Source organism: Nelumbo lutea, chromosome 1, assembly GCF_056320005.1.
Source record: "Nelumbo lutea isolate HS-2025 chromosome 1, American lotus-T2T, whole genome shotgun sequence".
Lineage (NCBI taxonomy): Eukaryota > Viridiplantae > Streptophyta > Magnoliopsida > Proteales > Nelumbonaceae > Nelumbo > Nelumbo lutea.
In genome coordinates this window covers 73,376,201-73,448,289 of record NC_142684.1, presented here as the reverse complement: position 1 = coordinate 73,448,289, position 72,089 = coordinate 73,376,201, and the positions used below count along the sequence as shown (strand labels likewise).

At 41.2% G+C, this 72,089-nt stretch overlaps 2 protein-coding genes, 1 long non-coding RNA gene and 1 other non-coding gene across 9 annotated transcripts; 1 reads left to right on the top strand and 3 right to left on the bottom strand.

Moving 5' to 3' along the window:
- The first annotated feature begins 37,161 nt into the window (after positions 1-37,161).
- Positions 37,162-44,966, top strand: LOC148875339 (U3 small nucleolar RNA-associated-like protein). Its single transcript, XM_088966811.1, has 6 exons — positions 37,162-37,805; positions 38,576-39,235; positions 41,436-41,894; positions 43,562-43,737; positions 44,003-44,186; positions 44,685-44,966. Exons 1-6 carry the CDS (start codon positions 37,401-37,403, stop codon positions 44,775-44,777), a joined length of 1,977 nt encoding a protein of 658 aa, XP_088822937.1. The 5' UTR covers positions 37,162-37,400; the 3' UTR covers positions 44,778-44,966.
- Positions 44,967-45,179: 213 nt separating this feature from the next.
- Positions 45,180-45,251, bottom strand: TRNAC-GCA (transfer RNA cysteine (anticodon GCA)). The gene has a single exon. It is a non-coding gene; the product is annotated as a tRNA-Cys (tRNA).
- A 468-nt stretch (positions 45,252-45,719) lies between these two features.
- On the bottom strand, positions 45,720-59,832 carry LOC148875336 (orotidine 5'-phosphate decarboxylase). 6 transcript variants are annotated; one of them, XM_088964893.1, is made up of 7 exons: positions 59,117-59,832; positions 58,181-58,434; positions 57,964-58,077; positions 57,722-57,880; positions 47,170-47,342; positions 46,506-46,611; positions 45,720-46,000 (listed from the first exon to the last, which is right to left on the bottom strand). In XM_088964893.1, the coding sequence occupies exons 2-7, from the start codon at positions 58,409-58,411 to the stop codon at positions 45,971-45,973; spliced, it is 813 nt and encodes a 270-aa protein (XP_088821019.1). In that variant the 5' UTR covers positions 58,412-58,434; positions 59,117-59,832; the 3' UTR covers positions 45,720-45,970. The 6 variants fall into 6 exon arrangements, with proteins under 6 accessions (XP_088821019.1, XP_088821021.1, XP_088821020.1 ...); XM_088964895.1 differs by having other exon boundaries at positions 47,170-47,282; positions 59,117-59,654; XM_088964894.1 differs by having other exon boundaries at positions 58,181-58,454; positions 59,117-59,562.
- On the bottom strand, positions 55,957-56,904 carry LOC148875337 (uncharacterized). The gene is made up of 3 exons (XR_016105094.1): positions 56,773-56,904; positions 56,484-56,604; positions 55,957-56,341 (listed from the first exon to the last, which is right to left on the bottom strand). It is a non-coding gene; the product is annotated as an uncharacterized LOC148875337 (long non-coding RNA).
- Positions 59,833-72,089: the final 12,257 nt, after the last annotated feature.

Below are 72,089 nucleotides of genomic sequence, written 5' to 3'. Positions count from 1 at the left end.
ATACCACCCCCCCTGACGTCAGGACTGTCTTCGCTTGCATTTTCTGTGGTGACGTCAGAAGAATGCATGGGTTCACTAGTATTGGCATTCGGGTCTACGTGGGTTCCTTCTTCTACACTAATTCCTTCTTCTACGAGTTCACCTCGCTGGTTAGTCTCCATTTTGCCATTTGCTAGTCCAGGTGAATAAGTGGATGGTACCAACACCTCATCTGTCCCATTTATTCCACAATCTTGTGCTTTGTTCTGCTGTGCATCCTCTTTGTGTGCATACGGGAATTCATGCTCAAAGAAAGTAACATCTTTGGAAGAAAAGAACATGTCGGACTCTAAATCATACAAGCTCCATCCTTTCTTCCCAAAAGGATACCCGACAAAAACACACCGTCTGCTTCGACTAACAAATTTATCCCCTCCATGACTATGATTGTGCGCATATGCTAAGCAACCAAAGACTCGCACATTATCATAAGAAGGAGGTCACCCAAATAACATTTCATAGGGAGTATTTCCCTTTAACAGAATGGACGGTGTCCGATTGATCAAATAACATGCGGTCAAGACGCATTCCCCCCAAAAATCAAGCTGGCTTGGAAGCGCAAAGCTGGGGCAACATTGAGTATGTGGCGGTGCTTGCGTTCAACCCTCCCATTTTGTTGAGAGGTCCTGACACAAGTGGTTTGATGAATAATACCACTTCCAACAAAATAACTAGCCAAGAATACAAACTCAGTCCCATTATCAGTACGGATCACCTTTACAGGTTTGTTAAATTGCCTTTAAACCATAGCAAAAAAATTTCGAAGAACTCGTCCCACTTCCATCTTATCAACCAGAAGATAAATCCAAATGCCTCTAGAAAAATCGTCTACTATGGTCAAGAAATAATGAACACCACAAGAAGCTACAGTTCTATAAGGTCCCTACAAATCACAATGAATTAACTCAAAAATATCGGATGCTTTATTACTACTAGAAACAAACTCTTCTCGACATTGTTTAGCTCGGAAGCATGCATCACAACCCTTAATATTGTAATCATTATTATTCTTGGTACTAATAAAAGGCAGCAACTTAACAATTCTATAAGAATGATGCCCTAACCTTTGATGCCAAATATCACATGTCCTGCTCTCTGTAGTCTTCATTGCTCTTGTTGATGCAATGCTTCGAATATAATAGAGTCCCTCTTGCTGCTCACCCGCTCCGATCAGCATCCTCGTAGTGCGGTCCTGTATCACACTGAGTTTATTAGTGAACTGGACAATACAATTTGATTCATCAATCAATTGCGATACAGAAAGTAAGTTGCAATTCAAACTAGGCACATATAAAACACTAGTCAGTTTCAGATGATCATCCAATGCAACTGTGCCTTCTTTCTCTGCTATTGTCTCTTTCCCATTTGGTAGCCCGACAGAGCATGGAATGGCATTCTTTATGTCTCTCATCGACTGGAGGCTTCCTATCATATGATGAGAGGCCCCTATGTCTATTATCCATTCTGACAATTTTTGCTTAACCTTTTGAACACACAGAAAGAGGGGAGTCGTCCCCTCTTTCTGTGTGTTCAAAAGGTTGAGCAACATGTTCCACTGCTCACTACTTAGTCCATTTAACCCAGTATTGGTTGAATCAATTGATTCTCCTTGAGATGCATTGCCTTGCGCATGGGCTTTGCCTGTATTGGCCTTGACTTGGCCACCACGACCTTTTCCTCTTGCCCCTGCTCCTATTTCTCAGTTTTCAGTCATGCTGACTATTATGTCTAAAAGCCACAATCGGTGGCAGAATCGCCACAGAAGACAGAGAACCGGTCTCCGAATCTCCCTAATACTTGTCGCAGAACTTTGACTCGCTTGAAACCTGTTAAAGATCAAGACGTTCTAATTGATAATGAACCCCCAAGTTCTCTACTCTTACTTGGTGAGGCAAAAATCCAAACTTTTTCTCCCGTGAAATCCTTTTTCTCTGTTCGTCAAGAATAGAGAATGAAAACCTTTTTCTCCTGCCGTGCGAAGAAGACAAACCTTTCTCTGTTCGAGTCAGTTCGACAAGGAACAAAATCAAACCTTTTCTGTTCGACAAGAAATCGAGAAGACAACCGGTTTTTTTCTGAAGAATCAAACCTTTCTTCTTCACGAGAAAGGTAAAATTTCTAAAGAAGACAGAAATAATTCCACTTCAACTGTCATGACCACCACTAGTAGTAATTCTAATCTGAGGACCAAAGACGCAGACTCAATGATCTCTTCTCCGATGCCTCAGTTGGTACCAAACCCATCTTCCGTGAACTACCCAAGTGGAGGGTCATTTTTGTCTTCCTTGGCAGCCCTCCAATCGTTCAATCAGCCCATGAACGTCGGTGAAGATTTTGGGGGTTCCAATCTTGCTCTGCTATAGGGATTCAGTCTGCCTTCAAAGAAAAACACAATTCAGCGGACCATACATCAACTGCTACCTTCAGAGGAAAACACAATTCAGTGGACCAGAAGGAGTGTCGCAGCTGATCACTGGTCTGAAGTGTCGTCGCTGTTCACCGAAGGAGACAATGAATAGTGATACTTCAGAAACCATGGGTGCAGGCGACCTTGATGAAACAAGGAGTGTTGCCGCTGATCACTAGTCCTTTGCCGGCACCGAACAATCGTTGCTGCCGCCATAGATCTCTAGAGTGTCGTGGCTCTGATACCATGTAAAACTAGAGCTTTTGTGGTTTCTTCTTTTCTTGTTTTCATTCATTGAAAATTCGATATATATATACACAGCCATACACAGCCACTGTTAGAAAGTTTTGTATGCCCTTAGCTTCAATCAAATTTGATGTACTCTATGAGTTTATTGTAAATGAATAAAAGTACATATTTGATTCATGATCCCTTGGTATGTTTCTGTGTATTACCCTTAAACTGGACACTTATTGAGACTCGTGTTAGTTTAGAATGTTCACAGCCAGTGGGTTGGTCTGGGGAGATCTATCCTGACAAGGCTGACACTGTGGTGCCACCAAGTCGGTTGGGGTGGCTTGTCTCAGCTACCGGGGTGAGACCCTAGGCACATACGGTGTGGGATTAATTGAATCTTTGAACTGGACCAGATTTCCAGTATTGCCCTGGACCTTGGAGATTGATGGGCAAAACTGGAAAGTTACACCCGACCCCTAGACTCGATTATGATACTGCACTAGGTGTCGGATCGGGTTGTCTTTGATGTATCAATCAGTGAGATCCTTAGCGGGGGTCAAAACCTGGGTATGTTGGGACAATCCGAGAATTCATCTGAGTGGGTGATCATAGTGACAGGATCAGCCCCTTTGTCGGACAAAGGTAATGATCGGGGATGCACTCTCATTGTTGGAAAACAAGACTGCCGGCAGCCGATTTCAACCGTTGAAATTTGTTTTGCAAAATATATTTTATATGAGATATAAAAGTATATATATTATGGTTTCTAAAATGTTTGCAAAAGGTTTTAATTCCCGGAATCCATATAAGTGGAGAGTGCAACACTGTTCCTTGCAGCCGAGGGAGAGGTCCTCTCTTGTCGGGCAGTGTATGATCATTATGGGCTGAGAGTTAAGTGTAAGACCACTGAGAATAATATATGATGGGCTAATCTTGCATCTGCCCACAGTCCCTGGGTGTTACAAGGTGGCTTGGCCCAGGGACCACTTAGGGTAAGTGTTGGGCCCATAGAGCCCATTTGATGGGTTTCAGGGGGTGCACTGTCTTAACAGTGTATTCGACCAGGCCTTGTAATTAGGGAGAAGGCGTTCTACCCAATTTGCGCAGATTTGGCTTTGGGAAATTCGTTCCCAAATCAGATGGGCAAATAATCTGAAATTAATTTTAAATAAATCTGATTATTATTTAGAATTGTTCTTTATAATTTTCTTGATTTATGGGCTGTTCGTACAAGAGGAGATCGAATTCTTGGTTTGCGCAGGGAACCTGCGATTTTGCAGTTCTTGACTTTTTTTTGGGTCTGTAAATATTTTTTTTTTTTCTAGACTCAATGTATAGGTATTCGATCTGATGTAATTATTAATAGAAATAGGATTTCTATTTGGTTTTATGTTGGATCGAAGTTGGTGGCGCAGAAAAGGAGATTTCGCAAATGAGAGAAATGCTATCTGCGATTTGCAGTTTGTGAAACTGCATTCTGTGATCTAACCTCTGTTTTGCAGGAAGGATTGTGCGAACAGCCCTGTTTGACTGATTCTTGTTTTTCCTTTTATCAGTATTTAACTTCAGATTATTTTCTTGAATTAAGGATTTAATTAAAAATCAAACACTAGACCCATTCGAACCAAGATTGGTTCAAAACTGTTTGGACCAATTCTAGGGTTTAATCAAGGCTGAAAGTCAGCCCTAATTTCCCACTAATGGGCCTAAGGACTGATATTTAATTAAATGGTTAATTCGGCCCAGCCTGTAAAGGCCCAGTTTCAAGGCTGAAAGCAGCCCTAATTTCCCTCAATGGTGGGCCCCACACCTCATCAAGAGGTTGCGTGCGAAACCCTAGCCGATTTAAGGCCCACCGAAATCTGGCTTTATGAAAGTCAGTGGGAGCCACTTTGGTTTGACCTAAATCAAACTAGGGTGTAATTTTGTTCCCTCCAGCTAATATGAGTGCATGTGATAGGGAGATTCATATGATGAACTCTCTAAAGGCCTTCCATCATTAGCATGAGGATGGGTCCTTCAGTAATGAGGAAATGCACCAGAAAATGGGCTATCCATTTGCTGTTGGGCTTGTTTGAGTGTTTCATAAGATGATAGGGGCGTCATAGACCGATGTGGGAGGGGCTTCACCAGAAAATGGGAACTCTCTCACGGTACCTTGGCGTTCACGAATATGATGGGTAAGCACTCACTGGACAGAAAGGTTTACCTAAAAACGGCTCTGAACCTTGTCTAACAGAGGCCAAAGGGAAAACTCATATGATGAGTGGATGTGATCCTTCACAGAAAGGTGGTGGGGTTATGCAGCTGAAACAGTTGGCTCCATGCACCCTATGTGATTTCCCACATTTCCAGAGACAACCCGTAGTCTCCGTCACTGAGAGAGGAGGGAAATCTCAGAGATGAATAAATAGAAATGGATCGTAGATTAAAATCCATATCTATGAAATGAACATGAATCAAATTAGGTTATGGACTGATGTTTGCTCTTTTATCAGAAAATGACAAACGGATCTTTTGCAAAACTACTTGATGACAACAAGTTGAAGGGCCCAAACTATGTTGTTTAGTACAGGAACCTTATGCTAGTCCTAGCTTCTGAAAAGCTGGACAAAGTGGCAAAGAATCCTGCCCCGGAGCGTCCGGGTGATAGGGCTTCTGAGGCCCGAAGGAGAGACTATCAAGAATGGGAGGAGAAAAACTCCCATGCCCGGTGTTTCATCATTGCCTCCTTAGACAACCCGATACAGAGGCAGTTCGATCAGATCGAACTTGCCAAAAACATATTGGATAGTCTCAGGACAAGGTATGAAGAGCAGAATCGTTCTACTCGACAAAAGGTCTTGAAATAGTTCATCACCGCACAAATGTCCAAGGGTCAACAAGTTCATGACCATTGTCTTCGGATGATGGGATACATCAACGAACTGGAGGCTCTTGGATCCGGGCTGGACCTTGCTACCCAGATAGATGCTATCCTTAACTCTTTGCCTCCTTCCTTTAATCCGTTCATCATGAACTATAACATGAACAAGCTGAATGTCAGCTTACAAGAGCTCAGCAATATGTTGCAAAGAGCTGAGGAACTGATTAGAAAGGATGAGCCTGTAGTCATGCTTGTTTAAGCTGGCAAGACAGGCAAGAGAAAGAGGAAGGCAAAGAAGCCTCAGAAGAAAGCCAATAAGAGCAAGAAGCAGAAGAAAGACAAAGCATCGGATGCCTGTCACTTCTGCAAGAAGGCCGGCCACTGGAAAAGAAATTGTTCTGCCTACCTGGAATCCAAGAAAGGTAACTTCGAAACTTGTGTTATAGAAACCAATTTGTTGGTAGCTTCTGCTTCCTGGTGTATTGACTCAGGGGCTTCGACTCATGCTTGTAACTCACTGCAGGGGTTCAAGGTAAGCAGAAGGCTGAGTGAAGGAGAAGTCACACTCTTCTTGGGGACTACTGCAACTGTTGCAGTCGCGGCCATAGGAATCGTGGAATTAATTTTTAGAGAAGGAATAATTGTACTGAAAGACAGTCTTTATGTACAAAATTTAAGGAGAAATTTGATTTCTGTCTCAAAACTGTGTGCAGATGGTTATTCTGTCTTCTTTAGTAATACGATTACTATTAAAAGAAACAACAGATTCATCGCATATGGGGAAATGGAGAATGGTTTCTATGTTCTACATCCTTCTCTAGAAACTAACATAACCGAAACTACGTCGGCTGAAATCCCTAAGAAGAGAGCTCGTGATACAGTTAATCCCACGTGTCTGTGGCATTATCGACTTGGCCACATCGGTGTTGACCGAATCACAAGGTTGGTAAAGGATGGTCCTTTTGATTTTCTAACTGTAGAAGATCTTCCCACTTGTGAGCCTTGCCTACAAGGCAAGATGACGAAACGGCCATTTAACGGTAAGCCTGAAAGATGTACGGGCACACTTGACCTAATACATACTGATGTATGTGGTCCCCTGAGTGTTAGGACACGAAATCAACACGTGTATTTCATCACCTTCACAGATGATTTTTCACGATACGGTTACGTGTACCTAATGAGACACAAGTCTGAATCCTTTGAAAAGTTCAAAGAGTTTAGACAAGAGGTCGAGAAACAGTTAGGGAGAGAGATTAAGGCCCTTCGATCAGATCAAGGTGGCAAGTATCTCTCTGACGAATTCAGGGACTACTTAAAGGACAATGGGATAGTATCACAATTAGCTCCTCCTGCTACACCACAACTTAATGGTGTTTCGGAGAGGAGGAATAGGACCTTATTGGATATGGTCCGGTCGCTTCTCATACACTCAGAGTTACCCACATCCTTTTGGGGTTATGCATTAGAGACTACGATTTATGTGCTGAATCGGGTTCCAACCAAATCGGTTCCGAATACTCCATATGAACTTTGGACCGGAAAGAAACCAAGTGTCAGACACTTGAAGATTTGGGGTTGTCCAGCACACGTTAAAAGAACGAGTGCAGACAAGTTGGAATCCAAGACCAGCCGATGCCTATTTGTAGGCTACCCAAAAGGCTCTGTAGGTTACCTATTTTATGACCCAAGTGAGCAGAAAGTGTTCTGCAGTCGTAATGCGCAATTCTTGGAAACCGACTATATCCTGGACAACCATCGTCAGGAAGTTGTTCTTGATTGGGAGAGCTCAGGAGCAGTGGGAGATGTCCCACAAGTTCCAGGTAGTGACCAACCTAGAAGATCCACTCGGGTATCCAGGCCACCAGTTCGTTATGGTTATGACCAGGATAGTTACCTAGTGGAAACCTTGACTAGTGAGGAGGATCCCGTGACTTACACGGAAGCTATGTTGGACATAGATTCCCAGAAGTGGGTGGAGGCCATGAGAGCAGAGATGGAATCAATGGAGACCAATGGAGTCTGGACTCTAGTAGATCCGCCCTTTGGGGTAAAAGCAATCGGTTGCAAATGGATTTACAAGAGGAAGAAGGGCCCCGATGGTAAGGTTGAGACCTTCAAGGCTCATCTGGTGGCAAAAGGGTACACTCAGAAAGAGGGCATCGATTATGAGGAAACCTTTTTGCCTGTGGCCATGCTTAACTCCATTAGGATCCTGCTAGCTGTAGCAGCATACCATGATTATGAGATTTGGCAAATGGATGTCAAAACTGCATTCCTGAATGGAGATCTTACTGAAGATATCTACTTGCAACAGCCGCAATGCTTCATTGCTGCCGATTTCAACCGTTGAAATTTGTTTTGAAAAATATATTTTATATGAGATATAAAAGTATATATATTATGGTTTCTAAAATGTTTGCAAAAGGTTTTAATTCCCGGAATCCATATAAGTGGAGAGTGCAACACTGTTCCTTGCAGCCGAGGGAGAGGTCCTCTCTTGTCGGGTAGTGTATGATCATTATGGGCTGAGAGGTTAAGTGTAAGACCATTGAGGATAATATCTGATGGGCTAATCTTGCATCTGCCCACAGTTCCTGGGTGTTACAAGGTGGCTTGGCCCAGGGACCACTTAGGGTAAGTGTTGGGCCCATAGAGCCCATTTGATGGGTTTCAGGGGGTGCACTGTCTTAACAGTGTATTCAACCAGGCCTTGTAACAAAGGCTGGGCCGAACCCATGTGGCTGATGTGTAGATCAATGCTTGGGTCCCATGCCATACAAGGAAGCCCAACTGGGCAGCAGTTAGGAATGTTAAGTGAGCACATAAGCTTAATGGGCCTAAAGCCCATTTCGAACTGGGCTATTAATTTAGTTAATTTAACGGGCGAATTCTGAGATGGATTAGCAGTTAGGATAGGGTCTTAATCCTATCCACTCAGAGAGTCCAGATCTGAATGTGATTCAGATCTAGAAACCTCCTAATAAGATTAGGATAAAGCTAATCTAATCTGCAGATAAGATAAGGGTTTATCCTTATCATTAGAAGAGAAGGTTGATCCAAATATGATTTGGATAAGCACCTCCTAATGGGATTAGGAGCTGACCTTTTCAAGTTAACAAAAAGGAGGGGGCGGCAGCCTTGAGAGAGAAGAAAAAATACATCAGATCCTCTTTAGGGCTGAAATCAAAAGAGAGAATTCTGCACCCTGCGAATACTCTCTTGCCGCCTCCCTGCTCTTGCCACCCTGTTTGCCAGTTCGACCTCCAGTTGTGGGAGAAGTCAAGATTGGATCTTGACATCAGTTCTTTGAGAAATGATTGAAAAGGAAACTGTGCTCACATTCCATCCTGCTGTTTCTTGCGAAGGACAGAGTTCTTGGGGAGAAACACTGTTGATTCTGCTCTATCCTGCACTGCGCCACCTTCAGTAGGAGTAGTCTTTGGATCCTTCCTTGGGCGTAAACACTTTCGTTGGGAGATATTACTTCTCCGTATCAGGTATTATTCTCTCCTATTCCTTTTGGTTCAGATCTGGTTCAGTTTAAGGTTCAAGATTGATCCTTGAAAATATGATTTTCTAAATAGGGAATGTGATTCCCAGTTGAAGGGAGAGAAAAATTTTTGAAATTCGCCCCTTATTCCGCAATCTTTGGACGTCCATGGGATGGATTTCTCAACCCTTCAATCGAATCTTCTAAGTTTACAGGAATTCAAACTCAAAACGGAGACTCCTATGGACAGAGCCGACTTTTGCCGCTTGTGCTTTTTTATATGTTAACTAGTTTGGTGATTTGGACTTCTTTGTCCTAAGGACTCAATTTATGGGTTATAACATCAATCAAATGCTTACAATAGTATAGGATGGGACTTTAATTAAGCTATTAGTGAATCAGGCAACTTTGTTTGGGTTCGTCTCTTGTAGAGGTTGGCTATTGGTGTTATTTAAGTTTCGGGTTTGGATTGGTGTCTTTGGTTTCTCTCGTTGCAGGCGTGCATGATTTCTTTTGTTTTGTCTAACCATAGGAAAATTTTTCTGTATTAGATGTTTTTGCCAGAAAAGCATCTACATCTCCTATACTTTTTCCCCTAGATTTGCTACAATAAGCAATCACCATATGATTGGTGCCCAGGACTTAATACTCTCACATGAATGGGTCTTTACACACATATCATGAAATAGGGTCCGGATGTAGTAGATACGTTAGGTAAGTATAATAAGTAACCATATAATAACTGTGTGATATATGTCTCAGTTAATATATCTTTCATCCAAACTTTTTTTCTCCGTTAGACAAAAATTATTCATTATTTTATTATTTTTACCAAATTAATTAAAAATAAAAAGGTATCTAGAGAAAAACCAATGAGTTTACAAATGATTTGCCAAGAAATTATCATGGAGATGGGAATTGAGGCAAACGTTGTTACATACAAACACATCCAAAGTAGACCATATAAAAAATATACAATGAAACATCATCAATTCAAGGACCGGCTGACTAGTTTCTCCTACAGACCCTAACTCCACTTCACCAAACTTTAAGACATATCTTTCACTTTCAGAGTTCTTTGTCACTTAAACACCAACTGTCCTTACAAGAATCATTTATAACATGCAACTCCCCAACAAATCCCAATGATGGTTTTTTTTTTTTTTTAAGATTTTCGGGGCTCAAGTTGTATATCAAGTATCTGATATTATGCACTGCAAAGAGATATTGGATACTTGAGAGAGAAGACATTACTCCATGATAACTTTGATTCCCTGGTGACTAATTAAAGAATTATGAATTCAACCTCTTAAAACTTTTTAAAGATCGTTGTTGATTCCTCTAATGCAATTCAAACATTATAGTTCCTCAATAATATTTTTAATTGTTGATTCTTGATGACTAATTAAAGAATTTTGGTGGCAGCAGTATGGGTAATTCAGGGCCCTCCGGAATATGGGGAGTATTAAGGGATGAAAAACGGAGTATCATTGCATTGTTTTCTGGCCCAATCAGAGTGGAAGATTCTCTGAGGGCAGAGATACTAGCAACTCTAGAAGGGGTATAAAGCGATAAAGACCTGAATGTCAATAAACTGATCATAGAAGGAGACTTTGAGACTGTAGTGATTAGTGAATTAGTTAAATGAAGACACTCCTAGGCTTTGAAACTACAATAATAAAAAGAAAAAATTTACATGATTTACTAAGGATATGGAAGTTCAATGCAAATGAGTAAATAGAAGTGTAAATTCATTTGCAGATGGCTTAGCAAGGCAAGGGGTGAATAGGAGTTTTATGTTTTGGGCTCAAATTATAATTATTATTTGTTTTTTGGGTGTATGTTTGACTGTTTTGGGGAGTTAAGGTATCTTAGCTCCCCTCCTTTGTAATGTTATTCTCAATTTATGAATCTTTGTTATTGATAAAAGACAATATTTTTAATTATATCAATTTTTCTTATATGAGAAGTCTCAGTGCAATCCCATTGTCCAATTTTAGGTTGTACATCAAATAGAATTTTCCTTCATGTATCTAGCATGGGAGGTAACATCTTGTGCCTCCTCTTAGGGTGAACGTACACTTCCTTTATTGTTATCAAAATCATTACTCATTTACCAAAAAAGGGAAGAGGGCCTCGATTGAGTTAGTTTATTTGTAGATTTTAGGAAAACTTCACTTTTGGGTAGCAGTTCACAAAGAATAGAGGAATAAACTATATAGATCATTTTTTTCTTTTTGAAATTCTTTTTGTTAGTAGTAAAGGAGTGGTGGTATTGGGATATGAGGTGTATACAATGGAAACGTTAAGATATACATGGATATGCTAAGGAAACTCAAATAAATCCTAGAAATACATCAATAGAACTAAATCTAGGTCTTGACTGTAAATAATGTGCATTAACATATGAAACATATGTTTTAAAAGTTTGTGTGAAGTGTCAATTACCAGAATGGTTTAAGAAATGTCAATAAAAATAGCTTAGAAAATTAAAACTTAAGGCACTTGTCATTTTCACAAAAAACGATAGTATAACTGATGAGGGGTAATTGGCACGACCTAGTAAACAAAAGTTACGTAGACGCAATCCGCCTGTAGGAAGACAACTTTGCAAGGGGAGTCTAGTTAGCAGTATGTGGAGTTTGGATGTTTGGCCACGTCGGCATAATGCCACCTCAACGCCTAATCGAGTTTGGGGCCCAAGAACCAAAGTGACATGTAATCAATTCCAATAGCTTCCATCAGACTTTGAATATTATGGAATCACACTGCATACCAGCAAGCCTTATCTTCTTCCCTCCTGGATCGAGCAGCAACAATAAGGTTCATTGACTGATACGTTACTCCCCGATTAAAATAGAAATCGATCTCAGAACTATTTTGGGAAACCCGCAATAGCTCAGCTATATAAAGGCATCAACCCCTCCATGGTCCAAGTACGCGCAATTACTTGCATCCAAGCTCTCTAGCACTCAAATTCTAGCTCGCAACCACAACAAAATACTGACTTAAGCATCGGAGGGACCTCCCTGGGTCATCCACCTCGGTCACTCTGATCTTTGTTTTGCAGTTTGCTCCAACTCATCACTCGAGTACATCCAGGCAACCCCCTAGCTAGGATCTTCCAGATCGTGCATCATCAATTGGCGCCGTCTGTGGGAACGATTGAAAGGTCATCCCAAATTTTTACAGTCCCAAACTCAATCTCAACCTCAATGGCATCATCCAGTCACAACGGTAAGGGTACCATGAAAGGGGCAAGAACAGCAGATAGTCGCTCCCCAAGGACCCTGGTGACATTCGGCCAGTTCACCATTCCTTTGACCACATCCAGGGTCCCATCACTATCCGCGCCCCACACTACCCAAAAGGTGAGTGTCCCGCTCCCCCAGGTGAGCGCCACATTCTTGGAGCCTTCTGTGATTCCCCCTGGGATCAGATACTCCCAGTTCAACAACCTCGTCCAGAGCATTTAGACAATTCAAATTCAAATGGAGTAGATTCATCAGTACTAGCAGTTCCACCAATATTATTTTTATCAACAATATCAACACTAGTTCCCACCACGGCAACTAAGCCAGCCAGCAAACAACCAGTGCCAGAACGCCCACCAGTCTCCTCCCCACAGGTTGAGAATTTCACAGGTACCAGTCCTTCCTTTGGGACGAACCCCGCCGCAGTGCCAGAACTCCGCCACAAGATTAAACACTCCCAATTCAGAAACCTCGTCCAAAGCATTCGGACAATGCAGATTCATCAGTTCCAGCAGTATTATTTTTATCAACAATATCAACAGCAGTTCCCACCACTGCAACCAAGGCAACCAGCAAACAACCAGCACTAGAATGCTCGCCAGTCTCCTCCCCGCAGGGAGAGAACTTCATAGGTATTGGTCCCTCCTTCGGGATGAACCCCGCCACAGGGTGTCGTAGGTGACCAATGTACTCCCCCTGCTTCCCGAAGAGAAAGCTCGAGGAATAGGCCCGAACCCAGCCATCCTGAGAGGCAGAGCTGGCAGATTTCCCATGTGGAGCATCGGCCCGAGGTCTGAGGTGGGGGCTCCAAGGGAGACCCCTCGGTTCCTCACAGCAGCCAGCATCGAATGCATGATGAAGAGGAAGCGGGGAGGAGAATCTTTGAACCAGCTCACCCTACTATTCAAAGTAAGATCGAAGTGCCTAACAACACGGAGGCCGACAGCACGAATGTCGCTCCACCAAAGTAGTAGCAGCGATGACATCGCAAGACTCACCGTTCATCAGCAAGGAATTACCCAGTAGCAAATCCTAGCCATTCAGCAGATCAAGATCGGGAAAGAGAGGAGGTGAGCTCGGTGGCCACAAGAACTCCTAGTGGCCCCAATGAAGAAAGATTTCAAGGTCTCGCCGCTAGTCAAGTACGATGGGTCCTTTGATCCTAATGATCACGTGGACGCATTCCAGTCCTAGATGCACCTCACCGAGGCCGATGAGGCTTGTATGTGCATGGTTTTCTCTACCACGTTCAAAGGAGTAGCTCAGATCTGGTACAGAAACCTAGCGCCGAGTTCCATCAGAAGCTTGGCATAGTTCACAGATATGTTTACGACCCACTTCATCACTAGTAAGAAGTGCCCGAAGTCACAAGAAAACCTTCTGAACGTGGTGCAGAGGGAGGGAGAGTCAATCCATAGTTATATCAAACGCTTCAATGAGGCATGCCTGCAGATACCGGACCTAGACCCAACAGTACGTCTCACCACAACATGCAAAGGCATTACCCACAAAGAGTTCAAGTGGAACGTCGTGGCCAACAAACCAAAGAATGTCATTGAGTTCCTCCAATTGGCAGATTAGTTTATCAACACTGAAGAGGAGATAAACCAGAAAGGGGACAACCAGCTAGGAGAAAATAGGAAGAGAGAGGAAGAAGGGACGAACAACAAGAAAAGAAAAAAAAGTAAGTCCCCCAAGCGAAGAAGCAAGTCCTCAAGCTCGAGGAGCAAATCCCCTTCACAAAGTTATAGGTCAGATCAGCGTTCCAGGACCCCTTCAGTGGAGAGGATGAACTATACTCCCTTGAACGTGAAGCGAGGAGAGATCTTAATGGCAATCAAGGACTCCTCTATCGTCAGATGGCCACCTAGACTCTGTGGAGACCCAACGACCAGGAACCTGAACGTCTATTGTCACTTTCATCGGGACCATTGTCACAACACATAAAACTATAGAAACCTCCGCGATGAAATTGAAGAACTGATCCATCGTGGGTACTTGAAAAAGTACATTCTACATGAGGAAAAGGCACAGGGGAACCAACCGATAGGGAGATAAAAAAAAAGATGCCCTAGAGAGCAGCAGACAAAACGAGCAGCCACCTTGCCTGCTACTAGAAGAAAGACCGATCAGCGGGGTGATTAATATGATCACCGGGGGATTTATTGTAACAGGGTGCACAATAGTAGATGGGAGAGCATTATTCTAAGAACTAAAGCATGAAGCAGAGAACCCACCCAAGTGACCTCGGATCGAAAAACCGATCTACTTTACTGAGGATGATGCCTGTGGGATCCAATATCCTCATGACGATGCCCTAGTCATGAAGATGGTCATCAATGACTTTGAAGTAAGGCGAATCTTGGTGGACTTAGGTAGTTCGGCCGATAGTCTCTTCCAAGAAACCTTTGACAAGCTACATTATAATAGAGCGACCTAAAACCAACAAATGCCCCACTTGTAGGATTCGGCAGAGAGGAAGTTAGGCCTATAGGTCATGTCACAGTACCAGTGGAGGCGGGCACGTGGCCAAATAATGTTCGGTTCGAGCACACATTCTTGGTGGTCACTACTCCATCCCCATACAACCCAATCATAGGTCGGCCTATTATGCATGTTTTACGCGCAGTAGTGTTGACTTACTATCTTGCGATGAAGTTCCCAACGGATTGTGGAGTGGGAGTAGTACGAGGCGACCAACTCGAGTCCCGGAGGTGTTATGTGGTTGCCCTCAAAGGAAAAGCAAAGTTAGCAGAGGACGTCAAACTGGAGCGACCGACAAACTACAGCAAGGAGCGAGTTGCCCCGATGGAAGAGATGGTCCACATACCGGTGTCCGAGACCGAACCGACCAAGACTCTCCAAATCGGTGCACTCATAAGCGAACCGCTCCGAAATCAACTAGTAAGTTTTTTACTCAACAATTTAGATGTTTTCGCCTGGTCTACGACAGAAATGCCCAGAATTTGACCCTTGTGTCATAACTTACAAACTAAATGTGGACCCTTTAGTTGGTCCGACAAAGAAAATGCAGCCTCGCCCCAGAACGGTGGAGGGATGTCGATGAGGAGGTCAGGAAGCTCCTCGCTGCAGACTTCTTCAAGGAGGTCCATTACTCGAGTTGGGTCGCAAACCCAGTACTCATGAAGAAAGCCAATGGCAAGTGGCGCATGTGTGTCGACTACATCGACCTGAATAGAGCCTGCCCAAAGGATTGCTTCCCCCTACCCAAAATTGACCGCCTAATAGGTGCGACCTTAGGGCATGAGTTACTGAGTTTCATGGACGCCTACTTCGGCTATAACCAAATTAGGATGGACACAACTGACCAAGACAAAACTGCTTTTGTAACCAAACTATGGCTCTATTGCTATAATGTTATGCCCTTTGGTTTGAAAACAAAATTTTTGAGCTTTTGATTGGCAATAAAGTGGAGTGTTATGTTGACGACATGGTCGTGAAGACCCAGTTCTCTAAATTTTTAATTAATGATTTAGACGTTGTTTTTCAAATTTTGAGAAAATGTAATATGAAATTAAATCTGAATAAGTGTGTCTTCAAAGTCACTTCAGGAAAAGGCAACAGTATAATATGAAATTAAATCAGGACCCTTGCCACGAGGAGTGGGTGGCAATTGATGAGGGGTAATTTGGCACGACCTAGTAAATAAATGTCAGGTGAACGCGATCTGCCTATAGGAAGACAACTTAGCAAGGGGAACTTAGTCAACAGTATGCGAAGTTCAGATGTTTGGCCACCTCGGCATAAAGTCACCTCAGCATAATGCCACCTCAGCACCTAATCGAGTTCAGGGCCTAGGAACCGAAGTGACACATAATCAATTCTAGTAGCTTCCCAGCAGACTCCGAATCTTATGGGATCACACCGCATAACGACAAGCCTTATCTTCTCCCTGCCCGGATCGGGCGACGACAATAAGGTTCATTGACTAATACATTACTCCCCAATTAAAGCGGAAACGGATCTCGTCCATTCAGGCCGCAGATCTCAGAACTGTTTCAGGAAACCCACAATAGCTCAGCTATATAAAGGCATCAATCCCTCCATGGTCCAGGTACGCGCAATCCAAGCTCTCTAGCACTCAAATTCTAGCTCGCAACCACAATAGAATACTGACTTAAGCATCAGAGCGACCTCATCGGGTCATCCACGATCACTCTGATCTCTGTTTTGCAGTTTGCTCCAACTCACTACTCGAGTACGTCCAGACAACCCTCCAGCTAGGAGCTTCCAGATCGTACATCATCAATAACAAAGTGAGGATAAAAATGTAAATTTAAAAAAAATATAATTTTGTCACAAAAAATCAAAGAAATTTAAGAGAAAGTAATTTAATGAAAAAAAATAAAGTAGAAAACCACTAATAACAAACAAAGTTAGATAAGTAAAAGAAAAATGAGATAATTGGACTTGTCGATTAAGGCATGTCTAGGACACTGTCATTTGGATCAAGTCCAGAGCATATAGGTATGTAAGCGTCCTCCTCGATTCAACACCCTTGGTGGCTCCCAATAACCGTGCACTCGGAAGTATTAGGTTAGATGAACTTCAAAATCTTCCAATTCGGTCGATGCAATGTATGAGAATGGGTAAATGCCAAAAACAAGTGTAGAAAAGGATTAGGAGAGAATAATATTATTTCTTCAGTGTTTTGAGTTTGGATATATATAAACCCAATGTCATCTTATGGGAAAAGGCATTTATAAAATGTTACCAAATTTCGAACCAAAAGACACTTAATAAAGAAAAGGTTCCAAATGAAGAGCTTTTAATGAAAAGACACTAGTAAAAGATAGAGATGAAAATTTTACCCGTCCCTATGGGGCCCTGCCCTGTGCAACCCTAGTCGGGGCAAGTTTTTTGACAATTGATTGGGGTTCAGGTTGGGTTTGGGGAAAACCTAAAACTTTGGGGGTCGAGGTCATGGTAGGGATGTTATTTGTCCACCCCACCCTGACTATATTATATAACTTAATACATATAAAATTGTTAATATATGCTAATGTATATTATATCATATTATTTTATTATATATTATATTATACTATATTGTATTTACATAATATAAAATAGTTCTAGGTAGGTTTCAAAAAATAAAAAATAAATAAATTTATAAGTATACAAGTAAGAATGATTGGGGTAGGGTGGGGCAAAGTCGAGGATCCCCATTCTCCCTAGGGACGAGGATGGAGTTAAGATTTTTAGCTCTGCTGGGGTTCGAGGCAAGGACAGGGTAGGGAATTTCAATTTGGGGTTGGGTACGGGGTAGGCAAAACCCAGCCCCGCCCCGCCCCATTGCCATTCCTAATAAAAGACATGTTTAAAAGGCACTTTTTAATGAAGAGGCAATTCAATTAAAAGGTCACTAATTTAAATTAAAAGACCCATTTAAAGAAACTTTAAATGAAAAGTAACTTTACATTGAAAAGTCATTTAGAATAAGGAAAGTCAGTGATGAAAGGCCACTTAAAACTTAAATTTAAATTAAAAATTATTTAAAAGAATTTTGGATAAGCTAAGCATGTGTTAGAATTGTAAACATGTGAATATAAAGATACAAATACCCCTATAAAACTTTTGAATTACATACACAAAAAATAAAAGAAATGCAACATAGCTTAGTAGAAGAATCTCTTTTTTTGTGGTTAGTTTTTGTGGTTAGTTTTATCTGAACTTTGATCGTTAGACAAAGACCCCCCTTGGTCATTAAGTCAGAAAACAGAAGGCATCAAATTAACAAAATACCCCACTAAATTTTCTCTATTTTTTTTTCTTGCAATTTTCTCTTTAAATCCAACTGACCCAAAAATACCTTTGATTGTCACTAGAAAGGAAAATATCTGACTTCTTTCGTGAGAAATCTCCGATGATGTGAAATCTAACTTTCTCACCTATGATCATCGCCATAAGAGTAAAAAATCTCCGAGAAGAAGAGATGTGAATCATGTGATACAACACCCTTTTTTGCATATTTAATTGTGTGAAACACTGTGAAAGTTTCTGTTCATTTTTTCGTTGTACTTGATATTGGAGGTGGGTTTCATATGTTGCATGCAAAGGCAATACTAAAGGGGTATTCTGTAGTGTGGATGAGAAATTGGTGGGTGTGGACTAGTCCACACCACACCACAGTTCACAGTTGTTTTAAACTGTGGACTAGACAAGTGCACACCCACGGTGGCTTTCTGTAAGCATGGTGTGCACCAGTCTACACCACACTTTTTGATTCTATGTATCTCTTATACATTTTATGAATGATCTACACAGTTAATCATAAATATCTAATTTTTGCATTTTATGTGATAAATACATCAATGAATTAATATTAACCAATAAATATTATTCTTTTATAAAAACAATAGTAAAATAATTAAAAAATATATTTTAAATATTTAAAAATATTATTTTTTTGATAAAAAATATTAAGTTGCTGGATCCTAAAACTACACTTTCCAAATTTTGGCCAATTGATCCCTCTCTCTCTTCTCTCTCTTCCGACGCTTTTAGAAATTTGAGCGTGATATCTATAAGTGGATAATTACAAACTGATCAAACAGTCAAGCCATCCAATGGAATTGCTTTCTTTTATGGGTAAAATATAAAAATCTCCCTTGAGGTTTCTGAAATCATAAATACCTCCCCTCAAGTTTCACTTTAACACAAACCTCCCATGAATTCTTCCATTATTGACCTAGACGAAAAACGTTCCACAGATGCCATATTTTTTCAAAATACCCATTTTACCCTTTTATTTTACATAGAATTTGACAAAAATAATCCTAAAAGAAACTTTACTTTCTCCTCTTTCAATCTCCCACCCCGAAACTCCATCCATGGAATCAAGAACAGGAGGAAGCATTCAGCCACCATAAACTTCATTGTAACAGAAAGTGTGCTCAAGGATGAAAGTGGTGGTATTTGGAGTCTAATCTGTCAAGCCAACTGTCCCATTCTGCCACATTGGGACATTGGTGACTCCGAGGAAGGAGACGCTCTTGTCTGCCTTTCCTGCATTGACATCGTTCATGTTAACAATCATGAGCAAATAAGGTTCAGATGGAGAAGTTAACTTAGGGCTTCTTTTAGAAGAGAAGACACGGTATTGTTTAGGTCTATCAAATCGGCGATCTTCAAGAAGAGAGGAAACATTAAGTTTCTATTTATCTTGATTTCAGGATCCTATTCTTCTTTCATTACATTCACTTAAGTTTGATGTTTACAGACAATATTAAACTCATATTTGAGGACTCAACGCATTCTATTGTCACAAGAAATTTTTAAAGGATTATGGTGAGATAACCTTCCAGCCTGCAGTTTTATTATCAGCTTCTATCAAATCCGTTGCCAATCATCTACCTAGCAACATACTTCCTACATGTGCAATGATCAAGTGGAAGGGTGTGATTTGTTAGATAGACAAACGGATGTAAACTGCAATGCAGTATGAAGAATATTGGGCAAAATTTTATGCTAGTTCATTTGTGAGTTTTATACATCCACAGGTGGGAGTAGCAACCATGACATCTGAAATTTGGAGAAGGTCTGAATGTTGAATCCAAAAAGTTTGTCATTGAGGAGACAAGGTTCAAGGGAACAAATATTTTAAGGCCATAATCTATATGTTGGTTAAACACTCCAAGCTACTAGCAAAAACTCGATGTCAAGTTACTACAATCTCTCCATGGATGTCTCAGGTGAGTTGAAACTGAAATGGGAAAGCAATGTCAATTACGTAATGGACAAGTGGGAGTCCTATTTCAGCTATTTAAGCCACCCTCACCTCTGCTGGAGCCCTGCAACTTCTTGACAGAAGATCTAGACCAGTGTGATCTCTATTTGGAGATCACAATGATTCCTCTATCGGTGCATTTTCGATTTTTGAGACTAAATATAGATGGAAATCTCTGGATGTATTCATGGATTAAAGCATCGAGGTCATGGCAATCGGTATGGTAAGCTGCCACAATTAGTATGATGTCTTTGCCACATGTGGTCTGTATGGCATCAAAGTTTTCATAGCAGCAGGGATCACTAAATGAAAATGCCCTTTGCTTAGGGGCTGATTTCAATCCAAAATGTTTGGAACCATATTGATGAGGGCAGATTTGGCCCTCCAGTGGAATTGTGACGTGGCACCCCATGCCAACTAAGTATGGCCTCCAGGTAGTTCGCCATAGGCAACTTGCCACAAGCAGTCTGCCACAGGCAGCTCGCCATAGGCAGCTCACCACAGGCAGCTCACCACAGGCAGCTTGCCACAGGCAGCTCACCATAGGCAGCTCGCCATAGGCAGTTCGCCACAGGCAGCTTTCCATAGTGTGACGGTCTAACACAGGCTTAGCCTTGCCTACGCTTGGCAGGCTTACGTTAGGGACATGCCCGTCATTTTTGCATGTAAGATTTTTGGGAGAACTGATGTCATGCAGACCACCAAAAGCTTAACGTACTCTTTGAGGAGGGGTGGTCGACCTCCTTGGGTGCTTAACCTTGGCCTCCTAGACCATCATCCCCTTGCGGGGCGGCCCTGGTTAACGGCTAGCATGGCTACCAGGGTTCCTCATGGGCGCACACTTGCTCATGAGGACAGTATTGGACCGGCATTGCGCTACCGATACTCAAGGGAGGCTTGGCATGCGGGCTTGGCTCAAGTACGTCCCTTCACAATGCCAGTCCCTTACCCAAGCTGAGTGAGCTACCCCGTTGCCCTTGGCGCACGGGTGTGTTCCGTCCCAAGCGGTTGCCTATCATCATGGCACACAGGTGCCTGTCATCATTGGCTTACAGGAGACCCATCACATCGGTGCCAAGTCACCTCATCGGCGCATGGTCGCCTTCCATTATGGTTGTCCCCCTTTAGCACATAAGCGGCACCTCCCATGGACCGGTCTGAGCCAGGAGAGTGCCCCAGCCATTGGACTTGAGGTCATGATCCAGTGCTACTGACTTTGGTGGAGCCATCCCATCGGGCAACTCCTAGCCTCTATGCGTTACAAAGGTTTGTTCTGGCCTGCCTTGGCCAGGACGCCGCATGGGTTCTTCCGCTATAGAACTACCCCCGTGACAGTTGGTATCAGAGCAAGTTAGCCAATTGCAGCCACAGTTGGTTTTCAGTAGATTAGCCCAGAGTCAGTTGAAGCGGTCATTTCGACAAGCAGCATTTTGTGGGGTGCGGTCCATAGGCACTTCCACCCAGGATCGAGCAAAATTCATATTAGACCTGGAAAGAGGCCATTTCAGTGTTTGTGTCCCCATTCCAATGACACTAAAACAGCTTCCCTTGTGGTTGCAGACGCATTGGTTGCTGTCCTCATGCGGGGGCAGACGTGTGAGCCTTGATAGGAATGTGGGTACACTGCCCGAGCATATTGCTTATCAGGCCTAGCTAGAGGCCATTCAATGTTCGCGTTCCCATTCCAATGACCCTAAAACAACTTCCCTTGTGGGTGCAGACGCATTGGTTGTTGTCCTCATGCGGGGGCAGACGCGTGGCCCTTGTTAGGAATGTGGTTACGCTGGACGTTGGAGCATGGTGGCCCAACACCGGCAATGTATCAGGTGGACATGCTCAGTTTTCTGGTTGAACACTTGCAGCAGCAGAAGCGCATCACAAAGCGAGTGCATGTTCGACAACTCATGGGTAAAAGTTGCCACACTCGCACAGATTGTGGTCAAGTCTCCTTGAGGCAGCAGCAGTGGGACCCCCTCGGAGTGAAGATGTAGCCCGAGTCGGCAAGGCGAAGCGTAGTTTCGAGGGCCAGGAGAGCATAAGCCATGGCTAGGTTTGAGTAACCCGCACAGGGCGAGGTGAAGTCTGCAGACCAGCATGGTGAAAGGGTACCCAGGTCATCGCCAACAGGAGGAGTAGACCTATCAGCGTGTTCGGTAGCATCACTGAAAAGCTACCAAGAAGACGGTTGAGCCTTGAGGTAAGATGATACATGGGGCGGACCTCCGCGAAGCACCACACACAATTCTTCGAGGGCCCTCCTTTCACAAATCAACGGCATAGCCATTGTACGGTTTGAGTAACCTCAACATTGGAGGGGTGAAGTCCAGGCAGGCCGGCAATGGTGAAATGGTTCTGTCCCCATAAATGGACACCAACATAGGCAAGACCCGGGTTGACCAGGTGAGCCCAGGAACTGGTGGAGAAGTGGATGGCGCGAGACACAAACGCGCATTCACATGAAGACCATTGTCGAGGTCGACAATGGATTGAGTGGGGGAGCCTGTGATGGTCTAACACAGGCTTAGCCTTGCCTACGCTTGGCAAGCTTACGTTAGGGACATGCCCGTCATTTTTGCCTCTAAGATTTTTGGGAGAATTGATGTCATCTTCAGGCAGACCACCAAAATCTTAACGTACTCTTTGAGGAGGGGTGGTCGACCTCCTTGGGTGCCTAACCTTGGCACTCCTAGACCATCATCCCCTTGCGGGGCGGCCCTGGTTAACAGCTAGCATGGCTACCAGGGTTCCTCATGGGCGCACACTTGCTCATGGGGACAGTGTTGGACCGGCATTGCGCTGCCGATACTCAAGGGAGGCTTGGCATGCGGGCTTGGCTCAAGTACGTCCCTTCACAACGCCAGTCCCTTGCCCAAGCTGAGTGAGCTACCATGTTGCCCTTGGCGCACGGGTATGTTTCGTCCCAAGCGGTTGCCTATCATCATGGCACACAGGTGCCTGTCATCATCGACTTACAGGAGACCCATCACATCGATGCCAAGTCACCTCATCGGCGCATGGTCGCCTTCCATTATGGTTGTTCCCCTTTAGCACGTAAGCGGCGCCTCCCATGGACCGGTCTGATCCAGGAGAGTGCCCCGGCCATTGGACTTGAGGTCATGATCCAGTGCTACTGACTTTGGTGGAGCCATCCCATCAGGCAACTCCTAGCCTTTATGCGTTACAAAGGCTTGTTCTGGCCTGCCTTGGCCAGGATGCCGCACGGGTTCTTCCGCTGTAGAACTACCCCCGTGACAGTTGGTATCAGAGTCGGAGCTCCTCTTAAGCCATTCGGCCCGCGATGTGAGTGATAGCATGAAGCATAACAAGGACATCGTGGTGGAGATCGAGCATGGACTCTCCACAGCACATGAGTCCGATGATGTGGCCGCCGATGACATCGGCAAGGACAAGGAACCGAAGCCTAGCAAACGTGAGAAATCTTCCAACAAGCATGCAATCGTTGAGTTGGGCATGCTACGTTGTGAAGCCACCGTAGGTGAGATGCGAGACTCGATAGACGAGCTACATCAAAACATGGAAGCCATGGACAACACACTGGTCGAGATTGAAGGTCGCTTGAATGGAGTCATGGACAAGGTCCGAGACATAATAAATGGCACGCTCAAGCAAATTTGCAGCACTACGTGCCAACAAGAAGCAAGCTCCTCCAACTCGCAGGTCCAAGACAGGCTTGATAGTTTTCAAACCCAGCTCGATGAGATGAAGAACGAGTGGGCAACATGGAGAAGAAGCACCTCCACATCAATGGTCGTCCAGGCCCATCTAGATGAGATGAAAGCGGAGTGGGCCTCAATGAAGTCTGCCGCATGTTCCTCCTCCGACACCCAAGCTCAATTAGAGGAGCTTAAATCAGAATGTGCAATCCTGAAGCGGGCCATCGCTAATCCAACCAGCACTTCCTTTGCACATACTCCCTCCCACATCAAGATTAGGGAGCCAACCACCTATTCGGGAACCCGCAGTGCAAGAGAGCTTGACAACTTTCTGTGGCAAATGGAACAGTACCTCACCGCTGCCAATGTGACTGATGAAATGACTCAGGTACGTACAGCTACTATGTATTTGACTGATGTCACTATGTTGTGGTGGCACAGAAGGTGTGTTGATATAGAACGTGGTACGTGTGTTACCCGTACCTGGGCTAATTTTAAAAGAGAGCTGAAGAGACAATTCTACCTAGAGAATGTGGAATACCTCGCTCGTCACAAGATGAAGACTCTCAAGCACGGCGACTCCCTCCATGACTATGTCAAAGAGTTTTCAGCCCTCACATTAGAAGTCACCGATATGTCAGACAAGGACTTATTGTTCAACTTCATGGATGGTCTAAAGCCCTGGGCCGAGTTCGATCTCCAACGATGCAATGTTCAAGACCTTGCCTCCGCCATGGCCATGGCCGAACAACTTAGTGAACAAAGATTGTCGGATGACGAAGGAAGCAGACCAGCCAGCCCGCGTACCACACATTTGAGTGGGGGAGATAGACAACCCAGTCCCCCGAAAGAGAAGCCACCCTTCAACCACAAACCAGTCGAGCACCACAAGGGGAAGCAGCCACAAGGAAGTCAAAGCTACTACAACAATAAATATCAAGGGAGACCAAGCCATCCTCCCATTTGCTACATTTGTGGGGAGGAGCACTTCACCAAGAATTGCCCAAAGCGAGCAAAGTTGAATGCCCTCATTGCCAACCTAAGTGATGATGAGCAGAGTGATGGGGAACGGAGTACCCAAGCGCCAAGAGTGGGCACCCTCCAACTTTTCAATGTCATGAAGAAGAAAGGGGCTACCTCTAAACAGCCCTCCTCAGTCAAAAGAGGACTGAGGTATGTTGAAGTAACCATTGGCGGGAGGCCAACCAGGGCCCTAGTTGACATAGGGGCCACTCACAACTTCATATCCATTGCAGAGGCCAAGAGACTAAACTTGGCCATTTCCAAAGAGCCTAGCTGGATCAAAGCAGTTAACACAGGTGCCAAACCTATTGAAGGCATGGCCCGCTGAGTAAGACTACAACTCAGTACCTGGGATGAAGAGATTGACCTCTCTGTCGTCCACATAGATGATTTCAATATTGTCTTTGGAATGGACTTCATGATACAGGCCAAAGCTGCACCGGCACCTCACCTCGACACCCTGATGATCTTGGATGAGCAGTCACCTTGCATGGTTAACATGATCGGCACCGCCAGCACCAAGAAGAAGCACGCCTCTACCTTACAACTCCAACACCACCCTCCACCATTGTTAGCCGAGAGATCTACAACTACCACCATTGCAACAGGAAGTGATCGCAGCAACTCTGGGAAGAAGTCAGTGTCAGTGCCAGTGCCCCCACAACAACAGCAGTGGAAGCCACCATTGCAGTCGAAGCCGCACACACCCACAACTGGTGGGCCCAACAGAAGACCCAAGGCCGCATCAAACTTTGCCCACGCCTACTACCACAACCATCGGGGAGAATGAGTGCCACCCGAGCCATCTAGGGACCTCATTCACATCATCCCTCAAGATAAATTCTGTAGTAGCCTTGTGAGTCACCCTTGGGGAAAAATGCATGCGAACCAATACCCTAACAATCCAAAATACCATTTTGACCCAGCCTTGGCCACCAACTTTTCTACCACCATCAGGAACAAGTCAAAATCCTACCTTGAAGCAGCCAAGCAGGGACATAACTTAGGGACTGGCCATAGGTTTTCCCACCATCAAGAACATCCACTAGCAATCTACCCAACCTACTATCAGGGCCTTGGAAGAAACCCGGTTCGTAGAGCAGTCGAAGAACCTTCTTTCACCAACAACAAGTTCAAGCCTCAAACAGAAGATAGTCTTCGAGGACGAAGATTGAATTGAGTGGGGGAGACTGTAACAAGTGTTCTCTTCGCCGCGCCTTCAAGTGCCAATCACCATGCCTATAGCCGCCACTCCAGCGTCCAAGTGTGTGCTATGGGTGGTCTATGCATGTACTTTTGTATGGGGGATTGTCAATGGCACTATTGTAATATTGTAGTATTCTTTTTCACCTTTTTTATGTTTCTTATTGTCACTCCCCCAAAAGCTTAACGTACTCTTTGAGGGGAGGTAGGTAGTTGAGTGAGTTCATAAGCGTGTAAAGGTTAAGCACGAGATCCCCTCGACACTGTATTGTGTGCTTGTGCTTGCCACTAAGTAATGCAATACAAATAGCCTTTTGCTAATTCGTGTTCCATCTTGTTGCCTTTTTGTGTGTGTTTGCTTTGTTGCGTAGGCTTACTCGCCCCTTTCGAGTGCCGCTCGGGGCCCCAACAATTATCCCTGTGACAATAGGCATAGGTAGCGGCTCGCCATAGGCAGCTCGCCACAGGCAGCTCGCCACAGGCAGCTCGCCACAGGCAACTCGCCATAGGCAGCTTGCCACAAGCAGCTTGCCACAGGCATAGATAGCAGCTCGCCAGGCAGCTCGCCACAAGTAGCTCGCCATAGGTAGTTTGCCACAAGCAACTCGCCATAGGCAGCTTGCCATAAGCAGCTCACCATAGGCAGCTCGCTGCAAGCAGCTTGCCACAGGCTTAGGCAGTAGCTTGCCATAGGCAACTCACCACAGGCAACTACCAGGGCTTGCCACGGGCAGCTCGCCACAGGCAGCTCGCCATAAGCAATCGCCACAGGCAGCTCGCCCTAAGCAGCTCGTCACTTGTAGAGAAGCTCGGTACAGGAATAGTTTGGCGTATCACAGGAAGATCTCCTGCCTGACGACCTGGCCTAGACACCGACCCACCGACTGACACAGGCACTGACCTGATGACCTGGCCCAGACACCGACTCGCCGACTGACATAAGCGCCGACCTGGCAACTTGACCCAGACACCGACCCGCCGACTGGCGCAGGCGTCGCCCTGACAACCTGGCCCAGGCGTCGACCTGGCTGCCTAACACAAGCGCCAGCCTGACGATTTCGAGGAGTTCACCACCATACCCTAGTTCTGACGGGATGTGACGAGTCTTACTATTTGGAGGCTTTTCACCCACCTAACCCGCAAGGGCTCTGGTATATAAAGACCTCACCTGTCAAAGGGGAGGAGGATGGAAAAAATGGAGGTAATCCCTGCTCTCTATCTCTCTTGTTTCTCCAATATTATCTTCAAAACTCTCTACAATCAGAGTGCTAACTTAAGCATCGAAGAGCCCCCGCCGAGAAAATACCCCCGGGTCCTCTGGTTCAGTTCTCGCAGGTTCCTCAGCTCCTGCCGCATACAAAGAGGAGGAAAAGATGGAGTTCTCACAGGTCCCTCAGCTGCCGCCACCTACAAAGAGGAGGAAAAGATGGAGTTCTCGCAGGTCCCTCAGCTCCCACTGCCTATAAAGGAAAGAAGACCACGTCATGCTGAGGGCAGTCGGGTTGCGCTGCATTAGGGAGCTCCACCATTCTCTAAGTCACAGGCCGCCTAGTAGGGAGTTCGTCACCAGGTAGCTTGCCACCAGGCAGTTCGCCACCAGGTAGCTCACCACCAGGCAGTTCGCCACCAGGCAGTTCACCACCAGGCAGTTCTCCACCAAGCAGTTCGCCACTAGGCAATTCGCCACCAAGTAGCTCATCACTGAGGCACGTCACCCCCATGTCAAATAATGAGGTACTTAGCCAAAAAATTTTTACATCACAAAACATTGGTACGTGGCCGAAAACGGTTACATCACATATAAATTAGGGGTGAGCAAAAAAAATGAAAAACCAAATCGATCGAAAAAAACAGATCGAAATCGAATTGAAAAATTGGTTAACTGAACTAGTCAGTTCAATTTCGGTTCGATGTTTTCAAAAACCGAAAGTTCCAGTTAACCATTTAAAAAATCAGCGGTTAACCGAACTGAGAGTGTTCAGACTGCCGAACTGAGAGCTGAGACAAGTTCACCAGACTGACATCCGTTGGCTGCCAGTCTGAGTTGTCTGACAGACTGACACCCGCTGGCCACTGCGCAGGCCTTTCTTTTTCTTTCCCTCTCTCTCTCGGACTCTCACTCCCTCATACTCCCTCTCTCTCTCTCACCTGTTTGTCTCTCTGAACTTTCTCTCTCTCTCTCTCGCCTCTCAGTCTCTCTCTCGCCTCTCGGTCTCTCTCTCTCACCTCTCAGTCTCTCTCTGAACTCTCTCTCTTTCTCTCTCTTTGGTTTTGGCCTTTGGCGCTCCGCCCTCCAACTGATTCACCAATGGTCTCCGACACCAGCAATCCGCGACACTAGAGGCTCGGCTTGCAAGTTAGAGGCTAATGCATCTCGACAACACTGACAATCTCAATTACCATGTTTTTCATTTTTTTTAATTTTAAGGGCATAAAAAAACCAAAAAAACCGAAGCACAATTAACCGGTTGACCGGTGGGCCAGTTGTATTGGTTCGGTTGAATATAAAAACGGAACCTATCGTTTCGGTCCAGAAAATTACCCGTGGGCGCCTCTAATATAAACACAAGTGTGAATCTGGCACCACCATGCTCATGCTTGAAGTTTACGGTGGAGTTAAAGCAAAAAAGCTTCCTCTCTTCTTAACGCATGGAGTTTACGGTGGCTGAATGCTTCCTCTCTCTCTTTTTGACTCCATGGAGTTTGTTTCGGGGCGGGAGATTGAAAGAGGAGGAAGAGGAGGGTTGATGAGTTTCAGAATTATTTTAGTAAAATTATACGCAAGGGTAAAATGGATATTTTGAAAAAATAATGCATAGGTGGAACGTTTTCGTTTCTGTTGGTGATAGAAGGGAGGTTTGTGTTGACTTTTCAAAAAAATCAAGGGAGGTTTTTCTTAAAATAAAACTAGAGAGGAGGTTTTTATGATTATCAGAAACTCAGGGGAGGTTTTTTGTCATGAAATTGAATTGATGCTTGGACTGTTTCCTTCCATCTCACAAAGCATTCTACCTCTGCATATAAGTAGCTTTCTTTCGATTTTAGAAACAAACAGTAATTCTATTCATCCAAAATTTCGGTTTTCCCCTGTATCAATTAATACATCGGTTGTAGATAATAGATCCTCCTATTACGCATCTCAACTTGCAAATTTATTAATATTCAATGGGTCAACGTTGTGAGTTTTGCGAACTAATCGAATCCATATGGTTTAATTGAAATTTGCAGCCGTGCATACGGCCCCAATGCTCATCATCTGTTCTTCTCAGTTCTCACTGCAGGCATTCCATATGCTTAAACAGTTTAAACAGAACACAAAACGATGACTTACAAGCATTTTTGCGTACATCTAACGATCTAAACTTAATGAATTACTCTATCTTGCAAGTAGTAAATCAGGATATCTTATACATGACACCAACACCTTCGCCCAGATATGAAGTCTAGAAAAATAGGCAGAAACTGTAAATTTTTATACAAAGTAAACGTCAAGGAGTTATTATTGACTCGTTACGATTTTTGGAATTCAATTTCCACCGCCACCAATGCCGCCGCCGCGACCTCCTCCTCCTCCTTTGGCTGCTCCACCTCCTGCTGATCCCACTCCGCTTCCCCCTCCACTTGCACCCGTTCCACTGCTATTTCCATATCCTTCGCCATGCCCTATGGCTCCTCCAGCACTGCCAGTTCCACCACCACCACCTGCTCCACCTCCGCCACTACCACCTTTACCGATGCCACCACCAGTCCCACCTCCACCACCAACACTTACGCCCCCACGGCCGATGTTGACCCCAATACCAGCACCTCCCCCTTTACCTACACTAACCCTACCATTACGAGCACTAACACTACCTCCACCACTTACCCCTATACCAATACGCACACCCCCCTTCCCAACTTCAACTCCAACACCTGCACCGGCACCTCCACCAGCTGCAACGCCTCCACCATGACTGGTGGCGGCACCACCACCAGCGCCACCGCCAAAACCAATGTCGATCTTGGACCCATTACGGCTCACCCCAAATCCAAATCCTCTACCTCCACCACGACCATTCCAAGATATGAGTCTCCTCTCACTTGGATTAGTTTCTTTGTATACCTGTACCAGACTTCTTGCTTTGACACTGCAAGGAAACCGTGCAACACAAAATAGAATGGATATCAAGACTACAATGGAAGCAATCGATCTCTCCATGTTGTGCAACTTAAGGTTTGTTATGGCTTCCGAAGCTTATATAAAGGTGGAAGTGATGAAATGGAATCTCTCTCTCTTTCATTTTTTTTTTTTTGTTTTGTTTTTGCTTTTGGCCAACTTGCGCGTCATGGAGTCAAGAAAAAAAAAGGGGTTCGGGGGTGGGGGGGACCACCACACCGCGTTCCTCCCACTGGATTTGGAACATCTATTTTTTGTTGACAAGCCCACAAGGCCCGTCTTAACCTTATTCTATCCACACTGACAAACATATTTTCTCTACACTGTGGTCTCTCGATCGAACAGCAATACAGCATTCCTATTATATTCAGAAGTTTCCAATTCCAAATTAACTGGCCATCACGAAATTGTAATTGTGTTACTGATCAAGGGTTTGGGCGTGAGTTCTAAGTGATTCTTCTCAAGCATCCATAATTATTTTAATATCGATAATGTTGCTGGCCTGCTGGGTCGCGCGCATACAGAATTGCGTAAAAGGCTCGTAATATTTAGAGGGTAACAATCTCATTTTCGCCTACTACAGAGAGGATCGATGCAGTACTACTCGAAGGTCGGTGACCGTGAGCCCATCTTGACACCAACCATCAGCCATTCTGCCATGTTATTTGCCCAGTTTCGCTTCAGATTCTCTTTTAAACAGTGCTTCTTCAAAGAGAGAGAGAGAGAGAGAGGACAACAGTTACGTTGAAAAAATGATACGAGATATTGTATGGTGTGGATGAGGACCACATTTGAACATCGTGCGTGGGCTAGAGTCAACGGGATGACTTGGATTTCAAGCAAGAGCCCCAACAGTTGTGAGTTGTCCCACTGAGATAAGGTAGAGGATCGAGATGCATGCAATTATATAATAATCCTAATCCCATTCTTTTTTTTTAATGTATTCTACTCAAACGAGAGAAAATGGAGAGGTGGGAGCTAAGATAATGAGACTGGGGATATATCAATATATCATATTCATATATATCGGGTTGGCCATGCCATGCATACGTCGACTGCACTTCTTCTGCTGCATCCCCTACGACTACTCCCCATTCTCCAATATGAAATCCGTTCACGTGATCGGTCCTCACAAGTCGCAACCGTATTTAATTAATTAAGATCCACTTAAATTCTTCAAAACTGCAGGTTTCGTACTTCCATGGTAAGATTTCATTATCCTGAATATTCTATTGCCTTCTTTTAGTGTGGAATTGGGAATAGAAACATAAAAGGTCATGTTAGGTCTATTGGTCATACTATTGGTAAGAGAGTCTGCAGTTTCATAGATTTGATCTTATACCTCATGTATTATATTTTGGAGGGACCCCATTGTCCAACTATTGGGCTATTTCATTGGCCCATTTCCTTTGAGAAGCCTCTGAAATCTAGTCACGCCATAATCTTTGCCACTAGTAAAAAATCCTTTTTTTTTTATCTTTGCCAAAATGATCAAAGAGGAGTTTTATGTCATGGAGCAGTTGATTTTGACTGCAAGGGTGTTGATAGGGACAAAAAGGAAATGTATATATGCCACCCTAATTCGGCATCAACTTTGCTTTACAAAAAGATTATAAAGTGATGTAACAGATTGTTTCCCATAATATAAGGTCAATTTTAATACAGGCTGGAACCATTTTAATCCAACCCTTATCATTTGCTTTTCATACTGTGGCCTGTGACCGGAGCTTGATGAAAAACCATAGATTTGATCAGCACTGGACCCATCCGAGTAGGTGCAAGGAAAAAATACTAGTAAGTCTAGAGGGGCACTTTGGTCGTTGTACACGGACAATAACACTCACTCAGCATATTCATTTATAGCAATCCACGTGATGAGCTTCATTCATTCGGGTATTCTATTCGCCATTCTTTATACACAGTTGGCCCATCGATGATGATGAGATTGATATATCCACAATTCCCAAATATATGTTAGACAGTTTTGTATGACCTTAACTTCAATCAAGATGATGTATTTTATGAGTTTATTGTAAATGAATAAAAGTGCATATTTGATTCATGTTCCCTTAATATGTTTCTGTGTAATACCCTTAAACTGAACACTTAATGAGACTCATGTTAGTTTAGAATGTTCACAGCCAGTGGGTCGGTCTGGGGAGACCTATTCTGACAAGACTGACACTATGGTGCCACCAAGTCGATTGAGGTGACCTGTCTCAGCTGCTAGGGTGAAACCCTAGGCACATACAGTATATGATTAATTGAATCTTTGAATTGGACCAGATTTTCAGTATTGCCCTGGACCTTGGAGATCGATGGGTAAAACTGGAAAGTTACACCCGACCCCTAGACTCGATTATGATACTGCACTAGGTGTCGGATTAGGCTGTCTTTGATGTACCAATCAGTGAGATCCTTAGCGGGGGTCAAAACCTGGGTATGTTGGAACAGTCTGAGAATTCATCTGAGTGGGTGATCATAGCGACAGGATCAGCTCATTTTTCGAACAAAGGTAATGATCAGGGATGCACTCTCACTAATGGAAACCAAGACTACCAACAGCCGATTTCAATCGTTGAAATTTGTTTTGCAAAATATATTTTATATGAGATATAAAAGTATATATATTATGGTTTCGAAATGATTTGCAAAATGTTTTAATTCCCGGGATCCATATAAGCAGAGAGTGCAACACTATTCCTTGCAGCCGAGGGAGAGGTCCTCTCTTGTCGGGCAGTGTATGATCATTATGGGCTGAGAGGTTAAGTGTAAGACCATTGAGGATAATACCCGATGGGCTAATCTTGCATCTGCTCACAGTCCCTAGGTGTTACAAGGTGGCTTGGCCCAGGGACCACTTAGGGTAAGTGTTGGGCCCATAGAGACCATGAGATGGCTTTCAGGGGGTGCACTGTCTTTAACAGTGTATTCGGGCAGGCCTTGTAACAAGGAAGCCCAACTGGGCAGCAGTTTGGAATGCTAAGTGAGTACATAATCTTAAATGGGCCTTAAGCCCATTTAAACTGGGCTGATTTGATTAGTCACTTAAAGGGGCGAATTCTGAGATGGATCAACTGATAGGATTGGGCCCATACCCTATCCACTTAGAGAGTCCAAGATCTAAATAAGATTTAGATTTGGAAGCCTCCTAATTAGATTAGAAGATGGTTGATCTAATCTACAGATAAGATAAGGGTTATCCCTTATCACTTAAAGAGACTTCTAATCCAAATATGATTTGGGTTAGCAACTCCTAATGGGATTAAGAGCTGATCCTTTTGAGATTATAAAAAGAGGAGGGGGCGATAGCCTTAAGACATGCAATGCAATCCACAGATCCTTGTCTTCAGAGCTGAGATTACTAGAAGAGAGAATTCTGCACCCTACAAATACTCTCTTGCTGCCTCCTTCCTGTAGCTGCCGCCTCCAGCAGTTCAATCTCCAGTTCTTGGGAGAAATCAAGATTCGATCTTGATACTAATCTTTCGGAGAAAAGATTGGTTGGAGTTGTATTCACAAGCCACCCAGTTGATTCTTGTGAAGGGTAAAGATCTTTTGGAAGAACACTGTTGATTCTGCTTCACCCTGCACTACGCCATATTCAGTGGGAGCAGATTTTGGAACCTTCCTTGGGCGCGAACACCTCCATTGGGAGATACTACTTCTCTCTATCATGTATTATCCCTCCCTACTCCTTTTGGTTCAGATCTGGTTCAGTTTATGATTCAAGAATGATCATTGAAAATATGATTTTCTAAATAAGGAATTCGATTCCCAGTTGAAGGGAGAAAAAAAATTTTGAAATTCGTCCCCTTATTCCACAATCTTTGGGCGTCCATGTGATAGATATCCTATCCCTTCAATATAAATATTCATTAACCAAAACACACAATGTAGTCACTGATTTGTTTGTTAGACACTTTTTAATGATAACCTCGTTTGAGTTTTGACTCCCTGCTGGGTACGTACTTCATTGAGGCTGTAAACTGATCCGAAAAAACCAGATGGTTGAACCATTAAAAAGCACCAAGTGATGGTGGTTCAATTGGTACGGCCTTGGACGTTGAGCCTCTCTCTTGTGGTAGGCTTGTAGCCAAGTTGTGGGATGCAAAGTAGTTTGGGTATAGGGCCGGGTTTATGGGTATGGTGATGGACTACACATTGGCCCCGGGGTATCACATTTGTTACGATAATAATGTCATTGCACTACGCTGAAACAACGAGATGAAAGACATTTGATTACGGGTGCTCATCGTTTGATTAATCAAAACCAATCAATTAACCAGTTGATCGGTTTGATTATTCGAACTTTGAAACTATTTTTCAAACTGAAATATCACTTTTTGGAAAATTATTAATCAAAACCGAACTGAAGCCATTGGAGATAGGAGTGCTCACGGTTCAATTGTGGGCCTATTTTTGAAACAATCAAATCGGGTTATCGGCTTTTGGAAAACTTGTAATTGAAACCAAACTGAAGCTGACCGGTTAACTGGTTGACTAGTTTGGTTAATCATCAGTTCGGTTCATTAGTTTTTTGTTTTTGTTTTATATTTATAATATATATTATATAAATATATAATAAAACTAGAAATATATAATATTATATTTTAAATAATAAATAATATATTATATATTATAAATATATATTATATATATATTATATATAATGTATATTTATTAATTTATAATATACTGAAAATATAAAATATATATATTATACATAAATATACAAAATATATAAAATTATATGTATACCGGTCGGTTTGATTAACCACCAGCTTTCTATATCGGTTAACTCAAACCAAACCGGTACCTTCAGTTTTTAAAAATCCCAAACTAACTGACTTGGTTAACCAGATTTTTTGTTCAGTTTTAGTCAGTTTTTTGGTTTTTCTTACTCACCCCTACAATCAGTTTCAATTGATCAGTTTGGTCAAGCACCAATCCGGTTCGATTTTTCAGTTTTTTTATATTTATAATATTATATAGATAATATAAAATACAATAATACATGTACATAAATATATGTATACCAATCAGTCTTATTAACCACCGGTTTTTTATATTGATTATCGAAACTAAACTGACCGATTTGATTAACTGAAAATTTTTATTCAACATCGTTAGTTAGATTTGATTCGGTTTTTCGACTTTTGATGATCACCCTTACCACTGATAAATTATTATGGTCCACCTTAAATTAAAGGCGTTGATTTTTGGTTTTAGCCCTGCGCTACGACACCATCATAACAAAAGTAGTGAGCTGGGGGGAAAGGGTGCATCACCAAATCTCCAAAACTATTCTATTTGATCCCAGACCTTAAAACCTTTCTTTGCCCATGTTCATCATATGCATTAAAATCTAACCTAAAGTTAGCTAAATCAATTTATAAAGAATCATGATTCCACCAATATTAGGTATGCACCTAAAAATTGCATTTAATCCAATTATAAGGCTCAGTTTGGAAGGAGTACAAATATAAATATATAGAGTGCAAAACCCTGTATTTGTATTATTTTGCAATGTTTTAAAAATTGATCCAGAACTGAAATCACTTTAGCTACTGTTCCCAGGTTAGTAGTTCGACCATCAGGTTCAAACTGACAATTTATTGAAATTTAAAAATTTAAAAAAATAAAAAAATTAATTGAAATAAAAAATAGCTAAAACCATTATCTTGGTTGAATGGATTGATGGTTTGACTGCCTAATCCTGCCAGTTTAGGAGTGAAACAAAAGCCAGTTGTTTGGATGATTTATGGGCCGAACGTTCCAACCATCTGGGTCAACAATGGTTTGAAAATCATATTATTTTGTATATATTTGTAAAGCTTATTACTTAATTTGTCTTTTAATGAATAAGATTTTAAGGAGGTTGTGAGCTTGCTAAACGCTGAAATTTAAATTGGATAGCCAATGTCTTTAAAAACTTTATTTAATTCATTATTTAATAACTAAAAGACAAAGTGATAAGTCTTTCATTTCAGCATCTTTACTCATTATCAAACGCCGCTTGGATTTTTCTTTTTTTTGAAAAATTATGAAAAAGAAGTGATTAAAATTTGTTATGCTAACCAAATATAGTGCAGAAAAAATCTGTGGATTAATTTTCCATGGTCTCAATTTGGAAGGAGTACAAATATGCATATTTACACTGTGCATATTTGTATTTATACTCCTTCCAAACTGAGCTTTACTTAATTCATTATTTTAAAACTCTTTGCATTGTTTTTTTTTCTTTAAAAAAATCTATAATAGTCCCTACTTTTCAGGCCATTTTCTCTAAACCCATTTTTACTCCCTATCTCATTTTCTTGTTTAATTTGCTCCCCCCCCCCCAAAAAAAAAAAATTTCCTGTCTCTGCCACCGTTTCACGCAATACAATAAATCATAGTTTTTGAACTGTCATTGACCTGAATGGTCGGACCATTCAGCCTAGAAACTATTCAGGCAATCAGTTCCGTTTTACCCCAAACCAGGTATTTGACCAAAAACCATTGAAAAAGTTAACTCATTAATCCATTCAATGGTTTTTAACCATTTTTTATTTTTAATTATTATTTTTATTTTTTTTATCATAATGATCCATTCGTTCGAATTAAACAATCAGACCGTCAACTCAAAAACAATAGCTAGAACGATTCCATTTCTGAGTCATTTTTTAAAACGTTACAATAAACCTAATACAGTCTGTGAGGTATGATGTTTAAGAGCGTAATGGGTAAACCGATAAGCAGCTCTATTATAAAGGCATGAAACGTGACAGTTAAGGCTTTCCCTGAAATATCAAGCTTCAGGGTGTCCAAATTATGTTGAGTGTTCCCATAATACATTTTGTCCTGTAGAGAACTATGTTTCATGTACCATGTCTATACATGGAAAGATGAGAGGAATATCGAACTACTGTTGGATTAAATTGAGAACATCATAAGTCATAACCAAATTATATTGGGCTTATTATGGACGGTCCGGCCCGGCCTACTTACTAGTGCCTCTCTCGAAATCTAAATAAATGGGACCAATATTAGGCCCAGTCCTACCTACTTTATAGAAGGGCTTAGTCCGGCCCATGTCCACCCACGGCGACATCAGACCTTCTTCGCCGAATACCAAAATTTGGCCCTAATACCGCACTGTCGCGCTCTTTCTCTCAACCCCCATATTCCCAAGCAAAATCTCTCTCTCTCTCTCTCTCTCTCTCTCTCTCAGTGCTCCTCTGATCTCATCCGCTTCAAGAAAGACCTGAAACAGAACAGAGCTAAGCTGAGTAGCCTTCAAGCAATCAAAAATGGCGGACGTGGTGCAGTACAGGCTAGAGCGCATGGTGGACGAGCTGGACGACCTTGAACGAAGAGGTCTATTCACACGCAGAGAAATCGCAGAAATCGTAAAAAAGAGAAGGAACTTCGAGTACCGACTGAAGCGTCCGAGTCCACTCAAGCAGGATTACTTGGCATACATCGAATATGAGAAGCAGCTCGATTCACTCCGTCGCCTACGCAAGAAATCGGTCGCTCGACAAATGAAAGAAAAGGGCAATAAGAATTTGAGGAAATCTGTCTCGGATTTCGCCGGCGTGTCGAGGATTCTGGAGATTTATCGGTTGGCTGTTATGCGTTATAAAGGCGATATCGATCTATGGTTTTGGTATCTTGAGTTTTGCAGAGAACGCGGTCATGGGAGAATGAAGCAGGTACTTGAAGATTATATATTTAAGTTGTAGGTGTTGTTCTTCTTACAAACCTAATCGTTATTTTTAGAAATTTATTGGAATGGAACAGAATGTTGGTCCCTATTTACTTTAATTTGTTCTTGTTGGGATTATTGATGATTCCGTATTGAAGCATTCTTTTTGTTGCTTCCGTTTTAGTATATCTTGGTATTTGGTTCCTTCTCTTTCAACTTATTGTCCATTCTTATCGTATACTTCGGTCAACTTGACAACACCTGCGCAAATTGTTTATCCTTGTCTGCTTGTCACTTGCTTACTGAAATTGGATGGTTTGATCTTGTTCAATCATATTGTATTTTTAACCAGTTTATAGTATTTGTTCAAAAGGAAAATGTAGAAATGTGTTGATAAAATTGTTTCTTGGAACATTTAACAAACAAAAAAAAAAAATTCTTGGTACCTTTTGAAAATCGATGGTTGTATTCTGGAATTTTCTGACTTCTAAAGCAGATCATCTGGTGTTAATTTCGATTCCATTTTTCTTATGTTAGATTCTTGTGCCTCTTTTTTGTTCCATAGGCTCAGTTTGGAAAGAGTACAAATACCTACAGAATAATATAAAATACAAGGTTTTGCAGTCTACATATTTGTATTTGTACTCCTTCCAAACTGAACCATATGCTCTTCCTTTTTTCCCCTATTTTCTTTGTTTGTCTCTTGTGGAAGAATTATTTAAAGTAAGGAACGATTCAATTTTAACCTCTTTGTGATTTTTCCAATTTTCTTTGCAGGTTTTGGCTCAGGTAATTAGGTTTCATCCAAAGGTCCCAGGCCTTTGGATCTATGCTGCAGCTTGGGAGTTTGACCACAACTTAAATGTTGCAGCTGCCCGTGCTCTAATGCAGAGTGGTTTAAGGGCATGTCCAAATTCGGAAGACCTGTGGGTCGAATATCTCAGGATGGAACTCACGTACCTTAACAAGTTGAAGGCTCGAAAGGCTGCTCTTGGGGAAGACAAGGGGACACTCACACGTGATAATGGAGATGCCATTGAGAAACAGTGGAGAGATGAAAATAAAGATTTATTTATGCCCCTTAGTGAAGGAGGAGACAATGCAGATGGATCGAGTCCGCAGGAAGAGGAGTCAGAGAAGAAAGTGGATGCCTTTAGGGAACAAGGTTCTATTATTCTTGAAACAATCTACAGTGAGGCAGTCAAGGCTCTTCCTTCAAATATGAGCTTGAGAAAGCGTTTTTTAGAGATATTGGATGCAACAAACTTGGCACATTCAGATGAACTGAAGGAAGAGATAATGAACAGCATGAAGAGAGACTTCTCAAAGGAAACTGATTACTGGGACTGGTTGGCAAGACTTCAGATTAATGATATTAGAAATTCAAAGGATATCAGTAAAGAAGTTGTGTTTCGTCAGTTAAACAAAGCAGTTGAGGTGAGACTTCATGTATACTGTTAAGGCCTTTATAAATGCAGAAAGTTGTTTTGCAAGGTTTTGCATAATAAATTGCTATTTGTGCATGACAATCAGAAAAATTATAAGGTTGGTTGCTGAATTATATTAGACGTGTAATGCCTATAACAACTGCCAAATTTAGAATATTATGATATGATTATTAAGTAGATAGATAATTACCATGCCAGGATCAAATGGTAATGGAAACCATGCCAAGACAGAAATAAGTGTATGCCATGGAATGAGCAAACAGGTCCAGACGTCCGACACTTAACATTTCAACATAAGTTGACTAGGTTTCATAAGCATGTCGTATTCATGCCATAAACCTGTTATTATCTAGGTGACATGGGTCTATTTGTATATTTAGGTTAACAATTCCATGCCCATGGAATGAAGCCTTAGGACATTATATTCTAATCATAAAGATGAAGGATGGAGATGCTTTGGAATAAAATTTGGGAAAAATTAGAAGGAAAATCACAAGCAATGGTATTAGGAATTAATTATTAAAGTGAGAACCAGAACTTGCTATGCAATAATGAAAAAATAGAACTCTACCCGGAAAACAATAAAATAAAGGATATACCTGGAATAAATAGTGTTAAATTAAATAATTTGCTTTACATGCATTAGACACAAAACATTATTTGGGAAAGAAACCAAAACTAAATTAAGTTATTTCATTCTGCAAGGATCAATGTGCAAACAAAGGTATCATACCATGGTTAACAATCAAAAAAGGGAAAAAGGACCTAACAAAGATAAACCTAATTGAGGTTTAAACTCTAAAGCATGGTTGCGTGGGTCCTATTCCTTTTGTGTGTTTGTGTGTTCTATTTGAGCCTTCTGCTGTTTCATATGTTAAATAATGAACTAATATTCTTTTTGTCCTTCCCCGTTCCTTTGAGAACCATTAACTTGCACCGACACTTCTGACAAATGGATTTTTGTTACCAAATGATCCAATATATTCTCTACCATCTTGTTACCAATTGGTAGTAATCTTGAGTTCCTTCTGTACACTTATTTCTAATATTTCCCATCTAGTTTTACCACTCATCCATCTCAACATCCTGAGCTATTCTGCACTTTTTTATTGATGTATTTTTCTGCCCTCTAAAGTATGAGCTTCTATTCTATAAAATTTCATCTTCAATTTTAATGGTACTCTTTGAGTACACAAAAGTTCCTGAAGCAATCTCCACTGTGTCCACTTGACTCCTTTTTTTCCATATTTTTTCTTATCAGTGATCCCTTGGCTTTATTGGTAACTGAGATGAGATACCTAAATGAACACTTAAAAGAATTTTGTGTTCACCAGCTATGTTACCCATATCAGGCAAGGATGTTGTGGCTGGAGAAGGTGTGGGATGCAGAATTTATACTAAAAATTGAAGTAGTTAATACTACAACACTCTTGTACCAATACCCCACGTACTATAGGTCACTAGTATTAAGTAATTGCACATTTCTTCCCACTTGTTTGCTAAAATTATGATCTTTGTGACTTGTCAAAAAAAAATACATTTATGTATTCTTTTTCCTCTATTCATCTTCTATATTCTTAAAAACAACAAAATTTCTTCTCATAGGCTCAGTTTTGAATGAGTACAAATACAAATATGTACAGTGAAAAATCTTGTATTTTGTATTATTTTGTATGTATTTCCATTGTACATATTTGTATTTGTACTCTTTCCAAACCGAGCCACAGGGATAAATCCTTCTAAAGGTTACTTCATTTTAGAGGTGTTGTGTTGACATCTGTAACTCCATATTATTAGTAATAATTTGTTATTTTTGGTATTGAACAGAATGCTTTTATCCTGTTATCCTTTATTAGGAAAATCAATTCACAACTCAATTTCTAAGGTTGTGATTGCATTGCTTCATCTTATTATTGCTTCCTATAAAGTAGGTTTTCTGCTTCATACATGCTTATGGTGGGTGCATGGGTGACAAAAAGCAAACGTGTTTAAGCATCCATTCAGAGGGTTATGTTTTTGTAATGGCTATATGATAGTGAGCACTAACTTGATTTTTTATGGATTTTTTTTTTGTTCTTTGATTTTCAAAAATATTCCTGACAGGCTCTGACAGGCTCTGAAAATCATTCTTAGTTCCATGTTCTGTATCTGGATCTTTCTAATGCTCACTTTGGATGTTTTGCATCTAGGTTTATGAAGAAGCCTTGAAAGTTGTGGCTTCTGCCAGGATGTTTTCCCTGTATACGAAGTTTTTGATGGATGTTATTGTTCCTGAAAGAGAAGATTCCATAGATTCTTGGTTTCCAAGCACCTCCGGTCATGCTGCAGAATACATATCAAATCTTTTAAAGGTATATGAAAAAGCTGAATCAATGGGATGCCTTACAGAGGATCTTGCTTACCAGTATATTTCATTTTACTTGCAACTGGGAAAGTTAGGGGAAGCCAGGAAGCTAGCAGAAAAGCTTTGCAATGAAAAACTACCAGGGGCAGTGAAATTATGGGTTTTAAGGGTTTCAATAGAGATAAAATGGGCTAGAAGGAAATCTGCTTCTCTGTCTAAGGAAGACATGCTATCTGTCTATGAACTTCTGAGAAATGTTTTGACAAAAGTGGCCATTTCAGAAGCTGAGAGTTTGTGGTTAATGGTATGTTATAAGTAATCTCATCTTCACATTTTCTCCTTTTAAAGCATAATTCTAGGGTTGTGATGATTAACAAATAGCATAAGTACTATATCTGTAGCTCTTCCTAATTCTTGCTGCACTAAATTCTCTCTCTAAGCAATGCATTTTCAAACTCATTGGCATCCAGAATTTCTGGTAATGTTTGCAGGCAGCCAAATAATTAGGATAAATTTGCATTTCACGCCTGAACCCCCATAGGGGTCGTAAATCTTATACCCATTTATTTGTTTCTCTTGAAAATTTGAAAACTTAATGCACTCATCAAAATAATATGAAAACTTAATGGGGTTGATTTTGTTAGTCTTCATGTGATTTCTTGACTGGTGAGCTTTCTATCCCTTTTTGCAGGGATAAGCATTTCTAATTAGGGATGCAGATTATGCCCAGGACCTAAATTTCAATCAGGCAAAGCCTGGGTGCTGGGCCATTCTGCAATTTTCTTTTTCTTTTTTATCAGCAGCTTCAAAAAAATTTCTTAAATGATTCACTTGTTCAATATTCAACAAGGGCCTTGCCTTGCCTTCTTACCCCCCTCCCCCCCTACTTCTAACTATATCATGGTTTTGTCTCTTTTGTCTCTGTTTATGCCTCCAGAGGAGATGGTGCCTTTTAGTGAACATTCGTTGCAATTCATTGTTTAAAAATGTTTTAGTCATCAAACTATACTTTGTGAAGTGTTGATCGTGGCTATTTTCTTGAATTAGAGTTTAGAGTTAGAAGCTAAATAAAAGCCTGTCTTCTATACAAAAAAAAAATCTGTATTTGTTCTTCGAGTCTTTCAACTTTAGGGGCCATTGCTTGGTGCAGTGGTAAAATCTCAGATTGGCAAGCATGAGAAAACAGGTTTGGGTCTGAGAGTGGCCACTGTGTAAAAAGAAAATGCCTAGGGCTAGGTCCATATCCAGTCTACCCTTCCCAAGACCCCGGATAGCCAGGACCATCACTGGGTAATGTCCCTTAGTCTTTATCAATTTTGTGGGCATGCACTAATTTGTCAGCACTTCTACTAGCTTCTAATGAATGCCACTAGACTACTTTCAAAGTGCTATGGTTTTTGGCAAATCATTGATCTGATAGTTATGTTCTTATGTAGTATTCTATGAAGTAAAGCTGTCAAAGCATTTATCCTTGTTAGTGCATAAAGGAAGCATATTGGATCTGGGGACTTCTGGGACTTGGTATTAGATAGGTGGTTCTGAGGCCAATTAACTCAGACCTGACCCATTTTTCAAGCGTCAAGACCCACCATTGTTTGGTGACATTTAATCATCTGATTTGGGCATTATGCATAGTGCTTATCAGCCTTGATACATAACGTTATACTGACATCCAATTAAATGATAGGTAAGGATGGTTATAGTCTTATGAGAAGGCTATTTTGTACCCAAGTGATGTCTGGCTTTGTACTCACCAATGGTGGACCTTATTGCTTGAAATATGGACAGGTAGCAAGTTGGGAGGGACAGACTCTTCTATGCATTCTTTCCCCAGATCCAAAGATTTAGCCTTGCATAAATACCATAAATAGTACCTTGTTTAGATGTAGCTTTTTTTTTTTTTTTTTATCAGCATTGTTTAGATGTAACTCGATATCTTAATCTTCTTTCTGCCGTGGTCTTCTATTGTAGGCCATCAAGTTGTTTTCAAATCACAAGGACTACTTTGACAGGCTGGTGCAGATTTCCCTTATTTTATTAGCCAAAGGTGGTGATGATTCTGAAGGCAGATTTTCTCTTTCATTCGCTATTGTGAATTGGGTTGTTCAAAGGGATGGTATCTTACGTGCAAGAGACATGTATAAACGGTATGTTCTAATATTATTGTCTTCAATGCTAGAACCTTTGTTTTATGTCGCACTTGCTTAGACTTGCATCCCATAACATCTATAGATTTTCTTTTGGGGCAATAATCCGTCCGCACTCCAATCCAATAATCCATTATCTTTTTGCAATTAAAAATAAATCATGAAAGATCTGTTAAAATATTGAATACAATTTTGAATTTTCTTCTCGAGTATAATATATTTGCAAAATGTGATTGCTAATGATTTTGCCATGCTTTATGAGCAGATTTCTTTCTTCACCACGTCCAAGTCTTGCAATTTATAGAAATTGCATCGAGTTGGAATCAAACCTTGCATTTGTTGGTGATCACAAAGGTCTTGAAAATGCACGCAAATTGTATGAATCTGCACTTACAACTTACAACCAAGATGTCGGATTATGGCGAGATTATTACTCACTGGAGATCAAGGTAACATTCTTTTACCTATCCATCTGATAGAAGAGACCATCCTTTGATCCCCTACCGTACATATTGAATGCATTCAAGGATTTTATTTGCATCCAGAGTCTAACAATGAAATTTTTTTAGGCCAAAAATATATGCCACTGGATGAAATAACAATCCAATCTCTGGAGGTTTTGCAATATCATCTTTTCTCATGCAAGAGCATTTAATAAATTAGATTTTGCTAAGGTCCCCTGGTAACGTTAGATGTTGGCCAATAGATCTCGTAGGTGCATCCTTTAAATGGAGTGGGCAATGAGCCACTCAGCCTGTTGAGATGGTAGTTTACGTCCATTAGCCAGATTCAATCTTCTTTTAATTCTAGGCCAATCATGAAATACCATGTCCGCCCCATACACAGGGCCCATGTGTAAGGGCTGTGCTGTGGTCTTGCACCGTAGAAGATTCCTGTAATTGCCAATTATACCACCTGAAATAACATTGATCTTGTTAATTTTACAGGTTGGTACATCAGAAACGGCGAATGCTGTCTATTGGCGTGCCCGGAAGACGCTCAAAGACACGAGTGGATTGTTTGCTCCACATGATTTATGATGGGTTTCTGTAATCTGTTCTCTCAATTTTGACGAGTTGTCTAATTTCTTCATTTATTCAAAAAGAAAAAGAATACATTACCTGGCTTTAATTTATCTGTCTTACAGAGCTGTCTCAAAATCAAGATTTTGAATACTTTCTAATGTAACTTCCTCCAAAATATAAGCATGAAAGTCTTCCGATTATAAACTACGCGGTGTTCCTCTGCACATTATTTCACCACTTAGTACGTCCGAAAAGTAACTTTTATTTGAGAGAAGATTGATGACCACCAGTCAACGGTTTTCAAATTTTTTGCAGTTAAAAATGACCTTGGTTAATTTTGAAAAAAAAATTATTTAATGATTTTCTAAATGGTTAATGAATTAATTAACCAAGGTCATTTTATATATACATATAACAAGGGCCCAACCGGGATCGATCCGGTGACCTCTTGATCTGCAGTCAAATGCTCTACCACTGAGCTATGGACCCTATCGCACACTAAAGAGGAAAAACTAAGTAATTTTTTTTCGTATTACAGTAAAAGAAAGAATGCTTTATTGTTGTATTTTTTTCTGTTTGTTATTGTAATTGAAACTTGCGTTCTTGCCTTTAAGTTCAAATGGATCAATAAATAATAATTGAAAATGTTAAAATGAGAGAATATAATTTGACCTTTAAGAAAAGGCAGAGAGAAAATTAAAGAGGAACCATTTCATATTTGACGGAATTCTCATATACAATTACGTCATAGATGTATTTAAGGGATTTTAGAAGCAAAAGTTGAATACAAAGAGGCCATAGTGAGCCAACTTCTATTAAAAGAAAAAAAAAAGCCTTTTTTGTAAAGATTCTGGGCCACACTGACTAATTATCAAGTGAAAGTAGATCAGACCTAAACTTTAGACTTAATGAGCAGATGCTGTGGCTTAAACCCAAAAAAGTTGAAACACAACCGTAGAATATGAAAGCGTGTCTTTATTTTTCACATAAGTTTCATCTTCACCATCCTTTCTTTACATCAAATTCTAGTAATCTGTAGTTTCTAAAGTGCAGATTTACAATCACACGGATACGATGAAAAAGTCCAATGCAATACAATTTCTTTAATAGTGAGGCACTTGGATTTAACTAAACTCTGCCAGTGAGGACTCACCACCTTGGCTAAAACAATTTCTTTAATAGTGAACAAGTGAAGCATCTAGATTTAACTAAACTCTTGGCCATTGAGGACTTACCACCTGCACAGACCAAAATAACCATCAGATGATTTTCTTAAAATACTGAACCATGTAAGAGACGGCTCTTGTCAGGAACTTCCTTCAACTTGAACCAGAGAGTAGTAAAGTTTTCAGAGATAAGATGCATTAGATGTCTTCTATAAGCTCAATCATAAAGCTTTTTTCAGTGTTGCGCACTTGAACATGAATGCACCATAGAACATCAGGTCCATAATACTCAATGAAACCATCTACTTGCCATGTATATTGCTAGCATATTGGTCAATGTAGACTGTTGAACTACTAGGCCACCTCTAGTTCTGAATAATAGTAGCCATAAAAATGTTGTCCTATAAACCAGCTTGAGTTTCAAAATATGCCCAGACTAGAGATCTTTTTACTTCAAATGACAACAATAAATGTATTGGTAGGCCATCTAAGTAAGGCTTATTGAGGATGTTCTCCCTCAGGTTCATCATGCACCTTCTATTTTTACTGAAAGTAAACATGGGAAGAACTGTTAAACCTCTAATGTGCTAAATACTAATCGCATTCGGCTAGCAACAACTGATGGCTCCTCGGCACGTCCAATTACTGCCATTTGTTCTAGTTGAAGAGTCTTCACCGGAAGCCTGTACATAAGAAAGTTCAGTTCAAGGGTTCTACACCAAGCAATTCTCTCAGAAGATAAGATTTCACTAGGTTGTGTTTGGTTTGAAGGTAGGGAAAGGAAGGGAAAGGAAGAAAAAGGTAAGGAAATTCATACAAACCTTATACAGGTTTTCCTACCTTTCTCTTCCTTTCCCTACCTTTTCTTCAAACCAAACACAACCTAGTGAACCTATCAAAGGACATAAAAGAAAATGATGACTTAAATTGTGGTTGAATTATAGAAATAAAATTGCTTATATTTCAATTCAACAAAAACAAGTAGCTCAATCTTTTTGATGGGATAAGAGATTTCAAGCACACTGACCCCGAATGCACATACACAAGTCCTTAAAATTAAATTGGTAGAAGTAATATGTGAAAAAGAAAATATTGGTGAACAAAGTTCTCTCATAAGCGAACAAGAACATGCTTTGCATGATACTTATTTTAATGGGGTCTTGTTACATATACACTGCATCATTCTATTATATAGCAGCAAATTAAAATGAATCAAAACCAGAACAAGCATAGGACCTCACCATGCCATTCCTTTCATATAGTATGCATTTGCTATAAGGGCACAAAAGCCTTTCCATTGCACCATGATATCAGCAGAGACTGGAGGTGTAGATGACCATCTCACAATGGTTGGCTGCGGTGTACATAAAATGGTGATGAATATAATGCTCACCCACAGAATGCACTCATCCACCTGCATTGTGGAACCATAAACATGGAATTCTGTCCCATAACAACAGAGTGAATTTAATGATAGTTTTAGAGACAAACAATAGTAATAGCCTTTCCAGTCAAGTAATACATACATATGATAAGTGCATGCTTGTTAATGGTTAAACATGTTAAAGCAGTTTTCCATTGATGTAGTGAACAAAGACATCAACTCCACATTGTGTTGCCATGAAATGCTTCCATACCAATTATGTATTTTCTTGGAAGAAACAGCTTCTCACTTTTTAGTCATGGTCAGAAATGAAATCATTCAAAAGAACCTAGGAATAGGTCACGAACCCACTAATGGGCCCATGGGCCAAAGTAATTTAAGAAATTTAGGGGAGTCATTGGGCCAAAATAATTTAAGAAGTCTAGGGAGAGTCTAGTGGATAAGGTTCGGTTGTTGATACTTTTGTAGATAACTATCTAATTGGAGTCTGTTAAAAGTCATAGGTGAGTCTAAGGATTGTGGGAAGTGATTGGGAATTGGGATAAGTGGTCAAGTTGTTGCTTAATTTCAGGAGCCAAGTTTTTAGGAGTCTGTTATTATCCAAGAGTCTATTTAAGTTGTAATCTTCCTCTTAATGGGCAATTATGATGAGAATTATCTTTTGTTAACTGAGATTTTTATCTCTTGGAGGTGTTCGTCTCCCTCGAAGTAGATGGAATTCGTTATGTCCCTATTTGGGTTCGTGATAGAATAGCAATAGCACCCATAAGAAGGAACATAGACTAAGATGGTTTGGTCATATGCATAGAAGACCACCAACAGCACCCATAAGAAGAAGCAATATGTTGCAAGTTGATGGGGCCAGAAGGACTAAGGGTAGACCAAAAAGGACATGGGTTGAAGTAGTTAGAAATGATTTTATGTGCCCATAATTTGACAATGAATATGGCATTAAATAGAACAAAGTTCATGTAGCCAACCCCATATAGTTGGGACAAGGCTTGGATGATGATGATGATGAAACAACTTTGATGTTTTTACTTTTTAGTGAATATTATTTCTTTATTTATTTTTATAGTACAGGAAGTTTTAAGGATGAGTTGATAGAGCACAATAGCAGGACAGGATTCATGTAGCTGACCCAAATAATTGGAGTTAAGGCTGAGTTTAATTGAGTTGAGAATACATGAAATTTTATTAAAACACAGTCAATTCCTAAGGAAGTAGTGCCCCCTATTTACAATGTTTCTCTACCTAAAATCCTTTCAATAAATAAATATAACTCAGTAATCATGAAGATACAACATTGTGAAATTGGTTAGAATGTGGTTTGACTCGAGAACATGGTTGTTGACACAAGTCATGAATTAACACAAAAAGACAAAAAAAAAGAACAGAATCTGAATAAATTAATTTGTTTAAAAATAAAATAAATTGGATTATAAGTATCAGGTTTACACTGTTTACGTGCAAGACAAAGCTCTTGGTTGTTCAATTGAAACATTTACCAACTGAGGGTCTTGCAAACAGCAACAGGTGGTGTACTTTTCCTCTTCAATTAGGTTTAAGGTTTGACAAAAGAGAAGAGGAGGGGCTGACAAAGTTAGATGTAGTATGGTACTAAAATATGTACATCTTCTTAGAAAGGGCTTTGGATGTTCTCATCAGTAAATCTCCACTCATGTTGGCTGGGATACTTTATTTATGGTTCTGCAAGTGAGGGTCAATTATTCATCGAACTCACTTCATGGCCATGCACCATCGGACTAACTTGTAACTTGGGTACCTTATTTTGATAAAGTCCACTCTAGCAAATTTGCCAGTCTATTTACCTGTCGGTTTTTAGGATGCCTAGGAGGGAAGTGCAAAAATGAGAAAAGTTGATGAGAGACTTCCTTTGGGAGCCTAGGGAAGGTAGGAAGGATCACTTGGTCAGGTGGGAGGTAGTGTGTCAGAGAAAAGAACAGGGAGGCCTAGGTATAGGAAATTTAGGAAAGAAGAATTCTTCTTTGCTAGGTAAATGGTTGTGGAGGTGGCCTCTGGAGAGGGGGAAACTATGACAAGATGTGATAGGCAGTATACATGGTGGTGTAGGCAATGGTTGGGGCACCAAGGTCTCTCTGAGGGCTACTTTGGCTTCCCCCTGGAAATCGATGTGGAGTGCTCCCCCAGTTCCTAAGCCAAATCAGGTATGATATTTGCTCTGGAGACAAGGTTCTTTTTTGGGAGAGCCTTTGGATTGGAAACTCAACCCTTAAAGACCTTATTCACTCTCTATATTCCCTTTCTTTGTTTAAAAAAACTTGTACATCGTTTTGTGTCCTACTCTCAGTCGACTGGGTTAAGTTGGGATTTGACACTAAGAAGAAACTTGAGAGGAAGTGAGCTTGATTTGGCAACCTCGCTTTTGCAAGTCCTTGACTCAGTTTTCTTGGATCCTTCTAAGCTTGATGGTCGTATTTGGACTCTGCACCCTAGGGGCTTGCTTCTTCTCTTATTTGTGCTCAGCCCTAAACCTTTCTCTGTGCCCTTTTAAAGAATTCTGGCATAAACCTATTCCTCACGAGGTTGGGGCTTTGTGTTGGGAAGTATTTCATGGAAAAAGTAAACATGTAAGATACCTTGCAAAAAAAAAGACCTTCCTTGTGTCTTTCCCCCAACTGGTGTACCCTTTGTAAAGCAAGTGGTAAAAGCTGCTACCACCTCCTAATTTTGTGCCCTTTTGTCATAGGCCTCTGGGAAAAGGTTTTTGATCTTTTTGGTCATAGGTGGATTGTGCCCCTGCAGATTGGAAGTCTCTTTGACTCTACAAGGACATATTGTTGCTGTACTCTCAGGCCCAGTTGGAATAGGGGATTCAGTTTTTTGTGGAGTTCCAAGCAGTCTTGCAAGGAGTACAGATTGCTAGACAGCTAAACTTTGACAAGTCACTCATTGAAGGAATCTATGAAAAAGTTCAAATGGCTGGTTAGAGAAATGACAATTTTTGGTCAATGGGAAAGGCGGTCAAAAATGGGATGACAGATTACTTTGCAAAAACGGGGGTGCATAAGTCTGAACATTTTTTGGTTCAGTTGTAACTTGTGTTGTTGTTTGGGTTCGAACCTCGCGTCCCTATTGGGATGTTTTGTCTTGTAAAACTTTGATGTAACCCCTTCTCTTTCTTAATAAAACTTCATCATTTATCAGAAAAAAAAAAAGTCCCAAGCCTGGAACATTAGACTCAAGTCAAGACGTATGTCTTCTTAGAAAGGACCTTGGATATTCTCTTCAGTAAATCTCCACTTTAGTTGGCTAGGATACTTTATTTATGGTTCTGTGAAGGCCAATTATTCAACAAGCTCCCTTCATGACCATGTACCATTGGACAAACTTGTAACTTGGGTACCTCATTTTTTAAGAAGATTTAGGACTCCTGCAGCAGCTCATGTTTCATAGCTGCTCTTTGATTGTAGTCAAGGCCAAGCCCGGGAACATTAGACTCGAGCCAAGCATGAGTCCTGAAGTTCTTCAGTTTATAGATCAAGCAACCAATTGCTCTATGTTGTCTTGGACTTGAGTCAATACCAAGGAAGACTGAAAAAATCAATTTAGTTGAGTCTGGGGCTGTCAAAGTAACTTGAAAGTCCAATACACTATTCGACATCCAATCCAATTAAAATCCAAGTTTGATTAATTATTACTATGACATTATATATAAAGTTTATAACTAATAAATTAAATAATTTATATCTACATAATTTCGTTATATATGTATAAGTTAGAATTAAATAATTTCTTTACACTTTCTAATTTGTTCTTCATTTAAGCATAATAAGTCACAAGTTGGACTCAGATTAAATCCAAAGTCCAACATTTCAAATTTCAGATCAGATTTGGATCTGACATCTTGATAATCAGATTGGGTTTGGATATAGCTGGGTTCAATCCAAATCCAACCCGATTACAGCACTAGTTCTAGCAAATAGATGGAAAAGGAAGAAAAAGAAGCCTCAAAATATCTCCTTGTTTACTTCTAACAGAACCTCCAAATAGCATTAGGTGGAACTAAGGAGTTTAGGTCCTTTCCTTCTGTACAATAAACAGTAACCTCTATTTTTTTCTGTAATTTTCAAATTATAGAATCTGTTATGCAGGAGAGAAGAATGGAAGAAGAGAGAAAAGAGAGAAGAGAGAGCTGAGAGCAAAAGATACTGCTGGCGGTGCAGCTTTTTTAATATATATACTAGGGCGACAGCAACTAAAATAAAAAATAGTAAAAGTACAATAGTACCCCTGCGGTACTATACATAGGAAAAATAACAATTGTTAATACTCCCCCTCAAGTTGGGACATAGATGTCAATCATGCCCAACTTGTCACATAAATCATGATGTCATGAGTGGTGTAGTCCTTTTGTAAAGATGTCTGCAAGTTGATCCTCATAGTTGACATAGGGAGTACACTTCCCCTGTGATAACCTTCTCTCTGATAAAATGCTTGTCGACTTCGATGTGTTTAGTTCTATCATGTAGCACAAGATTAGCAGCAATGTTTATGGCTGCTTTGTTATCACAGAATAGGGTCATAGGTCTGTCCGCTGGAAAACCCAACTCACTCAACAAATTCTTTATCCACATAATTTCAGCCACTCCATGAAGCATTGCTCGATATTCAGCTTCAACACTGGATCTAGCTACCACATTTTGCTTTTTGCTTCTCCAGGTAACTAGATCTCCTCCTATGAAGGTACAGTAACCACTAGTTGACTTTCTGTCATTTAGGGATCTTGCCCAATCTGCATCAGTATACACTTCAACTTTCAAATGTTCGTGCCTTTGAAACAACAAGCCAGCACCTGGAAACCTTTTAAGGTATCGAAGGATTCTTTCTGCTGCTTCAAGATGAGTGGTCATAGGGGCATGCATGAACTAGCTAAAGACACCAACTACATAAGCAATGTCTGGGTGGGTCATAGAAAGATATAATAATCTCCTTATAAGTCTCTGAAATTGTTTCACATCCTTGATAGGTTCATCTTGGCTGTCACCTAATTTATGGTTAGGATCAATAGGGGAATCAACTGGCTTCACTCCCATTTTTCCTGTATCCTGGAGTAAACCTAGGACATACTTCCTTTGGGAAATGAAGATACCCCTTTTTGAGCGGGCAACTTCAATTCCTAGGAAGTATCTTAGAGGACCTAGATCCTTTACTTCAAACTGTGTGGCAAGAAAACTCTTGAACTTTTGGATTTCATCCTTCCAGTCGCCAGTGATAATTATATCATCAACATATACTATCAAAGCAACAATTTTACCTTCTCCTCTTTTCACAAACAATGTGCGATCAAATTGGCATTGCTTGTATCCTTTCTACTGAGCCACTGCATGGAATTTGCTGAACCAGGCTCTTGGTGATTGTTTTAGCCCGTATAAAGACTTCTTCAACCTGCACACCTTTTGTTCATTGCCTTGAGCCTGGAAACCAGGGGGTTGTACCATGTAAACTTCCTCTTCAAGGTCACCATTCAAGAATGCATTCTTGATATCAAACTGATGTAGACCCCAATCAAGATTAGTAGCAAGAGAGAATAGAACTCTAATGGAGTTCATCTTGGCAACGGGTGCAAAAGTCTCTGCATAATCAACTCTGTACACTTGTGTAAACCCCTTTTCCACTAAACGAGCTTTATACCTCTCTCTACCGTGCCATCAACCCTATGTTTAACTGTGAACATTCATTTACATCCAACTAGATCCTTTCCCTTAGGAAGATCTATAAATTCCCATGTGCCATTTTATGAAGGGCATTAATTTCTTCCTTCATAGCACCTATCCATTCAGGTACTAAAAGAGCGTCTGCCACATTCTTAGGGATAGAGACACTGTTAATGGATTGCTCGAAAAGAGGGTGAAATGTTTTCATAGGAAACAAAGTGGGAAATGGGGTGTTTAGTGGTGTACAATCTAACACCTTTCCTGTGAGCAATAGGAAGGTCCAAGTCATTAGCAACGGAGGTATCAATTGCAATGGGGTCAGGGACATCAATGGGAACCAAGATACCTGAGTGAGTATGATCTGCCCCCGAAGAGTTTAATGGCATTGGAGGTGCAGCTTCTGGATTCTCCATAGCACTTGAATTTGGTTGGCCTTTGTGGCGACGGAAGAAGACATGAAAAGGAGGAGGATCAGAAAGAGAAGGGAGCTGAACCAGTTTCTCCTCATTCCTACTCTCCCCCTGAGGACAAACAGGGAAAAAAGGCTCACTCTCAAAGAAAGAGACATCCATGGAAACATAGAATTTTCGAGAAATATGATCAAAACAATGGTGTTCCTTCTGAGTGAAGGAGTACCCCAGGAATATGCAAGGAATAGCACGAGGATCCAATTTTCCACGAGTGGGTGACAAATTTTGGACAAAGCAGCGACAACCAAACACACGAGGAGGAATGGAAAGAAGGGGGGCCTTAGGAAAAAGAAGCTGATGTAGGGCTTTGCACTCTAACCAATGAGAGGGCATACGGTTGATGAGGTAGGTAGCACAAAGGACGGCCTCAAGGCAAAAGCGTTTTGGGACATTCATATGGGGTAGTAAACCACAGGCCACTTCAAAGAGGTGTCGATTCTTTCTTTCAGCAACACCATTTTGTTGTGGTGTTCGGGCACAAGAGCTATGGTGAAGTGAACCACGTGAAGCAAAAAATTCCATGAGATCACTATGAAAATACTCTTTGGCATTATCTGACTAAAAATTTTGGATTTTAGTTTGAAATTGGGTGAAAACCATCCGCTGAAAATCTTGGATGATTTTTGGTACTTCATCCCTGGTCCGCATGGGATATGCCCATGTATATCTAGAATAATCATCGATAATGGTAATAAAATACTTGTAGCCACTCTTAGATGGTAAGTAACAGGGCCCCACACATAAGAATGAACAATGAGAAAAGGAAATTCAGATTTATTGTTTTTTGAAAGAAAATGACTTCTACACTGCTTAATTGACAAGTTTGACAAGAGAAATCTGAAACGGACACTGACTTAAACAATTTTGGAAACACCACTTTTAAAGACTCAAAAGATAAACGACCAAGAGGACAATGCCATAAATAAACTTGACTCTTACAGGACTGACTCTTAGACTCTGTGACTTGAAGACCAACCTTATTCTCCAGCATGCAAAGTCCATCAACATACATCCTCTACCAATCGTCCTCCCCGAGGCCAGATCCTAGATCACACAGTAAGAAGGGAAAAAGGTCACTGAGCAGTTTAAGGAATTAGTAATACTACTAACAGAGAACAAATTAATGGAAAATTTCGAAACATGTAAAACAACAGAGAGGGTAAGGCCGAGAGGGAGAGAAATGGTTCCTTGACCAGCTATGGTAGTGTATGATCCATCAGCTAGTCTCACCTTGTCTCTTCTAGAAAGAAGGTGATAGGTTTGAAAGTAAGAGGACGTACCAGTCATGTGTTTTGACGCTCCAGAATCAATGATCTAGGGAGTGTCAGGGTTATGAGAAGCAACATGGAAAGCTATGGTAGAGTTACATGATGTAGACGCAAATGAAGTTGAGGGACGAGCATCCATCTGATGATTTACTTTACCATAGAGCTCTAAATGGTCATAGAAGGAATTTATAATATCCTCCCTTGGGTCAGATCCAAATGAACGTGTTTGAGTCACAGTATGAATTGGGGGCTGATTCTCTTGAGTAGCCATGTTGGTCATAGTGTGTTTTCTTGTACCTTGTTGTCCTGACTTTTTATTCAAATCTGAACCTTACTTCTTATTCAGATCTTAAGCCCATTTCAGCTTCCCATGAAGATCACAACATGTGTCTCGGGTGTGTCGGGGTTTCTAGCAATGAGTACACCACAATTTGTCCTTGTCATCCATCTTTTTTTGAAGATAAAAGATCCCCCTTCTTAGAAGTATTTCCCCCACCGGTAGTAACACTCCATTTTGCTGCCAAAAAAACTGCATCTCCTCCAGAACTGTTCATCAAATTCTTTATGCTTTCTTCTGATTGTACAAGAGCATAAACTTCATGAACTGATGGAAGATCCTTTCTACCGAGGATCTAGACTCTGATAGATTCATATGTAAGGTTCAAACCATGTAAGAAAGCAAACACTCTCTATTGGGAGACGAGTTTTGTGTACAGTTTTGCATCTTCGTCACACTTCCAGTCCACACTCTAATAATGATCTAACTCCTTCCAGATAGAGGTCAAGTCTGAGTAGCACATAGATAGACACCTCTCCCCCTGTTTATAAGTAGACGATTCTGCCTGTAGCTAGTAGATTTTTACATAGTGTCGCAGTTCTGAATATGATGATTTTACTTGTTCCCATATCTCATTTGTCGTTTCAGCTCACATGAAATTCCTTCTTATTTGAGGTTGCATAGAAACTAAAAGCCAAGACATGACCATGTTGTTTTCCTGGTTCTATCTGTCATATTCAGCATTCCCAGAATGTGGTTGTTTGATTCTCCCATTAATATAACCTATCTTTCCCCTTGCAGTGATGTACAACTTGATCCCTCTTGACCACTCTAAATAATTTAAACCATCAAGAGAAATTACAGCCATGGTAAATGATAGGTCCACACCCCCACTCATTCCATTCAACATTGAGGAAACACCGGATGTAGCAGAATCTTCACCACTCATGATTTCAGATTCAAAAACAACTCTTAAATGGGGTACACAACCTTAAAGAAATTCAACAGTGAGGGGGAACGAAAAAAAAAATTCTTCAGAAATACACCTCCTTTTGTAAAAAGCACAGGTGTTGTTACATCACTAACAAGTCATCCCTTGACTTACAAGCTCAATACAAGTGTTTCCATAGTGCATACAAGTCATCTCTTGACCTACACATCAACAGGACTGCTGTTACAACAAGTACTGGTCACTTTCTGACCTTCAGTTCACCATAAAAGCTGTTGTTGCAGCACACAAGAGGTACTGGTCACTTTCTGACCCTCAGTTCACCAAAAAAGCTGTTGTTGCAGCACACAAAATGGTCCTCACAACCTACAGTTTCACAGGGATCGGTCGACCCCACAAAAAAGAAAGAAAGAGGTGTTGATCGCCTCACATCCAATCGGCAGACCTTGTACAGGTTCTGCCCTGGCACACAACCGAAAAAAAGGTAAGAGAGAGAGAGAAAAGTTACTTTAGTGTGTGAGACCTTCAATCAGCCAAACAGCAGATGAGTGCGGCAGATCTGGAAATCCAGTGCGAAGAAGAAAAAAACTGTTCACTCGACTTCTTCTTTCAGATCTGATAGTCCCGCTCTGATACCATGTTATGCAGGAGAGAAGAATGGAAGAAGAGAGAAAAGAGAGAGAAGAAGAGAGAAGAGAGAACTGAGAACAAAAGATATTGCTGGCAGCATAGCTTTTTTAATATATATACTAGGGCAACAGCAACTAAAATAAAAAAGAGTAAAAGTACAATAGTACCCCTGCAGTACTATACATAGGAAAGATAACAGCTGTTAACAGAATCCACTCCAGCACGTTGAAGCATCTGTAACAGCATGAGCTAGCTTAAGATGCAATTTTGAACTTTTCCTTCTTTCAAACCAAACACAGCATTATGGTCTTGCAACGAACAAGTAAATGGTTAATATTTATGAGTTAAGCATAACCATCCCATTTAATATAGCTTTTCAGAATTCAAAAGAAAGCTTCTATCCTTAGCCCATTAACATGTTCCAAAGATTAACTAGCAAAGAAATTTCAAATACAATAATCAAAATGTCCTCAAGAATGGCTTAGATGAGATTTCATGAACTCCATGTTCTTTAACTTGGTTGATCTACATAAAATAAAGTGTGGGGACCCCATCCAGGCATCATCTGTTTTCACCTATTTGACCATATCTATGAACTTCACAACTAGTGTCACATTAATGTCCCACACAATAAGCCATACATGTGGAGCTATGATACCTAGCTACCTTTCTAAGGGTTCTGTATTACTATTTTTTTTTTATTATAAAATGTGTTGTATTACCTTATTTTCTAGAGTAGTCATACCGAATACCTTTCCCAGTCATGTCCTTATCACATCCAGGTAAAACATATGTAGAATATATAGGGACCAAACCCCCTTACTTTTGTTTAATCAAACACAACAGCATCTAGTTTTAAAGTTGAAGGCATTGAGCATAGAAAAGTAGGCAACAGTATGGAGAAGGGGACAAATAGAATATAGACAGACTAGTAAAAAACAAATGACAGTATGCCCATTTACATTGGTGGAGAAACTACATAATCATTAAATTCTTTGAAGCAAAAGTCCATTCATTGAAACATGACACTTATGGATTTTGCAATTTTTAATGAACCTAGACTTTGAGATATTCTTGCATAACTAATAGTTAAACAGGATAGGAACAATTCCTCACCTCCTCGGAGAAAATTTTGGATTTCAAACCGGTGTTTCCACCATAAGTTTGCATTGCTTCTATTTCAACACCAGATTCCCTCATATCAATAAGTTCTTTTCTCAGTCCCTCATCAGTGCAGCCCAGCGCATATGCATTTACTCCAGCACTAATGAACTCCTAATTAGATGTAACTAAAACTGTAATTAAGAAATATAATAAAACTGGACAGAAAATAGAATATTCAAACTCCTAAAATATACTTTTAGGTTGTCACCTCCTCCACGCTCAATGACGTTCCTGTACCTCCTAAATAAGCTGACTGCTATATTGCGGGATGAGCGATATTCATCATCTGATGAAGCAGAGACATGTATCTGGTACCACAAAGTTCAAATACAAACGGCAAACCTCAAAAGATATAGAAGATCAACGATAGAATTTTTGTAGAAACCATTTTACTGACTAGTAGCTACTTACCAGCCGTCTCTTCAAAGTTGCTAGGTTTGATATATTTGATGGAGAACTGCCCTTAATTTGGCCACCGCATTTCCAAGGAGAAGTGGAAATATAAAATCCTTGATTGTGATGATTCCCATTGATCAAAAGATTGATATGTAAAATGTTACAAGTAGAAGGTTCTCGCAATACGTTAGTTTCCCGGTTTGTCTTGCATTTGGTGACTGCTCGGGAAGCATGCATTGTCAGCATGGTTGCACCATGGCAGTACTACCCTACAGAAGTTACCAAAGTACTTAAAAACAGAAATAGAAGGTTATAATTAGTTTATTATTAGAAAGACTAAGCACCTTCACTGAGAAAATAAAAATCAGATGGATGGGAATTATATCCAAATGTTCCTGAAACTTAGACCTCTTTCCAGCATAAACATAATTTTGTAAGTAGTTTCTTCTTTGAGAGTGGAATAAGGACCTCAACATTGTCAACTATGGTCAATAAATCAAACATGGAGGCCATGGTTACTCAAATTTTAAACCAATACAAGATTATGCCAGTTAAAGCTATGTCAAACCAATCAATGTTGCTTAAAGATACAGTTCTAAGAATCCAGACTAAAGCAACGGATTCTCTAGAACCATACAAGAACTAAGCATATCACTTGGATGTCTAATCAAATAGTTAATTAAAGCCAAGGGCCAACCGGTCAATTGCCAATTGCAATTTAGAAATGAAGAAAATACAGTTTAACCAATTTAAAGAAATAAACTACCAACTGCACTAGTTTCAGAAGCAGCAGCATTTAGAATCCACTTGAAATGATCGAAAGTTAAACTGTTGAACTGACTACATGTTGGAAATAGAAAAACAGAATTTAGCAGCTAAACACCGATATCCGATTGTAATATATACATGAATGAGAAAGAAATTTCTTGGAGAACCGATTAGAAGACTCACCTACTAGGGCTTTTGATGAGTCAGAGCTTGGAAACACCATAAACGGACCAAGCTAATCGCAAGTACAGACTAGAGAATAGGGGGAGGAGGAGGAGGAGGAAGGCAGGCGAAAACGACCGTAATGAAGAATCAAAAACTCTCGCGCTTTCTATGTCCACGAATATTTGAATGGCTCTGCAGCTTTGATTGAAACTTGCACAATTTTGCCAAAAAAAAAATATGGCGGGGAGGATCGACAGCGGAGTTTGTCATCGAGTTCGCTTGGAGTTGGAGGAATCTAGACGACAATAACCTTTTACAGAAAAAGATACTTTAAACCGAAGTAGAATCCATCGTTGATTTTACATTTACACTTCGCGATCGTTGATCAGGAAAAATGAGGCGTTCGGCTATGATACCAGAAATACTTATAACTAACCGAGTGGTGGCTCGGTTGGCACGTAACTGGGAAAGTCCCAGACGCAATGAGGTTTCGGGCCCCGCTGCTAACGGCGGGGGCAAGGGCGAGTAATCAATACCAGAAAAATGCTTGTAAGTTGTAACCAATCAAGGGGTATCGTTATTCATTAATGCGCTAACCAATCCCCAGTCCGATAGTATTCATCAAAATTTACGAGGGTTTTGATTGGTTAAATATTTCCTGTGTCGTGTCTTTCGGATATCCTAGATTTTTCCCAAAAGATCATGGTCTAACCACGCGTGAGTCACTCATGGTCAATGGAAATTTAGTCGAGCTCTGCCTTATAATTTGGGCTGTCAATGGGTCGTGTCCAACCCGATGACCTAATAAATCAAATGGGCCGGTTCTGGTTTCAGTAACTGGAACTGATGGGTTGGTTCCCGATCCTGATATAGGGTCTTGACTACTATCAATTTAGAATCGATTCCACTAGTCTCAAATTGATTATATATATATATATATATATATATATATATATATATATATATATATATATATCGGTATATATATATATATTAAATATAAATATTTATTTTTATTTATGGATTCACCTCGAACAAATTTCTTAAGTTACTCTTATGGTTTAACTAGCTCTGTTAAAGTACCCTTACTGTTTCTGAGAATAGAAATGGCCAGGTAAGCACTAACGAAAAACAAAAAATGTCAGTTTTACCCTCTACTATACCTCAAATTTTCAAAATAAAGCCCATATAAAAAAATTCCTGGAATCAATGGTGACAAATCGCATCTACAGTTGAATTCGCCATTGCACAGCCTTTCTTCAGGTGAGCTCCTCAAGTTTCTTGAGTAAAATCTTGCAATTGTGGTCAATTTCAGCCAAGTTCTCCATAATAGTCAAGTTCACCCATCTACTAATAGGGTAACTAACCAGCTTGCCGATGAGACCAGAGTTCTCCGCAATAGCAGCCCTTCAAATTATTTCTTTGTTCAAGTTAAAGGAGATCCAACTGAAGCATCCGGCCCATTTTTTGGTAGTTTTATATGGTAATCCTCTTAGTAAAACAGGGAAAGTGTTTTATCGATCTTCCTCTCTGGCTCCTTCAATGAGAAAAAGAATAACCTAGGAAAAACACCATTCTAATTGTATAAATGAGTCCCTCCTCACGAAGGAAAGGCGTTTAAAGAAAGAAAATCCAACAAAAATCGACCCTTGTAATTAACTTCGAAGGGGGAGATGGTTAAATCAGTCTTATTTCTCTCGCTCTCGCTTGTTTTCTTCCTCACTTCCCCACAAGCCAAACCCAATCATTCAACAGCCTCAGCCTTTGCAGATCCTTCGGTTTGAAGATCCAAAACACCTAGTGATGAAGGAAGATTTGGCCCCGACCTCACAGTTATGCGACACGTGGCAAAAGCAACAGCTCGGCAAAAAAGCAAGCCTAAAGCGCAAGCACTAAGGGGAGAAACCAGCGATCCGAACTCCCTACTAGGGGCCCGAATTCACCTTTGTCCCAAACCAGAAAGTAATCCGAACTGGCCTGTCTTGTAACAGCTCGAGATGCACCTCATCGAACTGGCCTGCCTTGTAACAATTCGGGTTGCACCTCGCCGAACTGACATGCCCTATACATACCTCAGAACTCAAGACTTCGCCTCGCTCACCACTCCACCACATCACCTTCAGGGCACCAAAACCAAACGAATCATACTATGCCTGACACTGACTTGGGATTTGATGCCTGATGGCCGCACTCTAAACGGCCACCTGCCACCGCCTCCTGACACCGCCATCTCCAATTGGAGAGACGGTTAGGCAGTGACAGTTCCGTCCCCAACAAAAAGGGCGACGACTGAATTGACAGACGCAAGGGTAATCATACCCGACCTGACAAGGGCCTCGGAGCAAGTGTGCGAAGTGATTATAAAAGCTCCCTACCCCCAACAAACAAGGTATGTGAACTTTGCGCTATCTGGTCTACCCTTTGCCTTTGAGAGATTACTGACTTGAGTTTCGGAGCTATTCCACCGGGTTCCCCCCAGAGTTCTCCAATCTTTCCCGTTTCAGGCTCCCCGACGCTCTAGCCCAGAGGCGAGTTCATTGACAACTAAGACCGGCTTAATTGTGCTCCATCAATTGGCGTCGTCTGTGGGAAAGCTTCCAAAAGCCTCCCTCTAAATCTCTTTTACCTACCCTTCTTTCCGATGGTGTGCATTAGGCAGTTCACCATCCCCCTTTCAGTGGATGGGATCCCAAGTCTGAATGTGCCACAGGCGGTGACACCTCTGAACACTCCCTCGCTGAACATTCCCCTTCCACCCCCCATCGAAACGAACTTCGCGGAACCAACTGTTGTCCCACTAGCAACCCGCCAAAACCAGCTAGATGACCTCATGCAATGCATGCGGGCAATGCAGGCTCAAATGCAGCAATTCCAACAGCACCAACTCCAGCAACACCAGGTGTTGCACCACCTCTCCCAACACCATTATCAACAATAGTTCCCTCAACTACCCTTGAACCAACCACTGCTTCCACCCCGGCACCCCGTTTCAAAGCCAGTGAAGGCCTCCCCTCAAAGTGGACGACCTCACAAAGGAGAGGCTTCCCGACCACGGAACCCCCCTAATAGTCAGGCCTCATCCCCGGGTCGAAAGTAAAGAAAGATCACCCCCGCCTCGTAGCCCACGGGTGGGTCAAGAACCTCGCCAACAAAGTCACCTCGGCCCTCCAAGCCCGAGTTCCCACTCACGGAGAACAGCTTCAGCGCCTTAGCAGCAGGCCAGCATTCTGGGCCCATCGAGCTCGGCAACACGGAGGCAAGCAGCGCTAGCACCAGGCCCACTCAAAGAAGGCGCCGGCGAAGTCGCCGAATTGCTAACCGCATGCTACCCGAGCTCAGAGGCAAGGAAGAAACGAGCTCGGGCGAGGTAAAAGCCGTCTCTTTGTCGAAAGTGACACCAGAATCAGGAGCGGCCTCACCCCACCCGGTCTGAAAGGGCCATCCTTGCACACTTCGCACGCCGAAGTAATCCCGCTTCCATGCCGGGACCTTATTAGGAAGAAAGGTAATACGCCCAGGTGAGGAGAAAGGTAATATGCCCGTCTTCCCCTAGGAAGAGAACCCGCTTGTCTCTTAAGCATCAAGATGGAGGAGAATATCTCCAAGTCTAAAGGGAAATTCTGCTCGCAGAAAAGGGAGACTGTCCCCACTAGGTTTCGAATAGAATTCGGGTGAAGCTGGCCAATGGTAACATCAAAGTGGTTTATAACTTCAACTAAAAGGGGGTGGAAAGGTATTCGCAGCCCCGCAGCGAGCTGCTCTCGAAAAATCACGATCTCGTCAGGACTGTGTTCCCAAGGAAAACTACCGAAGGGAATGAAATATGTATACCCCTCAAGCAGATTGTAAGACATGAGTATAGATTGGAGCCCCTCGGGCGTCATGGTTGAGGAGCCAAACCTATCTAGCATCCGACCTCGGCGAGAGGTAGACGCCAAACTGCTTGAAGCGGCTCGGCCTACGGGTTCATAGTCATCCTCAAGTTCTACCTCGGGATCACTAAGGCAGTCGGGGGATACGGCCCGGTTTGTAGAACCTACATCAATCCTACTTGAAGAGTCGTTTGAGCTATCAAAGCTAGACATTGAGGAAAATAGGTGGATTCAAGAAGGTACTCACCGGAAGAAAGTTTTGAAGGCTCCGGAGACGGGAACAAGCTAGAAAACCTCGGAGGCTAAGTAACTAGTCTAGACGCGAGCTGAAAAAAATTGGATGCGAGCTGAAAAGTTGGACGCGAGCTCAATAGGCAAACCGCCGAAGTGACAAATCGACTAGGGTCCCACACTATTTATAGCTACAGTAACCAAGAACCGACCGTGCAGATCAAAGATGATCCGATGGCCCACATTCGCGCTGACAGCACGTCCCCTGAGGTCGAGACGTGATTGGCGCACGTCTTTCCGAAAAGAGCGAAACGTCAGTGCATGTCTTTTGAAACCGACGTCGCGTTGGCGCACGTCTTTGTGAAACTGACCACGCCGCACGTCTCCCTGCAACTGACAAAAACCGCCAGCGCACGTCCCTTCAGAACGGCAGAGGCGCGCTTTTTTCAAATTTAAATGACCCGCTGTCACGTCCAAGCGGCACGAATGTTTAAAATTTAAACGCACGTTGTCACGACCGTCAACATTTATGAGCAGTAGGCACGTTTCCCGCCTTCTCGGAACCGAAGAACCCTGGCAAAAGCAACTCGCGCAGTCAAGATTCGAAGAACGGGACAAATCCACCTACCACCTCGCAAGACTCCCCGCACCAGGGCAAGACCCTTGGCACGAGGAGTGGGGGGCAATTGATGAAGGAAGATTTGGCCCGACCTCACAATTATGCGACACGTGGCAAAAGCAACAGCTCGGCACAAAAGCAAGCCTGGGGCGCAAACACCAAGGGGAGAAACCAGCGGTCCGAACTCCCTACTAGGGGCCTGAACTCACCTTTGCCTCAAACCAGAAAGTAATCCGAACTGGCCTGCCTTGTAACAGCTCGGGATGCACCTCGTCGAACTGACCTGCCTTGTAATAGTTTGGGATGCACCTCGCCGAACTGACCTGCCCTATACATACCTCTGAACTCAAGACTTCGCCTCGCTCACCATTCCACCACATCACCTTCAGGGCACCAAAACCAAATGAACCGTACTATGCCTGACACTGAGGAAGTCTTTACCCGAAGACGCCGCACCTGACTGACTTGGGATCTGACGCCTGACGGCCACACTCTAAAAGGCCACCTGCCACCGCCTCCTGACACCGCCATCTCCAGTTGGAGAGACGATTAGGCAGTGACGGTTCCGTCCCCAATAGAAAGGGCGACGACCGAATTGACAGATACAAGGGTAATCATACCCGACCTGACAAGGGCCTCGGAGCAAGTGCGCGAAGTGATTATAAAAGCTCCCTGCCCCCAACAACAAGGTATGTGAACTTTGCGCTATCTGGTCTACACTTCGCCTTTGAGAGATTACTGACTTGAGCTTCGGAGCTATCCCACCGGGTTCCCCCCGGAGTTCTCCAATCTTTCCCGTTTCAGGCTCCCCGACGCTCCAGCCCAGAGGCGAGTTCGTTGACAGCTAAGGACGATCGGATTGCGCTCCATCACCTAGATACCAACAAACATCAAATCAAGAAGAACACTCTTTTGATCTCTACATTCATTCTTTGCTTATATTTTCTGCTTTCTTTCTCTACAAAGTCTGAGGAGATGCTCTTATGCAGTGATAAGAAGCAGTTGCTGCTCTTATATAGGATCGCTGTTTGCTTCGCCTGAAGAAGAGCAAGCAATTGAACAAGAAAATGCGAGTAATTGAACGAGTCGAAAAGCAAAAAAAGAAAACTTGATGCCTTCAAGTGGAACGAGAAGAAGATGAAGATGCTCTGGTAACCGCTGCAAATGATGGCCTTCGAGGAACTTTCAGAGAGTCGGGGCTTGGGAGATAAGGTAAGGGAAGAAAGAGGAAGAACTTGTTGTTGCCAACAATGCTGGTTCGAACGAGGAGCTCAGACTCAGAGCAGGCATCATGGATGCCCCAACTTTTCTGCAACGCCAACTTTGACAGTTTAATTCTCAAACCCTGTCTGAACTCGTCTCGGAAGCACGTCTCCTCCGCGTTGTAGCCGAGATAGCCCATACAGTACGTATGAGTGGTTTGGTGCCAAAGTTTTGTTTTCGTGGGTTTTGCTTGTACTAGTGCAAATAGGAGCGGGAATAGACCGTAACAGAGTTCTCACTCCCGGTCTCATTACGATAAAAAGATTATTTTTATGGATTTTTAAAAAATATATTAGTCACGTAATGTCACATTTATAGTAAAGAATTAATGGTAAGAAAGGCTTTAGACAATTGTCGGAAACAATAAGAATACTTTAAGATAATATGTAAACAATAAGAGTGACTTAGTTAGTTAATTAAAATATAAGGGTAATTTAAGAAATTTGTCCTTTATTTATTATAATTGAGTCACTTGGGTTAAACCTGATTGTCCCAAGAACCGATCGATTTAGTTTTGGGTCCAGATTTTTAGACCCAAAACGATTTAGTCCCGATTGTCCCAACATTTCATGTTGGATTGGTTCCAATTCCAACTGATTCCAACCCAGACCCGACCCATTGACAACCCTAGCTTTATTTCGGTTGATATTAGGCCTAAGCCCAAGATTTTTTGATAAAAAATATTGAGTTTATTTTTACTACCGCAACATTCACAAACCCAACTCAATATTCCAACTATAAACAAGTGCTTAATAGTTTCCTCCCTGTTGTTACAAAGAACATAGTCTATGTCCTAGGACAAATCCAAAACTGAACCCTTAATTGAAATGAAATTTTGAACTACTCTCCTAAGAAACAATCGGTAACGACGAGATACCGGGAATCTCCATACCCACTTATGGCAGCGATTTAGGTTGTCACTAATAGACCTGTGGGAGGGAAAAAGGAGAGAGTAAGCCTGTTTAGTAGAAAATTTCCCAGATGGATGAGGGATCCACACCCAAGCTTTAGAGTTTTCCTCCTCGTGAAGAATAAAGGAATTTTCAATGTCCTGGCATTGGAGATGGCCAATATGTTGTTCAAAGAGAGAGACGTTCCAAGAGCCCTGAGAAGTGATCTCTGAGAAAAACAGGTCCTAGATACTAAGAGAGGTCGGTTGATCCAGCATTTTAAATCCAGCCCTAGATTACACCCAAGGGACTTGAGCAATTTTCTTATCAGAGTTTAAATAAACTAAGAAGCCTACTTCATGAAATAAATCTCTCAACTTTGGAGCGGTGGACTTCCAAGTAAACAAGAAATAAGAGTTGCTGGAGTAAGGGCATAGATTATCATTCCTCAAATATAGTGATTTCCATATTTGGGCCTAGAGCTTGTGTTGTTTATTAAGGAATCTCTAAGCAAGTTTCTTGAGGAGAACCTAACTGACAAGTTTCATTCTCCGGATCACTAAACCTCCCAGATTTCTTGGTTGGGATAACCTATCCCAGGCATACCACTTGAAAGGGTGAGGGTTAGACTCAGATCTAGACCACCAAAAGTCTCTCACAACGTTCTCGATTTTGTTTATGGTCTTTTTAGGAAAATTCACCATACTCATAGCGTGGTTAGGGATTGCTTTCTATTTATTCAGCTTAGATTAGATTATTTCCAAGACGAAAGACATCTGGGAATGTTTGTTTCTCCCCCACAGCTGGAATGCATGAGTGAGCTAATTAATTCTCTTCCTCATAAAATGACAACGACTCGAGTACTAAGTTGGTAGCATTAGCTTTCTGGTTTGCTCAAAATGAAAAATGTTTCAAAGATAAATGACTTATTCATGCAAACAACATTTCAGTAGAGACTCCCTCTATCTCAAGGGGCTCGTAGGGGAGGCTTTCCTTCAGAGTCCATGAGAATATTGATTGTATTATTTTTGCTGATGCAGGTTCCATCAATAATTCTGATTTTTCATTTGGAGCAATATGTGTTTCACCTAACTTATCCTGTCTATGTGTAGTTAGGGGAAGAGTTAATCTTAATTCCATTAAAGAAGCTGAATTATTTGCGATCTTGCAGGAAGTTCAACAGGCAATTCAACTGCTAAAAGAAAATCTTCTGATATGCTCATTCTTAGAAAGTGATTTGGGCTTTAATGAACAAAGCTTCCATCAATTGGTCGTGCTGTAAGCTTTTGTCAACGACCAAACTAAAGATAGCATCCTGTTTGTTTGTGGATTTGTGATGTAAATAAGAGCTATAACATTTCAGCCCATAAAGTGGCTCAGTTAGCAACAAGTTACTCTCAGGACTTTTTTTCTTTGGTAATTGCCCAGACAGGGTACTGGATGTAATGAACTTTATTATTCCTATTCCTAGTAAATATAGTTTCTTTACCTTTAATAAAACTCAATATTCCAACTAGAACAAAAGAAATATTAATCGTACTTTTTGGTTTTCAATATTGAATTTTTTTTTGGTAAAATGGTAAATGGGATGACCACTGAACGCTCCAATAAAGAAAAAAGGGATCATAGGTAAGAATTTTCTAGCAGTTTTTTTTTTTTTTTGTGTTAACAGTTATATTATATATATTTCAAAAAAAGCAAAAGTTTTTGCAAATTATTACCATGAAAGAAAGAAGTGCTTATTGTTCTGATGATACGCATTATTTGTGTTAGCGAGCCTACCCGTCAATAGTACATAATTTAAGACGCTGTACATTTGTGCAGATTAGGTTTGGAAATGAAGAGGAAAACACAGAAACTATAGAGAAGAAAATTTAATCAAGGCTATGCTTTATTTATATAGTTTTTTTTTTTTTTTTTTTTATAAATAAAGGAGATTAACAGACTCAACGCGAAAAGACACAACCTATAGAGTCTAGGAAAGGAAGAAAGTTCAACTGCAAAACTTTCGATGTAAAACCATGCAACTCTCTAGTATGTCTTACGTTCGTCTATCAGTCTGCAACTTTGTTCCCTTCACGATAAGTAAGACAACGTTGCAATCAAGCCCTACTACTATCTTCTTGTATTCTTTGAGCATTACCTAACATTGCCATGAAACTTGACCTGAACCTTTCAGCACAATTATCATCTTTGAATCTCCTTCTATGATGACTTTCTTAGTGTTTAGCTGGTTGGTTAACTTATGGGCTTCAAAAACTCCTCTTATCTCTGCTGTCATGATGAATGAATGCCCTATATAGCCGACTTTAAAGAAGAGGGATTCACCAAAGCGGTTCCTTGCTATGCATCCAAAGGCACAGGAGTAATAATCTTTCCTCGAGGCATCAAAATTGATTCATTTGATCCAAATAGATTTTTTTCTCCTTGATCTTTGCTCGACCCAACATTTTATGGACTTCAATGTATTGATTACAATCTACAGTGGCTTTCCGAACTAAATCCATTGGATTTTCAATCCTTCCCTTAAATATTTTTTCATTTTGTTGTTTCCTTAAGTACCAAAGGCTATAGCTTAATTTTTCCTAGTACATGTTAACTAGGCTATCTATCTTTTGGTTGCAAATCTCATCCCACCAGTCCCTAATGTTGTTATGTATTGCTTTGGTTGAGGTGGGTATTTGATTTTCTAAAATTCTCCAAACCTAAGCAACAACCGGATAGTTGAAAAGGATATGTTTCGTCCTCAATTAATCCACAAACTTAGCATTTTTGTTCAATCTAGATATTGTAAGCACCCAATTTTTGCCCGGTCCCCTCTCTAAATGCCGGATCAGACCTAACCAACATCTTTAGAATATGCTAAAATCATAAAAAACTAAATTTTAATTCAAATAGCCTCAAATCTACTGTCAAATCCACAAGATTCCTTTTCGATAGTCCCGATTGTGCCACACCAATCACACCAAATTTTAGCCCTAAATTTCTTTATTTTACCATTCATCAATCAAAGATTCTATTTCAATACATCTGACACTACGACACTTCTCAAACGAAAAACCTACAATCCACAAGTCCCCAATATGATCAAACCCTAACAACAGCCTCATTATTCAGATCCATGCCACTCCACTAAAGTCAAACTTAAAAATTCCCTTAATTACTGATCCATCAACCCAAGATTCCATTTCAAGCCCCGACATTGGTCAAAACACCAATGGCATAGATTCCATAAATTCCAACACCTTTAAAATCACCAAACACTCCCATTAGACCCCACATATTCCATGATATCCACCACCCATATTTCAGACCCAAAAATCCCCATTTCGCACTTCATACGCAAAGATTCTGAATTGACCACTCTCGTTGCTCATTACACTCAAAATCTTAGATTTCAATCATGACACCCCTCCCAAGACATTCAAACCTTCCCAAAATCTTCAACAACCACTTGATTGATCACCCATCAAATTTCAGACCACAAAATATCTATTTTACCCTTCGTACACAAAGATTCCAAATCGACCACTCTCGTTGCTCATTACACTCAAAATCTTAGATTTCAACCATAACACCTCTCCCGAGACATTCAAACCTTTCAAAAATCTTCAACAACCACTTAATTGATCACACACCAAATTTTAGACCTCAAAATGTCCATTTTTCTCTTCATCCAAAAAGATTCCAAATCAACAATCCTCATTAGCCACCACTCTCAAAATCTTAGATCTCCACCACGCTAGCTCCCCCAAGACGCTCAAACTATACTAAAACCACCATCAGATCCCTGATCAACCATCCATCCACTTTTAGACCTCAAAATACCCAATTTGCCCTTCGTATGCATTGATTCCAAACTGACGATCATCATTAGTCGTCACTTTCAAAATTCAAGATCTTCATCGAAACACTTCATCTAAGGCCCCAAACTATACTAAAACCACCATCAACTTCTTAATCAACCGTCCATCCAATTTTAGACTACAAAATACCCGTTTTGCCCTTCGTACACAAAGATTCCAAATCGACGATCCTCATTAACCACCACTCTCCTAATCCGAGATCTTCATCGAGATACTCCATTCAAGACCTCGAGACTTCCATCAACTTCTTGATCAACCATCCACCCAACATCAGACCTCAAAATACCCATTTTTCCCTTCATTCAAAAGATTCCAAGTCGACGATCCACGTTGGTTGTTATTCTCCAAATCTAAGATCTTCATTGAAAGACATCATCTAGGACCTTCAAAACCATCCGAACCCGATCAAAACCTCCTGATCGATGATCCATCATATTTTAGACCCTAAAATGACCAACTTTACCCTTGGCTCAAAAATATTCTAAATGGACTATCCTCATCGCCCGATATGCCTCAAATTCAAGATCCATCATCACACATCATCTAACACCTCCAAACCCCATCAAAACCCCACGATTGATGATCCATCACATTTCATACCCTAAAATGACAATTTTACCGTTAGCTTAAAAAGATTCCAAATTGACCATCCTCATTGCCCGATATGCCCCAAATTCAAGATCCATCATCACACATCATCAAACACCTTCAAACCCTGTCAAAACCTCTCGATCATCGATCCGTTAAACTCCAAGCCTTAAAATTACCATTTTACCCCTCATCTATAAAGATTCCAAATCGAGGGCTCTCCTTGGATGCTACTCTCTCATTTCAAGACCTACATTGCGATACACCCTCTGATACACCTAGACCACGTCATCAGCTTCCTAGACACCTGAATAAACCCTCCTCCATTTTAGACCCAAAATTACCATTTTACCCTTCTATTAAGAAAAATCCTGATTCGACATTTTAGACCCAAAATTACCATTTTACCATTTTGTGTCTGTGAGAGGGAATAGCTACTGTTTTTTTTTTTTTTTTTTAAATTTCCTTGCCTTTTGACATTGAATAATTTCATCAGCGATTTTCCTAACTACTTTCTATTGAAACAAATACAACCTTGGAAAGGATTATCAATGGTGTACGTTTGGACTTTTTGAGCACACTTGAAGCTTTTGTATTCTTCTCTGCAAACAGTAGAGAGACGGAGCTGGAGGTGAAGACCGGAGAGACCTGTAGGGTAAAATGGCTTTCAAACCCTCAACCCAACCAAACATCCCATCCTCACACTTTATATTGACCCATATTCAACCTGCCCATTTAAATGGTTGGATTTGGATGGATGGGGTGGGTGTACTAAATGGGCTGGGTCCAAAACTACCACTCAAAAGCTCAACTATCCTTTCATTGGGTCAAGAAATTGTAAGTTCAAAGTACATTTTGGGCAGGTGTTAACATGGAATTAATGTCAATCCACGGGCAGGTGTAAATGCATAAAATATGGGTTTTTAACCATTTGAATGTTTGTATCTCAAAATGCCACGAGATATTAGATTAGGGTATCTTATGTTTCTTGTAATGTCCTATAAGATACCAACATTTTAGACTAGCAATGGTCTTGTGTGTGTGTGTGTGTGTGTGTGTGTGTGTGTGGTGTGTGAGAGAGAGAGAGAGAGAGAGAGAGAGAGAGAGAGCTTGATGAAGAGACAAATGGTCTTCTGAGATCAATGGATTAATCTTAACCATCCAAGGTATACCAAGATTTCAATCAATACAAACCATCCAAATAATATAACTACGGTGGTGTTCTTCAATGTGAATTGTTTATCTTGTCAATTCCAAAACTAAATCTTGATGGTTTGGAAACAATTGGTTTGTAAAACAAAAACATAAAATCATGATCTTAATTGTATATGTGTTTTTTGTTTAAATTTTTTAATAGAAAATTTGCCTTTGTTTAAAAAACATAATTATGATGATTTCAAAAACATGATTGATTTTTAGAAATGATTATATTGTTAGACAGTTCTGTATGCCTTTAGCTTCAATCAAAATGATGTACTTTATGAGTTTATTGTAAATGAATAAAAGTGCATATTTGATTCATGTTCCCTTGGTATGTTTCTGTGTAATACCCTTAAACTGGACACTTAATGAGACTCGTGTTAGTTTAGAATGTTCATAACCAGTGGGTCAGTCTGGGAAGACCTATCCTGACAAGACTGACACTGTGGTGCCACCAAGTCG

Bases quoted from the DNA above. Each gene is read 5' to 3' on its own strand.
- LOC148875339 (XM_088966811.1), top strand. From the start codon at position 37,401: ATGGCGGACGTGGTGCAGTACAGGCTAGAGCGCATGGTGGACGAGCTG. The intron at 39,236-41,435 runs GTGAGACTTCAT...TTTTGCATCTAG, and splicing joins AGTTAAACAAAGCAGTTGAG to GTTTATGAAGAAGCCTTGAA. The intron at 44,187-44,684 runs GTAACATTCTTT...TTAATTTTACAG, and splicing joins ATTACTCACTGGAGATCAAG to GTTGGTACATCAGAAACGGC.
- LOC148875336 (XM_088964893.1), bottom strand. From the start codon at position 58,411: ATGCTGACAATGCATGCTTCCCGAGCAGTCACCAAATGCAAGACAAAC. The intron at 57,881-57,963 runs GTATATTTTAGG...ACATCTAATTAG, and splicing joins GAGGAGGTGACAACCTAAAA to GAGTTCATTAGTGCTGGAGT. The intron at 46,001-46,505 runs GTTTAACAGTTC...TGGTCTGTGCAG, and splicing joins TAGTATTTAGCACATTAGAG to GTGGTAAGTCCTCAATGGCC.